The sequence below is a fragment of the Oratosquilla oratoria genome, chromosome 40 (genome assembly GCF_046742065.1).
Source record: "Oratosquilla oratoria isolate Oo_2021 chromosome 40, ASM4674206v1, whole genome shotgun sequence".
In the NCBI taxonomy this organism is placed as follows: domain Eukaryota; kingdom Metazoa; phylum Arthropoda; class Malacostraca; order Stomatopoda; family Squillidae; genus Oratosquilla; species Oratosquilla oratoria.
The window spans coordinates 43,044,320-43,116,408 of record NC_134816.1 but is presented as its reverse complement, the minus strand read 5'-3'; the positions used below and the strand labels follow the sequence as shown (position 1 = coordinate 43,116,408).

The window sequence follows — 72,089 nt, the reverse complement described above, 5'->3', positions numbered from 1 at the left end:
TAATAATAATAAGTTTATTTGGCATTGAATCAATATACATGAAGTGCAGATAACGAAAAGAACACATAGTTAGAAATAACAATTACAATTGCCGAGGATAACACGAAAAATAATTTATTGAAAGGATTAGCTTCACCATATCACAGCTAGAGTATGACATGCCGATTTTACTTCACAGCGGAGCACCTAGGGTCAGAAAAATATCAGATTAGGTTTGGTTTTTGCAGTCTTGGCCTTGGGTGCTGGGAGTTCCTTATTTTTAATTTTATTCCTATTTATTTTTTCCTACAAAAATACCAATTCATTATGGCTATTGAACTCATGTTGATGAAAATCATGAGGTATTGTTTATTTTTAGTAAATAATTTAGCAGAAATTATTGTAGAGATGGCATCATGTCCAATTGAAATTAAGCAGACTAGACAAGACTAGGATTGCATGACAGGCTCCGTCAATCAATCCATTGGTGTAAGTGTCTTCCACAGCCCCTTTAGTCATTCAAAGAAGAGAGATTGGGTTTTGTATCGTCGAAATGGGGAACAAAAGAGGATGAAGGGGATGCCATCAGAATTCATAGCCAGGACAAGTTTATTAATAATAATAATAATGACGAGTTAAACACCATATGAGGACGGAGCCTTTATTTGTACGACGTTTCGCTTATTACAGCTTTTTCAAGTATCTTGAAAAAGCTGTAATAAGCGAAACGTACAAATAAAGGCTACGTCCTCATATGGTGTTTAACTTGTCAGTCTTGTCGGCAACTGTTACTTTCATGAATATCAACGAGGCTGTAAATTTGCAACGTAAACTTGAACATAAACTTGACAATATCAACGAGGCTGTAAATAAGTTGTTGGAGGCATTGGGTGAGGAGCCTACTCAAGAGGGAAGATCGTTGGCACCCAAGAGGAAAAGAGAAGGTGATGAGACAGAAGATGAACCTATAAAGCGTGTGAAGATAGATGATAAGGCTGATTCAGATAAATAAAACAATCGGAATAAAAAAAAAAAGATGCGCGGAGAGCACTGCGAGCGAAGTCAGTGACCCGCATAGCGGGTCTTGCCGAAGGCCAAGCACCCCTGGCATAAGCCAGGTGCTCATAATAATAATAATAATAACAAGTTTATTTGGCAATGAATCAATATACATGAAGCACAGATAATGAAAAGAACACATAGTTCGAAATAACCATTACAATTGCCGAGGATAACACAAAAAACCATGTAAGTTTATTTCCTTTGTGGTCCTCAACAAGACCTATCGAGAGTTGTTTGGAGTGGGAAGGAAGGGCATCGTCATGGGAGATTGCCCCTCGGAGAGAACGTGGGAGTGAAGCAATGTGCTCCCTGACGTATGCCCTCAATTGATGATGGATAAGTTGAAAGTTGGGCAATGTAGATTTAGAAAGGAAATAGCCAAGAACTGGTTTACTAATAGAGTGGTTAACGAATGGAATAGACTTAGTAACCGTGTAGTGAGTGTTGAAACAAATGATTGTTTTAAAAGAAGATTGGATAACTTTATGGATAAGAACGTGGAACTGTCAAGTGTAGGCCTTATGGTCTATGCAGTCTCCTCTGTTCTTATCTTCTTAAGTGTAAGAAATGCAGCTGAAGTTGATAGAGAGAGATCTTGGGCCCATCAATTGCCAGCCCCTCAGGGATGTACCTTCTGATGGAAGTGAAGGGATAGATGGGTTTTGAAAATGGACTGCTTTGCACTACGTCTTGCAGGGCCACTACATGCAGATACCTGTTATTGGTTCCGCCTGGCAGTGAAAATCAAGGAAATAAACATGCCAAGATTGGTTGTAAAATAGGGTTTTAGTCACTGGAGGGAAAGTAACCACAGTCTACAAATTCCTTGAAAACTATACATAACCTCTTGAATACGAGTCATTCTCACGGTCGGCATCAGCTGCCTGACATTCAATGATGCACCACAATACTTGCTTGCATTATAAAATATAAAGTTACAGTTACAGTGCTCATTCTCTTTCACTGAATATTAAAATTCACAGAAAATATGATTAAGCCAGTTCACAGAATATGTGGGTCATTCAGCTATGACTACAAAATAAATATAATCAAGACGCCATTGCCGGCATCCTCATATACCCTCTCATGTCTCATGACACCTATGTATTTGTCACCGTATGGAAGGAGTAAAGAAAACGGAGATGCTATAAACCCCATAAAACTAACCATTGGGAATAATAACAAGATGCGCCAAAACCACCCTGGTTTAACATCTGCACACAAAAACCAATAGTATATAGTATGTCATATGAAAATAATAGGTACACAGTTCTGTGCATGAACCCTCAATTCTACCCACTTGTTACATTACCCAAGTAAAGTCATCAGTGGAAGGCAAAATAGACATACATATGTATATCAAGGGGTTTTCCCCTCTTACCAGGGAGTTAGCCAAAGTCAAAAGGCATAATTCTTCAAAATATACAAATGCTTATTTTAAGTTTTAAATATTTTTTTCAATTAGCATATGATTTTCTTTCCAATATTCACTAAACCATATTTCTTTTGTTACAGACGTGTGAAACAATGCATCCATCTCAGAAGAGCATCCACATCAACCCAGGATTCCTTAACGCACAGAATACCGCAAGAAAGGTTCACATTAATCCTGCATTTTTCAAAACTCAGGTTGCTCAGCGTGGCACAGCACCTTGTACAGTTGCCCAGGTGCAGCCGCAACAAGTGGGGTTCTCTAGTCAGGTTGTTCCTCAGGCTCCCTTTCGGAAGGTGAATCCATCGGTCGCCGCAAGCCGTGCACGAGCCACAGAAGTGTGTCTTGCCCCAAAGGGGACTCGGACTCTTCATACTCAGAAGCCTTCAGTCGTTCCCCATTCCGTGACGTCTTATGCCCCCCCAGGTTACGTGAACCCTCGTCATGTTAAATACGTTTCTGCTGCACAGAGGAGTGACGTAATTCATAACACAAAGAGTAACGCAAAGAGTGTGGTAACCACAACGCAAAATCAAGTAAGAGTACCCAACAGTGCCTTGCATTTGAATTTAAAGTACAAAATTGATAGGACAGAACCAAATTCAGTGGGATTACATAGAACACAGCATAGGATTAAGGAAACTGAGGTGCTCAGTACTAACAAATTGGTCAATAGATATAAGGTCTCAAATTCAGTCAGTTCTGGTCAAAACACTTCTAGTGTAGGGACTCTTGAAAAGAACTTTCACCTTATAGCAGGTGCTCTACAAAAGGAGAAAAGTCACAGACTTGCTGCTGCTGCTAGTGGCGAAAATAATAAAGTAAAGACAAGATATAAAATTGAATTAGATATTGGTAAAAAGAAAGAAGTGGACCGCACCAAAGGCTGTGAGAGTTTTGACAATCAGTTCAAAGTGTTCTCAAGGAGTAAGATTGTAAGGAAAAAGCATTTACTGAAAGGCATCTCAGGAAGCAGGAATATCCATAAGATTCAAGATGATGCTGGACAAGCCAACAAGACGACGGCTGGAAGTGTGTCGCATCGGTCATTTCACGTGCCAAAGAAACGCCTCTCTTTCCTGACCAAGACGAAATTAGTTCGCCGGCGTTCAGCCAGTAACTCTTGCAGTGGCAGTGATGGCAAGAAATACTGTATTAAAACAAAAACCAAAATTGTGAAGAAAGGTGAGGAGCGGTTGCAAGATGGCATCGCAAGTACAAAGAGTAATCCCACCAAATTATCAGATAAGAGTAGATACTCGGTGATTTCCAAAACAAAATTAGTGCGAAGGCGTTCGAGTAGCAGCACTAGTAAAGCTCTCTCAAAATATCACCTCAGATTGGTACATCATGCATCTTGTTTGAAACACTGGAAAAGCACCAAATATCCTCCTAATGCTCATAGTGCCTTCAAAGTATCTCCAGTAGTCAAAGCAGCCAAATCGATCAAATCCAAATACAGAATAGTCAATCATCACAGTAGGGATAAGAGTGGTGTGATATCAAAGTACAAATTGAATAGAATTGACCCGAGTAGAATAGCAAAATTGAAGCAACCTGTCTTGTCAAAGCGATTTAAGACTTGTAAGCATGATGGGAGGCACAAGAGGAGCAGATATACCTGGAACAAAAATGGAAGGTAAGATAAAACATAATTGGGTTTCTACTGGAATATATAATTGGTGACTATAATAATTCTAGTAATATTTTACAAATAGTTTTAAGAAACTTAGTTGACAATACCTCCACAGCATGGTTCCCAGCAATAAGAAAAATGTTAACACTCTGTGCAAACTATACAAAATAAAGCATTGATAATAATAATAGTAGGATGTGCCAAAACAACCCCATTAGAGCATTGCAACCAGGAACCAAAGTCCTCCCCTTAGAATATCACGTTGAAATGATAGGTACACATTGCAAGAACCCTCATCAACACTAATCACCCTCACAATTTCATTGAAGAAAAAGTGGAAGCCCTCTGCTCAGACATTCGTATCAACCTACGATCTGCACCACACAATGTGCCCATACATCCATTCACACAAGCATCACAAAATAAGACCTTGAGACCTACTGCCAAACTCCATACCCCATGAAAACCCTTCCTGACATTAACCCTCAGGAAATTCCCTCCCAAGAAAACTAGACCCACACAAGCATGATTACATTCAGGCCTGATGAGTTAAAACACCATATGAGGAGGGAGCCTTTATTTGTACGACGTTTCGCTTATTACAGCTTTTTCAAGTACAAGTTGAGATACATATGCTTGAGATTAGATAAGGGGAAAGAAGGGAACGGAGAGACAAATAAAAGCTCCATCCTCATATGGTGTTTAACTCGTCAGTCTTGTCGGCAACTGTTACTTTCATGAAAAATACATTCAGGTCACCATCAAATATCAAAACAGTACACAAAGCCTCCCAATCCATGCATCTCCATAATGCATTCACTTCCATTGGCATTTTTCTATCTGCTCCCTTTGTCTTCTCAGTCCGACTCGGTTCCCTCCATGCTTCTCACTTCCATCCAAATTGTCATTATTTGTTTCGAAATTGTCAGTCAAACACTTACCTCATTTTACGTCCACTGTCTTCTTAGCTTCCTTTGCTTAGTGTATTGCTTCTACCCTCTTTTGTATGTCTTATATACCTCCTCGTTTCTACTTGTGTCTTGCGACACTGCCTCTGACCCAGGGCAGATGACAAGATGCAGGGATGAGCTGTCATCCAGGAGGTGCCAAGATAAGAGGGAGGGTAGAGGGTGGACGGGAGTGGAGTGTATTAAGGATGGAATGGGTGGGAATGTTTTTTTTTTTTTTTTTTTTTTGCTACCTCCCTTGTAAGTGGGAAAAAGCCTTTGGTATAAGTATGTATTTCTACTTGGCAACCATTCTCCACATTCTCGCATTTTTTCAGTCACTGTTGCCCTTACCACTTCACTCCATCATTTGCTGCAACTCCTTCTATTCCACCCCATCCTCCTCGTTCCACATGCTGTCTTTGTGTACTTGAATGCTTCCTCAGTGAAACATACCCATTCAGCCTCCACTCCCTTTTCCCACTACATTCCCGACTTATCTTCGTCTGGAACAATGCCCCCGAAAAAAAATCAGTCCAGATAAACATGAATCAAAGAAATATCTAATACAAAACCAATGCAGAATAGGTTTTGCCACTGAGCCAAAGATGCCCAGATGCAACCATCACACAGAAGATGCCAAACACTTCAACACTTCCCCCACTCTAGCCATACCCAGACAGCAATACATATTTCTTTTTTGAGTGACTTATGGTCCAGTCTAATAGCTGTTGCCACTTACCTTGGAGCCATGATCTTCCACATGGGAGACTTCCACACCAAAAGACAAGACATTGCTGCATGCCAGACCCCCTGATATCTATCCCTCTGAATCCTCTCTCCCACGAAAGGACAGGGTCCACCTGGCCAGGCTGTGATGCGGCCACCACCCAGCCCTTCTAAGCTACCAGAAGACTGGATAACCGCATTGTGGACAAATGCCCAGGATGTAACACTTCACCCCATACTATTCAACACATCATGGAAGATTGGATTATACACAATCATGCATGCAAACAACACAACATACACTCCATAAAGAATTTGAGGGAAAACCCTGTTTTGGCATTCCTTGGAGAGACGGGACTGCTCGGAGACAGTCTAAGGAACAACAACAAGGGAAATCTGGGACAATAGGTTGACTGATTTGTAGATAATTGATCTTATGTTTAAATTTTGGATATTTTTTTCCCCAGGAAACCCTCTCGTGGCCATTGCCGAGTTTATTCTGTGAGTTCAAATCTCAAAACTGCAAAACGTATTGTCAGCATTGGAGGAATAATGTACAAATCGACAAAGACACGTTTGCAGAGGCATACCAGAAAAGCCGTTGGAGCAACACATCTTGAAAATCAAGGTAACAATTTCATTTTGAGTTTCAGGGAAATTTGTTCTAGTGTTGTGGGTATTTATTAGGGTTACAAAAAACTAATGTACTAAATATAAATAAATTTCATCATAAAATTCATGTTATAGTATTAGTATATATTTGGATTTACATGCACTGTATATGTTGTATATGGATGATGATGTGACTGCATGAGGAGGAATGGGCGGGGGGGTGGGGGGTGGGGTAGTATGTGTGAGTAAATTTTGACGCAGCCCGAAGGGATTTCTCCCCGTCCTCGCCTTATATGCAAAGGGGGACAGAGAGGGGGGGTCGCCGATTAAATGAAGCGGCCTTGCTGTGGATGTACTGTGTCTTGCGACACTGCTTCTGACCCAGGGCGGTGGGCAGGGTGCAGGGATGACCCGTCATCCAGGAGGTGCTCAGATGAGAGGGAGGGTGGGAGGGGTGTGGAGTGTATTTAGGGATGAAATGGGTGGGAGTGTTTTTATGCCTTTCCCTTTTTGGCTACCTCCCTTGGAAGGGGGAAAAAGCCTTGGTATATGTATATGTTGTATGTATTATACATATACATATATATATATATATATATATATACATACATACATACATACATACATATACCAAGGCTTTTTCCCCCTTACAAGGGAGATAGCCAAAAAGGAAAAGGCATAAAATCATTCCCACCCCACCCATTCCATCCCTGAATACACTCCATACCCCTCCACCCTCCCTCTCATCTTAGCACCTCATGGATGACGGGTCATCCCTGCACCTTGTCCACTGCCCTGGGTCAGAAGCAGTGTCACAAGACACAGCACATACACAGCAAGGCTGCTTCATTAAATCGGCGACCCCCCCTCTCTGTCCCCCCATGCATAAAGGAGAAGACGGGGAGAAATCCCTTCGGGCTGCGTCAAAATTTGCTCTCACATACTACCTCACCCCCCATCCCCCTGCCCATTCCACCTCATGTATTATTTATATATATATATATATATATATATATATATATATATATATATATATATATATATATATATATATATATATATATATATATATATATATATATAAATGCCTATCCCATCTCAATTGTTAGATATTTCTGAGACTACAAAGTGTTTAAGAAAAGAACCGATGGTCACCTTTTGCTCTTCATATATTTTTTTCTCATTTGTTCACAGACATTAAGTATTTTGTCAAGCTCCATGGCAACCAATTCATTATGAGTAGAAATGGAAGAACCCTGAAGCGTTTGCAGCCGAAGTCGTTGATGGAGAAGAGCCAAAGCAGATGTGGCACAGCCACACTGCCTCGGCTTCATATTGGGGGAAGAACGTATACGCAGACACAGAGCGGCCAGTACGAACTGACGCATGCACACCAGACAAGAGCTGCTCTTAAGTAAGTAATTTTTGTTTGTCTCCTGTTATGAAGAATGTGTGACCCTGGTCCATTGGGGTCTTGCTAAAGTTCTTAAAATATTGACTGCATAAAAACTTGGGCAGTCACTTAATGAATTTATTTATTTAATTTATTTATTTATGTATTTATTTTTATTTGTTTATTTTTTAATGGGTGTGGAGTATGTGGGGATGGAATGGGTGGGAGTGGTTTTTATGCCTTTGTTTTTTGGCTACCTCCCTTGTAAGGGGAAAAAGGCCTTTGGTATATGTATGTATTATTATTATTATTGTTGTTTGGTAAAAATCTAGAAAATAATGAGTGAAAAAAGATTAGCACAAAGAATGTGGAAAGCAGAGGTGGATGGAGCGAACTTGAGGTGAAAATGAGATAGATGAATCTGGTCAAAGGGGCCTAATTTAGCAAGAGGAGAATGTCCATTGAGTAGGGATAGGTACGAGTAGAGATTAATTTTATATGGATGATATTTTGATGCAACCCAAAGGGATTTCTCATCATCTCTATTTTCCACATGAGGGGAAGAGGGAGGGTTGGCACGTAAATGAAATGGCCCTGCTGTGGATGTGCTGTGTCTTGCTGCATTGCTTCCGACACAGGCCATGGGCAGGAGACTGGGATGACCTTTCATCCAAGAGGAGCTAAGATGATAGGGAAACCATGGATAGTGGAATGGGTGTGGGGTGCATGTCTTGGCTTGGCTACCCCCCATATAAAGGAGAAGAAACCCTTTGTATATAGATAGTGGGTAAAATCTGAGATATCTTTGCCATATCAAAAACAACAGGGCAGGAATCGCAGTAATGGTTATAAACTGGACAAATTTAAAAAGGAAATAGGCAAGAATTGGTTTACTAATAGGGTGGTCGGCGAATGGAATAAACTTAGTAACCATGTAGTAAGCACTGAAACTATCAGTCGTTTTAAGAAACAATTAGACAACTTTATGGATGGGGATGACTGATGGTGATGGATACAGAGCTGCCTAGTGCCTTATGGTCTCTTGCAGTCTCCTTCATTCTTGTGTTCATATGTTATCTTGACTTCTTTTTACAGTATTGCAAGGCAGAAGAGTCTTGCCGTTCTTCGTCGTAATACTATGAGCTTGAGGAAGAAGGAGTACTGCTTGTTCTACAACAGGTTTGGCCGATGCACAAAGAAGGACAAGGGCGAATGTGCCTTCATCCACGACCCTGATAAAGTAGCCGTCTGTACACGGTACGTACACCTTTGTTCAATTTCCAATTTGAACGTGAATATTTTCATTACGTTGCGAACTTGACATATTTTGATGCGAATTGTTTTTCCCCCAGATTTGTGAGAGGCAGATGTAAAGTAGAAGGGTGTTACTTCTCGCATAAGATCGACCCTGACAAGATGCCCGTGTGCTCCCATTTTATACGGTCGTCGTGCATACGGGAGAACTGTCCGTATTCTCATGTGCGAGTTAATCCCAACGCGCCTGTCTGCAAAGACTTTCTTAAAGGTCATTGCCCTACTGGTAAAGAGGTAAGAACTGTTGTTTAACCTATCTAGTTATCAGAGAAGAAATCTAGAAGTACAGGGAAGCCAGTTTTTGGATAATTACTAGAATTCTGGCAGAACCAACAGTTAGAAAGCTGATGGGCAAAATGTGGGACAGTCCCATCTGAATGTGGGACATGGGTTAAGTTAAGATACATTAAAAATTCTTAATTTTTTGGCTGGAAATGTGGAGTCTGTGTATACATAAGGACATATGCTACTACTGTCATTTATTGTATTTCAGTGTAAAAAACAACATATCTTGGATTGTGAAGAATATCGAATAAGTGGCAAGTGTTCAAGGGAGAAGTTCTGTCCTTTGAGGCACAGACGAATCAAACCAAGAACAACCTCCAGGTCAGAGAGAACGAGTAATAGAAGCAAGGAGTACAAACGGACTTACAAGAACATTCAAGAGTCGTCCGCTGAAGACACGTTAAGAAACAAAGGAGATAAAGCCTTTAAGAAGCAAAAAGTTACATTGAGTGAAAATGAAGCAAAACGTAGGTATTTTGAAGTTGGGAGTGAGTTGTACGAGTCTTTAGGAAACGACGAATTCCTTGGAGAGCCTGATTTGGATATGGTGCCAGTAATGAAAGTCTGTCCAGATAAGCAAAGTATTAGTGACGTCACAGTACATGAGTTAAAACACCAATCTCAGAAACCCAATGTTCCCATTGATGCTTCACAATGCAAAACTGAAGGTTTGGCAAATGAAAATAGAAACCAAAGGAAAGAGAATGGAATTTGTGTAAGTGATAAATTGTGTTTCATTAGGAAGCCTCCTTTGCCCAGACAAATGCCATCCTATATTCCTCTTAGTATGGATTAGGACTGGGTAATGGAGCATAAGCCTTCCAAAGCTACAAAACCGGTTTATGGTAGTTAATAAAACATTTTTAAATTTTTTAGGTTTGCCCTTGATTTTAGAATGAGGGGTGTGGAATGTGTCAATTGTGATAGTCATTATTGTTCTTGGTGATCTTTATGACTTGCTAAGAGAAGAGGGAGGGCGGAGGGGTGTGGAGTGTATTCAGGGATGGAATGGGTGGGAGTGATTTAATGCCTTTTCCTTTTTGGCTACCTCCCTTGTAAGGGGGAAAAAGCCTTGGTATATGCATGTATGTGTGTGTATGTATAAGTCATTCAGTACCTTGGATCTCTTACACACGAAATTTGCAACCCCTGAGAAGGGTTTCCACAGCCACCTCAGTTACTTGAATTTCTCTCTCTCTCTCTCTCTCGCTCTAGTTTGTGATGGTGTAAGGTAGTGTAATATAACATATTCTGTTTTCTGTGTAATAATTGCATGGTCAGCATATGGTGTATTACCAGGTCAGTTCTATGCTGGAATTGTTTTATTACTGGATAGTGATCTGATCATAGGTGGACAGATGTTGTTCTTGTGGGTCTTGAGAGGGATTTCTCATCTGGGTTGATGTTGGGGACTGAATTTGTTGGCCTTCAGGGTGTTTGTATTGTGATCTGTATGTGTTTTTATATGCAGGTGTTGAAGAGGCTGGTTCCAGGCTGTTGTAGATATCTGTACCCAGTTAACCTCTTCAATACAAGTCAAATATTCACGTGCACTTTAGGTTGCCTGATGTATGATGAGGCATCACAATTTTTAGAATATAAAGTTACGGCTGTTATATTCATTCTCTTTCACCCAGAATGTGGTGATGATGATATGGTTTAACGTCACAAACTCCTCCCTATTGGAAGGTTAGGACAGTGCCCGCTGGTTGAGTGGGTTAGGACGTCGTTACTTGCGGTGAAGGTCAAGGGGATGGCAGTTCGGGCTGCGTCAAATTTTGCTTACACGTACCTCATCCCCCATCCCCCTGCCCATTCCACCTCATGCATCACAACATCATCCATATACAACCATTCTCCATTCACCCCTGTCTTCTGTCCTCTCCCGTCCTTCCTCAACAGACATTCCCCTCTTCCCCAAAGCCCCCTTCACCCCATCCATCCACCTCGTCCTAGGACGTCCTCTCATGTTCACTCCCTCCACATCTGCCTTCCATACCTCTTTTAATAGTCTTTCTTCACTCATTCTTTCCATGTGTCCAAACCATCCTAATACTCTTTCATCAACCCTATCTCCCAACTCCCTTTCCACCTCTGTTCTCCTCCTCACTTCCTCATTTCTCACTCTATCTAGCCTAGTAACCCCATCATACTTCTCAGACACCTCATCTCAAAAACATTCAAACTCCTTCTCTCTTCCTCTCTTATGTTCCATGTTTCTGCCCCATACAGTGCTGTTGGCACAATCACTCCTTCATACAGTCTCCTCTTAGTATCCATTCCCAAATGTCTATTCCTCATTACACTCTTTAATCCACCAAGGCATTTACTCGCTTCTCTCAATCTACATTCTACCTCCACCTTCACTCCACCTTTTCCTGCCATATTTGCACCCAAGTATCTAAAACTATCCACTTTCTCCAGTCGCTCTCCCTTAATGCTCACTTCCAGTCTACTGCCACTTTCACCCCTTGTACATCTCATCACCTTACTTTTACCCACATTTATCTTTAGCTTTCTTCTATCACATACCCAAACTCTGTCACCAACTTCCTCAATCCCTCCTCCGATCCTGCCACAAGCGCAGTGTCGTCTGCAAACAACTTGTCTCCTTTTCCCTTGTAAAGTGGAACTATACAGGCACTCCTCCAGTCCTCCGGCACTCTACCCTCTCTCCAGCAAACATTGAATAACCTCACCAGCCAGTCCACCATCACTGTACCTCCTTTTTTTAGACATTCTGCATGGCATCCATCCAGACCAGGTGCCTTACCTGCTTTCATCATCTTAACAACTGCCTTCACTTCATCCTTCCCTATCTCTTCTCCAGTTTCTTCACTCATCACGGTCATTTTCTTAGCATTTCCCACTGCAACTACCTTTCCCTCACCAATCTGTGAAAGCTCGCTTCTTCTCTTCTACAACCATCTTTGTTTCCTCATCCCACCATTCACTACCCTTCCTTCTAATTCCTCCTGTCCGTCGTGTTCCACACACCATCCTTGCACACTTTGTGACTCCCTCCTTGAACCATCCCCATTCCTCCTCCACACCTAGCTCTACTCTATCCTTCACTCCCTCCCACTCCTCCTTCAGCTTCTTCTTGTACTCCTTCTGCTTTTCCTTTTCATTTAAAGAGTTCACTCTAAGCACCTCCCTACCTTTTGTCCCTTTCCTCTTTCTCCATCTATCCTCCACTCTCAACTTACCTTCCACAGAAAATGCTGTCAAACCTGTTCACAGAAAATTGGGATCACTCAACAACAACTACAAAATATATATACAGCAAGCCCTTGATATACCAGATATCGGATATAACGGACAAAAATCTGACAGGAGAAACCATCACTATAACTGATTTTCGTCAGTTATAGCGAGGGATCCTCGGTTATAATAGATCTTTGGTTATAACAACAGAACCCGTTTCCCCATATTGTTCATTATATTTAGGGTTTACTGTAATTTCTAATCCTACTTATTTTTGATACCGGACAAACTTCAGGATATAACAGATCTGTCCGGTATTTCCATCAGATATAACGGACATAAAAATCTGAATAGACAAACCCTCACTATAACTGATGTGCTGTGTCTTGCAACACTGCTTCTGACCCAGGGCAGTGGACAGGATGCAGGGATGACCCGTCAGCCAGGAGGTGCCAAGATAGGAAGGAGGGTGGAGGGGAGTGGAATATATGGGAAATGAAATGTGTGGGAGTGATTTCTATGCCTTTTTCTTTTTGGCTACCCCCTGTGTAAGGGGGAAAAAGCCTTTGGTATGTGTATGTATAGCAAGGGATCCTCAGTTATAATGGATCTTTGGATATAACGACAGAATACTGGCCCCATGTTGTCTGTTATATCAAGGGTTTACTGTATTCAGGACGTAATTGCATACTTGCGTCTCATGACACTTACGCAGGCGTCATCGTATTCTGGGGGTTAAGGGACTGATGAAACATGCCCACAAGTGGTGGGTATGCAAGACAAATGTCAAGAGAGATTCATATTACTAGTTATGTCAATTTATTATTATTTACTATTTACCTGTTTTGTTTATTATTTAACTATGCATATGCATTTATTTATGCCTTTTTCTCTTTTGGCTCCCCCCCCCCCGTGTAAGGGGGAAAAGTCTTTGGTATATGTATGTATATGTATTAATTATATTTTATTTTTTTTATTTTTTATTTTTTACGCATCCGACCTAGTTATGGACCAAAAGGTCTCCTGTCGGCATGCTCTGCCTTTGTAATCCTTTGTAATATCCTTGCTGCCTATCTTCAGATCCTGTCATATTCCTGGAGATAGTTATGGTTTTCGTTTTTGTCCTGTAGAATGGATATTAATTCACTAGAATTGGTACAGAGCAGAATGACCAAAATGATACAAGGGCTTTTAGAAATTTACCATAGGGAATATGTAGAGTGTAGGGTGATCTAATTGAGGTATTCAAATGGATCAAGGGCTTTAACAAAGGTGATGCAGGAAAGGTCATCATATTAAGACACCAGGGCAAGACTCATAATGGAGTTAAAATGGATAAATTTAGATTTAAGAAGGAAATAGGCAAGAACTGATTTACCAACACATTTGTTATTGAATGGAATAAACTTTGTAACCATGTAGTGAGTGCTGAAACAAGCGGTTGGTTTAGGAGAAGATTGGATAACTTTATGAATAGGGATGACAAGCAGTAAGGGACTGACTTGAACACTAAAATCATGTCACTTGTTACTATTCTATCTTCCAGTGATGGTAACTTCCAGTCTCTCCTTGTATGTCAATCTGCAAGGCAAAGAACCAAATTGGTTAGTGGTCTTTGTATTTCCTCAATCTTGTTTGTAGCCTTTACTTTGTACGGAGACTCCAATCACAATTGCATATACTAGTCTAGGGCAGCTTTTTTTTTTTTTTTTTTTCCAGAGTGGGCGGCACTGCCCCACTAGAGGCAGTGGGAAGGTATGAGAGGGCATTGGGGCAAAAGGGGGCAGTAGGGGGGTTACAGGTTGGCATTAGGAGCAGTTAATAATTATATATATATATATATATATAAATCATTGGCGAGAAATGTAGTAACACATTTGTAAATCACAACTAACACCACAGTCGGACGAAAGAAAAAGTTGAGTAAGAGAAACTATATATTTCGATTGCTAACTGCAATTCTCTTCAGAAGAGGATTGTAGTTCGCAATTGAAATATATAATTTCGCTTACTCAACTCTTTCTTTTGTCCGACGTTGGAGTTAGCTGTGATGTATAGATGTGTGTGTTTGTATATATATATAAATATATACAGTATGTGTGTATATATATATATATATATATATATATATATATATAAAAACAAAGTCTGAATGACAAAATATGTTATAAACATTAAGGTAAAGGAACAGGTATGCAGTTTATAGAGAATAAAACTGGAATAATAATTATAAACAAATAGTTTTGTTATGTAGTCTGAAGTTGGAGTTAAAAAATAAAAGATAAGTGTTTGCTTGTGTATAAGGAGGCAAGGGGAAGGGGGACACAAGGAATATGCCTGGGATCCAAGAGGGTGCCAGCCTGGAAGAGTTTGGGATCTACCGATTTAGTGTAAAGCCATTTTTACGTTTGAGAGTAGTCTGTGTGTTTTTTGTGTGTCGCCCAGTTTTGTTGATGTTTGTCAGGTGATAAGTTATCAGTAACCAACACTCCCAGATCTCTCTCTTCCTTGGATTTTGTAATATGTTAACGGTAAGAAATTCATCAATCTTTTTGACGCTTTTAACCCATTTTCAATACTTTGCATAGAAGTTCATTTTCCACCATTTGATCATGCATATGTATTGTTAGATCTTATAATATTTTAGTCTTCATTTTTTCCTTTCTTTTCTTGATTTTTGCACCATTTGCAAACATGTTAGTGCAGCTAATAACACCTAACATGTTTACATGCCTCAAGAACATTGTGTAGTCTTGTCTAACGACGATGGAATAATATCCTGTATTTTTTAGAGTTAGCTGGCTTGAGCCAAAGAGATTAGGTTAAATGTGCAATAAGCGAAGAGGAAAATGTATTTAGATTTTTCTCTTGTTCTTTGATGGATTTATGTATATTTTTGTATGTTGTTTGGTATATAGCATTAGAATAAATTTTCTTCCAGTGAGAATGAGAGACCAAAAACAGAAAATAAAACTTTAGAGAAAAAAAGTGAGAAGTGTATGATGACTAATTGGTGTACACTGTCTTGGGATTCATGAAACTGATATTGACAAATAGATATGGCAACCTATTAAGTTTGAAGTAAATCAGAACCTAGTTCAGATCCTATTAAATTACTTGGATATGTATAAAAGGGAGAGATACAGGAATACCTCACTATACAGTACTACCTCTCATTAACGGACTAAAAGGGGGGGTAACGGTGTCCATTGATGTGAATAATCCGTTGATTTGGAGTGGTTTTTGGGTGGCATAGTGATTGTATGTACTAAACAGCAGCACCAAAAAATGCCGAAAACACCGCAGACACAGCTAATTAATGTCCGATAATGAGAGGTCTCACTGTACAACCAAGCTGTGTTCCCAGCTGACTGGTCACAATGCAAAAATTTGTATATCGAGGTGGGTTTTACAAGTAAATAGGGAGGTTGTGTTCATGGACCCTGTCAACTTCCCCCACCCCCCCTCAAATTTTGCCTCTTCCTGGAGCTTTCACAAACACCCAACATTTGTTTTACCTACTTAATAGCACTCGATCGTATAGTGAGGTATTCTGTACTTCAATTCTCTGCTGTCATCTTGGGACTCTGGAGAAGTGAATAGGAACTGCTTAGTACTTTCCAAGCCTGGAATAGAATTCCAGGAAGGATATGTTGTGCTTGCAAGTTACCCAAGGCTGATATGCTGACAAATATCTCACATATAAAAGTCGTTTATAACTGTGATCCTTTTAGAAGTTGTAAACTGTGACGTGTTTATTTCTGTGATCTCTGTGGAGGGCCGTGCTATTGTAAATGTCCTTGCATGTTAGGATGAATGCTCATATCATTGAACAAACTCCATGTGGAAAAATGCAGTGGAGATTTACAAGGGAAAAAAGGCCTTTTGGTACTAATGTTATAGTTCATAATTCTCATGTTTCCTTAAACTGCTGTTCATCAGTTTTTCTTTAATGTATTTCATAAAGAAACTTCTGTCCTCTTGATTACTCTTTGCCAAGTTATAAGGAATAGACTATAGTTAACGATGTCAGGTAAAAGAATGAAACATTTGTAAGTACTCATTCATCATGAAAAGAACAAGTATTTAGTAAATGTTGATATACCATTACCACTGTACCAAAATTAGTGTTTATACATGACTCAAAGACTGATATAGTTCTATATTCTTTATAAATTCATCTCTTTATACAATGTATTTCTACAATAAAAGATAGCAGGCTGTGATGGTAAAAAGGAATCGGCTTCATAGACTGAATTTGTGTTTATTTGATTTTATTTTACATGTACTATGGGGACTAAGCTTTTCTGAGCTAAATGTTACCTCAGTACCTTCTTGAGTTGGGATTTAAAGTTTCCTTTTCATCTTGAATCTACAAGAAGGGTAACAAGATCTCAAAGTGGGATTCATAAGGATGCTGAAGGAAAATCAACTCGCACCCACCCCTGGGTTGGCTATGCCAAAAATGAGGAAGTGACGCTGAGACTCTGTGTAGTCAATCATCAATCTTCTATCCCATTAACAATGAATACATTCTTTCAACTAACAGCTGTAAGTACTCTAGTGATGGTGTATGATGGTGGTGGCAGGAGATAGTCGTTTCCAGGAGTCCATGGTCACAACTCGCACATCAGGTATCTTAGGCTCAGAGGTTAGGACTGAGGAGTACCTCTATCATCTTCCCACAACTTCCTGTAGAAAACATGACTATTGACCAAACCAGAGCTGTTGCCATTGGGGTGGGGGGTGCTGTGCTTACCCCCTCCCAAATTTATTTTTACATGAGTATTATAAATGCATTACACCAGAAAACTTGCAAAAAAAAAAAAGCTACATTTATGGTGAATTTGTGATACGTGATGTATATACATAAAATATAAAATTGTAGCTGTCATTACAGGCATATCAAATATAAACTATTATATATGTGTGTGGCCAGTACAGTGGCAGCCTCCCCCCCTTAAAAAAAAAAAGTCCTGGCAACAGCCCTGGACCAAAAAATTTTTTTTTTACTAATTATATCTTGCGGCCTTGCTGTGGATGTGCTGTGTCTTGCGACACTGCTTCTGACCCAGGGCAGTGGACAAGGTGCAGGGATGACCCGTCATCCAGGAGGTGCTAAGATAGAGGGAGGGTGAAGGGGTGTGGAGTGTATTCAGGGATGGAATGATTTTATGCCTTTTCCTTTTTGGCTACCTCCCTTGTAAGGGGGAAAAAGCCTTGGTATATGTATAATTATACCTACACATGAATTTAAAGATAATTTTCAACAGCTGTGCAAAATAGTTCACAAGGATAGAAGTGACGGTTAACTAGTCATGAATAACTGGAATGGATGATGTATTAACTACCTGCAGGAACCACATATTTTGTCATATACTCAAACAACAAATTACATCAAATCCTGGGTGGCAAAATGGTAATGCATCCATCATTTCTCCAAAACTTTTAACAATAAAATTGGACTCGTTAATTACATGTTTGACTAGACCAACACGTGAAATAGCGTACAAGATCGTGCACAATAGACATGAGATTGCATGGATACAAGCACTATAACAACAATGCCTTAGACCTGCTAGCCACCAACTTGTCCATAAGAAGACAGTGGTCCCTGACCTGGTCTATCCTAGATTCTTGTTCCAGAAAACTACCAACAGTGTGGTAATTGCTGTTGCGGGAATTGCATTGTTTACCTTAATATAAAAGGCCAGCCTTTATACGATTTTTTTTTTTATATCCCGGGGAAAGGGCCTTCAAAGTATCTGCGAGATCAGAATATTCCATCCTCCCCACGACAACGGAAGAGGTGTTGGTCTAGCAGGACCGCTAGACTGAGACACTACTAGAAAGTGTAGCCTACTGTTAGGGGACCATTCAGTCATCACAGTAGAGTTGTTTCGCTGGGCAATGTGTTCCGTCTCGTAGACAAGTCGGCAGTTTCTGAACGGCATACTACCGCCAGCACTTTGTGATACATTGGTTGAACAGTAGCTCATGATGAGTCATATGTGTCAAGAGTGTGTTTGTTTACGCAGTAGTAAAAGCGTGTGAATGGGTCGGAGCAAACACCATTGTTGAAAATAGTACTTGTTCTCTAGATTAAAGTCATAATGTATTATTTATTCCCTTTGATTTCATATGAACCTTGAAGAAAAGATATACATATGATTTTATTATTGTTTGTTTTGCTTTTGTGAATGTAGCGTTATTTTAGAAATACTTGTTTACTAAATGTGTATCACGTAGTAGTTCGTGAGTACTAGCGGTAATAATGGTAAGTTTATTTGGCAATAAACCAAATGTATCAAATGCAGATAAAGAAAAAGCACATAGTTCGAAATTACGCGTACAATTGCAATTGCCGATAATAATACAAAGAAAACATGTGAACTTGTTTCCATTGTGGTCCTCGGTGACGTCCTCGGCGCGTCACTTAGTTTGTATGAGAAAGTGATGAGGTCCCCCTTCGTTGGTCTCTGGAGTTCCAGCCATTGTAAGTCATTGTTGCCGTAAATTTTCATCCAAGGATAGCTGGTGGATACGTAAAGCAAGGTGAGTCGAACTAAATCACACAAGTTTGTGTTTTGAATGAAGATTCCATGAAGAATGTATATCATTAATGGTGCTACTCTGATATAGTACTCACTCATACTGTTTTGTTACAATTTAACATTATTTTGTTGTTCCTTTGCTTAATGCAATGTTCCTTTTTGTGATGGTGCTCAATTTTTGGTCTCTATATCCTATGTGTACGAACATCTTAGATATATTAGCAAAACTATAACCATGTTTATGTGTTATATGTGTACTGACTGGTATTACTCATGATTGTCTCAAGGTCTAAATATACAGGTCAGACCGTTGGTATTCTTCTGCGCAGCTTCTGACGTCATTTGGCTGAGTCCATTTTCTCTTTGTGATACACTGAAGAAAACTGTGAAACGCCAAGGAAGACAGGAACTATAATATTTTATATATTATATATATATATATATATTATATATATATCATATATATTCATATATATAGACAGGAACTATAATATTTTATATATATTTATATATATATTTTATATAATATTTGTCAGAATATAACTAATTGCGTGGAGCAGTGCGAGCGAAGGCAACGTCATTTTTGAACGACGGACCAGCTTCAACTGACAGCTATAGGACCCGCTAACCCCACTTTGAGCAGCCAGGTGACGTTCACGGGCCCGCTGCGCCAACTCCCTCGAAATTCGGTCGGAAGTGGTTAGACCTTATATTCTTAGATCTTGGGTTGTCTCTGGTCCCCTTAACCCCCTACGTATGTTGTCTGTGTGACTTAGTGTAGAATAACAATCTGATGAGGACCACAATGGAAATAAGCGTACATGTTTTTTGTGTTATCCTCGGCAATTTGCAATTGTTATTCCGAACTATGTGTTCTTGTCACTATTTGCACTTCATGTACATTGATTAATTGCCAAATAAAGTCTGTCTATCTATCTGTCCGCCACCCGACGTTTTGATGGGAAAAACAGGAGACCTTTAGATTGAGTGTTATAAAAATGTATTCACTCCTGATTTTTTTGCGAGAACTAGTTATGCCGAAGTCATTGGAAGACGCGATGAGGATGGCGACAGCCAAAGTTTGGTTAACTTATCTGTTAAAAAGTTGCAACAGATGACGATTCCACTAGTCACGAATTATTATTAGCGGCAACAGACGATTATGGCAAATGTAGATGAGCTTCAGGTATTGAAGACCCTGATGAATTAGAGGTAGACATAATTGAGACTGATAATTTTCGTAGGTTTAGAAAAATTAAAGCATAAGCTGCCAAACTATTAGTGATGTCTCTTCACTAGTAAAAAATTAGAAGTGAAACTACCGATATTAGAGCTCCCTATGTTCTTTGAACTGATAGAATGGCAGTCGTTGAGGTATTGGTGGACCAAAATTACCCTCCAGTTATTAGAAAACGGCAATCATTACTTTAAAGAAAAGCACTGTCATCCACGGTTTGTCAGTAAGTACTGCAAACTACAAAGTGACGTGATATTCTAATAGAAATATTTCATTCCGGTATGAGTGGTTTGTCTGTGTTAGTACAGACGTCTTTAATGCCGCGTCCACACGGTCGAGCAGTGCCTGGCAGAGTTTGCCCTTACCGGGCAAAGTCCGCAGACTCTGCCCGCGAAGGTGTCCACACGGCTGACGATGGTGGTTGGAGGTTAGTTGGCCTCAAGCAGAGGTTGGAAGCGAGTGGTTCAGTGCGGTACGATAACCATGGTTCCCGCCATGCTTGAAAAGGTAGCACTTTACATAATTGCTGCCTGCATTAAAAAGAATAAGAAATCACGGAGACATGCCTCGTGCCAGTATACACTAGTACTAGGTGCGGACATGGTGGTAAGGTAACGTCGGTCTGTTCTGGATTCTGGATTCCAAGGAAAGACCACCTCGCTTGCGCGGGATCGGGTTTTGTGGGAGGGGAAGAATGTCTGTAGGAAAATGAAAAGATAGTAGTGTATAAAAGAGGGCTATTGCCACCGGGCGAATTGCGAGCGATTAGGGGCTTATTTGTTGTCGTGGCTTAGGAGAACTGGGCTAGGAACTTGGACGGCGGCGTCAATGCCGGGAGGAAGAGCAGATTATATCACCAACGAAAGTTTGGAAAATGGTAGACGTAGTAGGAGAGAAAGGGGGAAAAACGGAAAAATCTTTAGTGGGAGGTAAACTGAAATGAGATGTAGTATAAGAGAAAGTGAGAAAGGAAACGAATTTTAGTCGAAGAAAAAGGAAGTGTATATGTTTGTGCGTGGGATGCGGCTATGTTCGTGAGAGGTGTGTGTGTGTAATTTACGGTTAGTGAGTAGATTTCACTTCCCGCGTAGAGGGCGTTCCTGATTAGCCCCAGGTAAGGCGTGAGAATTCCTGTTTTACCCCAGGTTGGGTTTGAGTAGCCTGTCAGTTAATGGGCTACATGCGATATTATTATTATTATTATTCACATTATTACCATTACTATTATTATTATTACATTATTGCGGCTATCATTAGTCAAGCTGGTGAAGGGGTGTGTTACTTGTAGGTACGGTTATACACGTCTTATCGTGTACACCGCACGTGGGACGGGCGCTGCTGACAGATAGTCTGTACGGTGTGGTCTAGGTGTAATATGTTGTATCAGATGTTTGTGTTTGGCGTGCAGTTTTTCTAGGTGTCTTGAGTGAAGTTTGTGTTTGTGTTGGTTGAGTGGACGGATGTTGGAAATTTGGTGTAGAGACTCAGTGGTTCTGAAGTCGCTCCATCGCGAGCCCGTGATGAACTGGACAGCGGCATTCTGAACCTTCTGATGCTCGTAGTTATTAGTGGCGGTCTGTACTGAGCGGGTTTGCTAACTTTGCTCGCACCTCACCTCGTGCGTTTGGCAGTAATATCAGCCCTCCATCCACTGCCCGCAAATGGCGCCGGGAACGGACAATTTGATGGTTTGCCCGCTGAAATTGCCCGTTGTCGAGCAAAGCCCTCGTGCCCGGCGGACAGTGCTCGACCGTGTGGACGTGGCATAACAGGCAAACCATCAAACTATTGCCGGCGCTGTTAGAGGGCAAAAGTTTGACGTCACTGCCAGACGTACAAGGTAAAAATATGCTGACAGATCCACTCTGTACCGAGTTCGTAGGACATGACCACAACGGAAATAAGCTTACATGCTTTTTTGTGTTATCCTCGGCAATTGTAATTATTTCGAACTATGTGTTCTTTTCTTTATCTGCACTTCATGTACATTGATTCAATGCCAAATATAATAATTATTATTATTATTATATGGTGATCGTACCGCACTAAACCACTCGTTCACAGCTCTATTACGGTTGGGCAACCATGTGAACATCTTCGTAGGCATAAGCTACATACATGTATATGTCTCACGAATTACATACATACATATACCAAGGCGTTTTCCCCCTTACAAGGGAGGTAGCCAAAAAGAAAAAGGCATAAAATCATTGCCACCCATTCCATCCCTGAATACACTCCACACCCCTCCACCCTCCCTCTTATCTGAGCACCTCCTGGATGACGGGTCATCCCTGCACCTTGTCCACTGCCCTGGGTCAGAAGCAGTGTCGCAAGACACAGCACATCCACAGCAAGGCCGCTTCATTAAATCAGCGACCCCCCCCCCCTCTCCGTCCCCCCATGCATAAAAGGAGAAGACGGGGAGAAATCCCTTCGGGCTGCGTCAAATTTTGCTCACACACACTACCTCACCCCCCATCCTCCCGCCCATTCCACCTCATCCATCACAATATCATCCATATACAACCATTCTCCATTCACCCCTGTCTTCTGTCCTCCCCCGTCCTTCCTCAACAAACATTCCCCTCTTCCCCAAAGCCCCCTTCACCCCATCCATCCACCTCATCCTAGGACGTCCCCTCATGTTCACTCCCTCCACATCTGCCTTCCATACCTCTTTTACTAGTCTTTCTTCACTCATTCTTTCCATGTGTTCAAACCATCCTAATATTCTTTCATCAACCCTATCTCCCAACTCCCTTTCCACCCCCGTTCTTCTCTTCACCTCCTCATTTCTCACTCTATCTAGCCTAGTAACCCCCATTATACTTCTCAGGCACCTCATCTCAAACACATTCAAACTCCTTCTATCTTCTCTTATGTTCCATGTTTCTGCCCCATACAGTGCTGCTGGCACAATCACTCCTTCATACAGTCTCCTCTTAGCATCCATCCCCAAAAGTCTATTCCTCATTACACTCTTCAATCCACCAAGGCATTTACTCGCTTCTCTCAATCTACATTCTACCTCCACCTTCACTCCACCTTTTCCTGCCACATTTGCACCCAAGTATCTAAAACTATCCACTTCCTCCAGTCGCTCTCCCATAATACTCACTTCCAGTCTACTGCCACTTTCACCCCTTGTACATCTCATCACCTTACTTTTACCCACATTTATCTTTAGCTTTCTTCTATCACATACTCTCCCAAACTCTGTCACCAACTTCCTCAGTCCCTCCTCCAATCCTGCCACAATAGCAGTGTTGTCAGCAAACAACAGCCGGCTCACCTCCCACTTTTCTCCATTTTCTTTAACCATCTCCAATCCCTGACCCACTACCCTTGCATTTACCTCTCGCACCACCCCATCCATGTATAAGTTGAACAGCCAGGACGACATAACGTATCCTTGACGAAGTCCCACCTTTACCTCGAATCACTCACTCTCTCCATTTCTAATCCTGACACAAGCTCTACTGCTCTCATAAAAACTCTTGACAGCTCCTAGAAGCTTTCCTCCTATCCCATAAATCTGCATAACCTCCCACAGTGCCTTTCTGTCTACCCTATCGTAAGCCTTTTCCAGATCCATAAAAACCAAAAAAACATCCTTCCCCTTTCCTATAGCTTTCTCACATATTTGTCTTACCACAAAGATCTGATCTACACAACCTCTGCCCGTCCTAAATCCACACTGTTCCTCACCAATTACTCCCTCTATTCCTCTCTAATCCTCTCAATCACGATCCTCCCATAAGCCTTCCCAACTACACTTAACAAGCTAATCCCTCTGAAACTACTACATTCACACTTGTCCCCTTTTCCCTTGTAAAGTGGAACTATACAGGCACTCCTCCAGTCTTCCGGCACTCTACCCTCTCTCCAGCAAACTTTGAATAACCTCACCAGCCAGTCCACCATCACTGTACCTCATTTTTTTTTTTTTTTTTTTTTTTTTTTAGACATTCTGTATGGCATCCATCCAGACCAGGTGCCTTACCTGCTTTCATCATCTTAACAACTGCCTTCACTTCATCATTCCTTATTTCTCCTCCATTCTCCTCACTCATCACTCATTTTCTTAGCATTTCCCACTGCAACTATCTTTCCCTCCCTATCCTCTTTCACATTTAGCAACTCCCTAAAATATTCTGCCCATCTTCCCCTTACTGCCTTCTCTTCCATTATCATCTCTCCATCTGCACCTTTTACCTTTTCTTCTTTACTTGATTCGCCTCCTCTTCCTCTCTTAATTTCTTTCCAGAACAGCTTTTAATTACATTCACATCTGCTCTCCTCTTTGCCCCCTTTACCTTTTGCTTTACTTCTATTTTCTTTTGTTTGTACCTCTCATAGGACTCCCTCGTCCTATTTGGAACCAATCTGTGAAAGCTCACTTCTTCTCTTCTACAACCTTCTTTGTTTCCTCATCCCACCATTCACTACCCTTCCTTCTATTTCCTCCTGTCCTTCTTGTTCTACACATCATCCTTCCACAATTTGTGACTCCCTCCTTGAACCATCCCCATTCCTCCTCCACACCTAACTCTACTCTATCCTTCACTCCCTCCCATTCCTCCTCCAGCTGCTTCTTGTACTCCTGCATTTCCTTTTCATTTAAAGAGTTCACTCTAAGTACCTCCCTACCTTTTATCCCTTTCCTCTTTCTCCATCTATTCCCCACTCTCAACTTACCTTCCACCAAAAAATGATTGATATTCCCCCACCCTCTCCCCTTAGCGCATGTACATCCTTAACTCTTCCTATCATAATCCTATTTACCACTACATAATCCATCAACGCTCTATCTACTACCCTTCCACCCACTACTCTCTCCCATGTGTACTTATGCTTGACTTTCTTCTGAAACACTGTATTTGCTATCATCAACTCTGTAGACACATTTCCACCATCAACTCTCCACTACCAACCACATTTCACAACCACTCCATCAATTGGACCATTTCCTACCCTAGAATTAAGGTCTCCCACTACTCACGAATTAAAAACGAATAATTAATTACCAGGTTGAGTAGCTGGGTGTGCGCCTGAGCCCAAGGGTGTGGTGATAGCACCCTACAAATTTGGCCCTTTTCACCCAGTATTCACTTTTGGGCCTCTGGAACCCATACCGTTGGCCTCAGTGGTGTCACATTGGACTCCATGGCAGCCTTGGCAGCCCACGACCTCTGGGTGAGATGGCAGGTAAATCGGAGTAGGTGACCAATATGACAAAAAAAAAAAAAAAGATCATTTGAGATTATTTGGATTGTGGGTCATTTTGGTCACATGCTCCGATTTACCCGCCATCTCACCCACCGGTGGAGGGCGGCCAGGGCAATTCTGGAGTCCAATTTAACACCACTCAGGCCAACGGTATGGGTTCCAGAGGCCCAAAAATGAATACTGTGTGAAAAGGCCCAAATTTGGAGGGGTGCCACCGCCAAACCCTTGGGCAATGTGTCCGACTCTCTCTTTGTAGGGCAAGTTTGGGCCAAATCGGTCACCTTCGGATATTCGGCAAAATTCATGGGGTTAATCCTTTGAGATTTTTTGGATTTTGGGACCTTTTGGTCACCTGCTCCGATTTACCCTCCATCTGACCCACAGGTGGAGGGCGGCTAGGGCTGCCGTGGAGTCTTATTTGACACACCTCAGGCCAACGGTATGGGTGGGAGAGGCCCAAAGGTGATTACTGGGTGAAAAGGCCCAAATTTGGAGGGGTGCCACTGCCACGCCCTTGGACTTAGGCTGCTGATGTTTACCTTGCTGTGCACTTTGACCGACTCTCTTCCTGTGGGGCCAGTTTGGACCAAATCGGTGACCTTCGAATTTTCGGGTAAATTCATGGGGTCCTTTGATATTTTTTGGATTTTGGGTCATTTTGGTCACTTGCTCCGATTTACCCTCCATCTGACCCACAGGTAGCTGAGGTGGTGACCCAATCGGGACAAGTGGCCAAAATGACCCTCAAAATTACCAAAGGGGTTAACCCACGGATTTGGCCCAAAACCGTCATGTCTCCGATTTGGCCCAAACTTACTCCAGAGGGAGAGAGTCGTCCACAGGGCACAGCGAGGTAGACGTGGGCAACCTGGACCCAAGGGCGAGGTTGTGGCGACCAGCCAAATTTGTTTGTGTTTGTGTAATTTTCCCCTCTCATTTCCGCCTGTTGGCGCCCGTACTTTTAGCCTGAGCAGTATCTAAGTGCGATCCGCAAGAGCCCTGGTGGCCCTCGACCTGTAGCTGAGGTGGTGACCCAATCGGGACAAGTGGCCAAAATGACCCTCAAAATTACCAAAGGGGTTAACCCACGGATTTGGCCCAAAACCGTCATGTCTCCGATTTGGCCCAAAGTTACTCCAGAGGGAGAGAGTCGTCCACAGGGCACAGCGAGGTAGACGTGGGCAACCTGGACCCAAGGGCGAGGTTGTGGCGACCAGCCAAATTTGTTTGTGTTTGTGTAATTTCCCCCTCCCATTTTCGCCTGTTGGTGCCCGTACTTTTAGCCTGAGCAGTATCTAAGTGCGATCCGCAAGAGCCCTGGTGGCCCTCGACCTGTAGCTGAGGTGGTGACCCAATCGGGACAAGTGGCCAAAATGACCCTCAAAATTACCAAAGATTTGGCCCAAAACCGTCATGTCTCATATTTGGCTCAAACTTACTCCAGAGGGAGAGAGTCGTCCACAGGACACAGCGAGGTAGACGTGGGCAACCTGGACCCAAGGGCGAGGTTGTGGCGACCAGCCAAATTTGTTTGTCTTTGTGTAATTTTCCCCTCTCATTTCCGCCTGTTGGCGCCCGTACTTTTAGCCTGAGCAGTATCTAAGTGCGATCCGCAAGAGCCCTGGTGGCCCTCGACCTGTAGCTGAGGTGGTGACCCAATCGGGACAAGTGGCCAAAATGACCCTCAAAATTACCAAAGGGGTTAACCCACGGATTTGGGCCAAAACCGTCATGTCTCCGATTTGGCCCAAACTTACTCCAGAGGGAGAGAGTCGTCCACAGGGCACAGCGAGGTAGACGTGGGCAACCTGGACCCAAGGGCGAGGTTGTGGCGACCAGCCAAATTTGTTTGTCTTTGTGTAATTTTCCCCTCTCATTTCCGCCTGTTGGACCCACGGATTTGGCCCAAAACCGTCATGTCTCCGATTTGGCCCAAACTTACTCCAGAGGGGTCATTTTGGTCACCTGCACCCATTTACCTGCCATCTGACCCACAAACCGACATCACTTAGCCCGTTCGCGGGGTTCTACACCACGGTCAGCGGCGGGCTGGGGCACATCGGCTGGAAGGTGCGGGCTAACCCCGCCCATCGTGGACCAGCAGTCGGCCGACATCATTTAGTCCGTCCGCGGTGTCCTCCGCCGGGTTGGGGGGCACCTGGCCTCCCGGCCGGGGATATCCACCCCCCATACCTTATACGCGAGATGCCAGAGTTGCGGATGTCGGGTCCCGGATTTCCCTTGCCGACTTCATGTGAACTAGAAATTCGCCTTTGCCTCGTCCTCCGCCACGCCGCGAAGTTGGGCTTAACTGTGCCTCCATGTCCCAAACTTTGTCAGTGGTCCCAAAATCTGGCCCAAATCAGGCTCTCGTCTGAACGAACATGTTGAATCAGCTTCGATTTTGACTTGTGGTATTGATAAGTCGCATTGTAGACATTCTTATTGCTTATCATTCTGTAATGTAAAGTTTGTCTCCAATTTGGCCCAAACTTACCCCACAGGGAGAGAGTCCTTCACAGAGCACATCAAGGTAGACGTGGGGAACCTGGGCCCAAGGGCGAGGTCGTGGGGACCAGCCGGGGCACGTCGGCTGGAAGGTGTGGGCTAACCCCGCCCACCGTGGACCAGCAGTCGGCCGACATCACTTAGTGCGTCCGTGGGGTCCTCCGCCACGGTCAGCGGCCGGAAGGTGCGGGCTAACCCCGGCCACCGTGGACCAGCACTCGCCCGACATTATTTAGTCCGTCCGCGGGGTCCTCCGCCACGGTCAGCGGCTGGCCCGGGGCACGTCGGCCGAAAGGTGCGGGCATGTTTTTGTGTGTCATTTTGGTTACCTGCTCCGATTTGCCCACCATCTCAGCTACAGGCCTAGAGGGGTCAGGGCTCCTGTGGGGTCCACTTGGACAGCGCTCAGGTCATTAGTAGGGGCGCCAGTGTACTAGTGTACGTGTACTTGTCTGTAGTAGTATACGTTTTCTAGTACTAGTGTATTAATCTTATACAAGTAGTTTGATATTTGTACTAGTAGAATAGAACACTAGTACATTTTTACGCTAGTTCAAGCACACTAGATTTTGTGTACTAATGCAGTAGTACTAGTAGACTAGTGTAGCAAGGTCATCCCGTGAATTGTTTTCTGCAGAATTCGCACACCATAAGTCAATTTCTGTATTAATATTGTCACTCCGCTGAAACTTGCATTAAGGAAGCATAACTTTATTTATACTATTAGTCCCACATATCTATATGTAAATGACTGTAACTATTAGTGCAATTATTCCATAATGTCTAAATTGCAATACCTAAACCAAATTATTCGCGGTGCTCCTGAATGTGTAATATGTCATTTTTGCGTAAAGAATTGTGTTTCGCCGACAAGACAGCGGCATTACTCGCCTATACCACGCTTTTTAATTTCAGTAAACAAGTCCCAAGAGAATGGGAACATAACACTACATTAAAACACCGGGACACGTACCCTAGTACACGCACACTGGTACACGTATACCAATACACTAGTACATTAATTCACTAGTGCTAGTTCACTGATACCAGTACACTTGTACTATTAATACGCTTGTAAACAAGTATTAGTACACTAGCACTGATGATGAAACGCTGGAGGACTTTGCTACGTACACAAACAACTTCTATCTGGAGTAATTCTTTATTATCCATTTTTTCTTAATCGAGAGAATAAATAACAATATCACAAATAAAGATGCCCTCATACCTTTGGCGTGGGTTGGCCAAGCCGACAGAGGGAGTGGCTGGGCGCAATTCTTTGCCTAAAAACTTCAGAGTAAACGTCTAGTTTGAGGAAGAGAAGGAGAAACAGGAGGAGGGCTGCTGGCTGTCTAGTTGGTAGAGGAACAAGTGGATGAGCAACAGCTGCCTGGTTAGTGGAAGAGGTGGAGCAGCAGCTGCCTGGGTAGTGGAGGTGGAGGAGCTGGTTAGTGGAGGAGCAGCTACCTGGTTAGTGGAGGTGGTGGAGCAGCTGTATGGTTAGTGGAGGAAGTGGAGCAGCTGGTGCCTGGTTAGTGGAGGGAGTGGAGCAGCAGCTGCCTGGTTAGAGGAAGAGGAGCAGCAGCTGCCTGGTTAGTGGAGCAGCTGGTGCCTGGTTAGTGGAGGAGGAAGTGGAGCAGCAGCTGCCTGGTTAGTGGAGAAGGAAGTGGAACAGCTGGTGCCTGGTTAGTGGAGGAGGAAGTGGAAGAGCAGTTGCGTGGTTAGTGGAGGAAGAGGAGCAGCAGCTGCCTGGTTAGTGGAAGAGGAACAGCTGCCTGGTTAGTGGAGAAGTGGAGCAGTTGGTGCCTGGTTAGAGGAACAAGAGGATGAGCAGCAGCTGCCTGGTTAGTGGAGGAGGTGGAACAGCAGCTGTATGGTTAGTGGAGGAAGTGGAGCACCTGGTGCCTGGGTAGTGGAGCAGCAGCTGCTTGGTTAGAGGAACAGAGGATAAGCAGCAGCTGCCTGATTAGTGGAGGAAGTGGAGCAGCAGCTGCCAGGGTAGTGGAGGTGGATCAACAGCTGTATGGTTAGTGGAGGAAATGAAGTAGGTGGTGCCTGTTTAGTGGAGCAGCAGCTGCCTGGTTAGAAGAAGAGCAGCAGCTGCCTGGTTAGTGGTGGAGCAGCAGCTGCCTGGTTAGTGGTGGAGCAGCTGGTGCCTGGTTAGTGGAGCAGCTGGTGCCTGGTTAGTGGTGAAGCAGCTGGTGCCTGGTTAGTGGAGAAGCTGCCTTATTAGCGGAGAAGGAAGTGGAGCAACTGGTGCTTGGGTAGTGGAGGGGAAGCAGATGGTGCCTAGTTAGTGGAGGAGCTGGTGCCTGGTTGGTGGAAGAGGTGGAGTAGCTGGTGCCTGGTTATTGGAGGATGTGGAGCCTGGTTAGTGGAGGAGGTGGAGCAGCCGGTGTCTGGTTAGTGGAGGTGGAGCAGCTGTTGCTTGGGTAGTGGAGGTGGAGGAGTAGCTGCCTGGTTAGTGGAGGCAGAGCAGCTGGTTTCTGGTTAGTGGAGGAAGAGGAGCAGAGGCTGCATGGTTAGTGGAGGTGGACCAGCTGGTACCTGGTTAGTGAAGCAGTAGCAGCAGCTGCCTCGTTAGTGGAGGAGGAAGTGGAGGTGGAGCAGCAGTTGCCTGAGCAGTGGAGGAAGTGGAGCAGCTGATGCCTGAGTAGTGGAGGAAGTGGAGCAGCTGGTGCCTGAGTAGTGGAGGTGGAGCTGCTGGTGCCTGGGTAGTGGAGGTGGAGCAGTAGTTGCCTGGGTCGTGGAGGAGGTGGAGCAGCTGGTACCTGGTTAATGGAGGAGTAGTAGCTGCCTGGTTAGTGGTGAAGGAGCTGGTGCCTGGGTAGTGGAGGTGGAGCAGCTGGTGCCTGGGTAGTGGAGGAGGAAGTGGAGCAGTTGGTGCATGGGTAGTGGAGGAGCAGCAGTAGCTGCCTGGTTAGTGGAGGTGAAGTTGGTGCAAGGGTAGTGGACCTGCAGCTGGTCCCTGATTAGTGGAGGTGGAGCAGCTGGTGCCTGTTTAGTGGAGGTGGAGCAGCTGGTGCCTGGTTAGTGGAGGTGGAACAACTGGTGAAAGCAAGGTGATGAGATATACAAAGGGGTGAGGATGGCAGTAAGCTCTCTTAAAGAAGAGAGGTTAGAGGTGGACAGTTTTAAATATTTTGTCACTTGTGGCAGGGAATGGAGGAAGGTGGAGGTAAACTGTAGAATGATGGATGAAAAGTGTCATAAAAAATGAGTACCTGGGGATGGATGCAAAGACAGAACTGTATAAAAGAGGAGCTTGTAAATATGACACTCTATGGGGGCTACTTGGAATTTAAAGGAAACAAAAAAAAATTGAGATGAAGCATTTTGGAAGTATGATAGGTGATATAAGTTGGATAGAGTGAGAAATGAGGTGAGGAGGATAGCTGAGGTGGAAAGGGAGCTGGCAGATAGTGCTGATAAAAGAATACTGTGATGGTTTGGGCACATGGGATGGATGAATGTGGGTACATGCCTTGTATGGCTATCCCTATTACAAAGGGGAAGAAGCCACTTGGTATATAGATAAAGACATACTGAGTTAATTACTGATGCAGTTGTGGTGTAGCGATTTTTCACTTTGTGTTCCCACATGTCCTGCAGGTGTTTAGAGAGGCAGATCCTACAAATGCCTTCATCACAGTACTAGGGTCTTCCTATGAACTAAGGCACATCAATTTTGTGTCTACATAGTCACATACACACACAAACATAAGAAATACATATCAATATGCATCCATACATATACATAAATGAATATGTGCATTGTGTGTGTTTTAGTAATTGTAATATTCAGGAAAGGAGCTACATCCGTACTCCAACCCCCCCCGCTTTTTCATCTAAAAATTATCCTACCTTGTTTTGAACCTGCTTTTGGTTTTAACTTGGGCTACTTTATCTAAGCTACTCCAGGAGTTGATGCATCTATCTGGGAAACTGTGTTTTTTGACATCCTTCAGACAAGTGTGCCAAAGAGGTCTTGTTTGTCACTTTTATCTGGTCCCTTTACTGGCCTGAACACCACTTCTTTCAATGATAGCAATTCCAGTGTTTGTAATGTCTCTTCATATGTCTTGCCTGCAAGACTGGGGACGAGTTTAGTTGCTGTTCTTTGGCTACCTCTCTTATAAAGGGGGAAAAGCTCTTGGTATATACGAGTAGATATAGATAGATCTTTCTCAAAGTTCTTCATCTCTACAGATTCTCCTATAATAATTTCTAGCCTCACCTCTTCCATTCTCTCCCTTTAATAACTTTTTCTTTTGGCACAACCATTTTGGAGACTAATCTTTTCTACTGAGTATATATACTTTCTTGCACCACTGCCTCTGACCCAGGGCAGTGGACAAGGTGCAGGGATGACCCATCATCCAGGAGGTGCCAAGATAAGAGGGAGGGTGGAGGGGAGTGGAGTGTATTAGGGATGGAGTGGGTGGGAATGGTTTTTATGCCTTTTTCTTTTTGGCTACCTCCTTTGTAAGGGGTAAAAGCCTTTGGCTGAGCGGGTTAGGGCATCGTTACTTGCGGCAAAGGTCGAGGTGAGGGCGGTTCGAATCCTGTCACTGGCGAAGTTGAACCAAGGGCATGGTTCACTAAACTCCACACTACAAAGCCCTCTGTGAGGGGCACTGTCCTAGCCTCCCAATAGGGGGGGAGTGTGTGACGTTAAACCATATCACATCATCACATATGTATACTTTCATGGGTTGATAATATCAAGTTCCTTGTTAGTGGTTGTCCAGTCTTCCTGGGGTGTCTGCTCTTACTCATGTCACGTCTTTAACCCAGTGGATCATGTGTTGTCCATTCTACATGTGTGTGTATTTACCTAATTGTATCATACGGGAAGGGGAGCTATGGTCATGTAGTCCCGTCTTCATATCTCCTTTTGTCTAGACTGCTGTTAAATTTGTGCATAGTTTTTACACACACCACTTTATCTAACTTGTTCCAAACATCTCTCACCCTGTGGGGAAAGCTGTTCTTTTTCAGGTCTCTTCTATAACTCTTTCTTGATTTTCTTTCTGTGTCCTCTTGTATTTCTACTGTCCCATTTTATTAGATCCTCTCTATCAATAGTTTCTATGCCTTTCATGATTCTATAAATAGTTATCAAGTCTCCTCTCTCTCTTCTTTGCTCTAATGTCTGTAGCTCAAGTTTTGCTAGTCTCTCTTCGTATGATAGTTCTGAGAGTGTTGGTGCCAATTTTGTGTGTGTGTGTGTGTGTATTTATCTAATTATAGTGTACAGGAAAGGAGCAACGCTCATTGGGTTCCGTCTCCTATTCTATAATTTTCTAACATACCTTGACTCAAATTCATGTACGGTTCTGACTTAATCTATATCTCTGATTTCCAATTATCATATTAAGATCTGAACTCATGTATTGTTTGAGCTTGGGCTATATCACCTAACCTATTCCACATATTTACACATCTATATGGAAAACTGTATTTCTTCACATCCTCTCGAGATGTGGTCTTTCTTAATTTACTTCCATGACCTCTAAGCCCTCCTGTGTGTGTATGTATATGTTTTCAAGTAGATAAATCTGCAAACATACCTACTTGCATGTACAATTAACATTGGCAGTTGATTTGCTTCTCTTTAACAAGGGTAACCTAAATTCAGTGCAGTATAATAAATAAATAGATAACAAGATTTCTACACATTTTGAGCATAACTCCAACCAATGATCAAAGAATCAAGTATAAGTTCCTTGATCAATGACACTTCCCAGGGGCAACACAGTATCCAGTGTGTGTGTGCACAACTCACACATTCCAAGAGTACTAGTACAGTTACCCCAAGCAATACAATACATGAAGACCTGCACTTTTTTATACATTGGATCACATGATTTTATTCACGTGCAGTTTTGCATTGCACGATATGGTATATCTGTGCACATAATCGGCAAAATGTCCTGCACCAATTAACTCATCCCACAACACATTGCATGTGATAAGGTCATTTGTCACATGTACACCATCAAATTCCAACATGCAAAAAATGTATCCAACCTGCACCAATTAACTCATCCCACAACACACTTTGCATGTCATAAGGTCATGTGTCACATATGCAGATGTGCACCATCAAATTCCAACATGCAAAAAATATATCCATCCCCACTCAAACCATGCATTTCTAGGTGAGCTCTGAAATGTCCTTAGGCCCTAAAATCACACTTTGCTTCACCTGGCTATTCACATCCGTCATGTAGTTTCTCATACATTTCTTCCTAAACACTTTTGTGCACAACGAGAGATACCTTGCTTGACTCACATGATATATCATACAACCTGGGGTGAGACACAAGGCATCACATGCATAATATATCAGATAAATCATGAGGAACATTATCTGTTCAATGTGAACCATGGCATGAGCTGGCTACACATGCAGTCCATGAAACCCATGGTGAACAAGAGCAACACAAAAATCTCATCATACATTAACACCTTCTGTACAAAAGTCATACATTCATACGCATTGTGTGCACTTAACATTTTCCAGCATATGGTCTCAGTATTGTAGCAACCTTTACACATTTTGTTGCTGTATGTGCCAAACTATATTCTTAAACAAGATTTCATTCAAACCGAAAGCATCCTTTCCTAAACTCAATAATATTGCTTCTTGTCTCAATATAATGATCAGAAACCTGTAGCACCACAGTAATGACCCCCAGGCCCTCCTGTAGGTCCCTCCACAAAGATATTCTGGACCGGTGTCTGTGCTTCTGCATCCATGGGTGGGTCTGTTTTTGTTGCTAGGTAATAAGAGAAAGAGGAGGAAATGAAGTGGAGGAGGAGGAGGAGGGTAGTAGTAATTGCCTATTATCAGCTCTCCCTGTGTGAAGTGGGGGGATGACACTAAAAGTTACTAGAGAGCTTAGGCTTTGTTCAGAGACTGAATGTCAGCCCGTGAGGTTTTCCCCCCTCCAGATGGAGGGAGATAAAGTAACGAGTTTTAAACACGGATGGCAGACACATAAATCGTACGAGTACGTGTTGTAAGCTACAGTAACGTGTAGTTAAACAAGGACATTTTAACTTCTGTGATATGTACATGTAATAATTATGTACAGTTTATGCAAACATGCTTACCCTCACACATACATATATATATTTACAGATATGTATACATATGCATACACATATGCACACAAGAGGCATACACACAGACACGCAAACATGTTACTGGTATTTACATGCATGCACAGACACACACATTTTCATAATGTATACACTGTATATGCATACTGTATGTGCAGCTAGGTTTCTGTATTTCTGCACTGTTACGTCAGTCCGGACACCTTCCTCTGTTGCACGGACATGCACGAGCACAAAAACTGTCTTTACAAATGGACACAGAAGTGGAACTTTCCACTGAAAAACACAACCATTAATGAGAGGTACAACCTCTAGAGCATTTTTCTTGTCTGTCTACTGTTCCATTGGGAAGTTTTTTCAAACCACACATAAGCACCTGTGTTGTCTTAGACCATGGTTTTAGAGACAGTGAACAATCATTGTCCAAACTGTCAAACTTTCTGATACTGTATATCAATCACACTAATCACTCGTTAAGTTATGGGTGTCCTTGATGTTGTGTGACGAGGCAGTTCCAATGTTTTCATAATGCCTAAAAAAAATGATCTCACTCAAGAGAAAACTGTAGATACTTTCATAATTCATCCACCTTATAAGTATATCTATTGTCTCTACCAGACCCGTAAGTGTCTTTTTATAACCCCAAGTCTATAATAGAGCCCGCCCACTTGCTGCAATACACTCTGCGTGCACCATATAAGGGCCGATTCACATTATATGATTCATCTTTGTTTGGCTTTCATACATTTTTTGCATTGAAGTCAATTAGGCTGTTTGCATTATATGTTCTGTCTATTGTTCATCTTTTGTACAGCCTTCATTTGTACATACTGGATATGTTTGGAAGAAATTCCAAAGGATGAAATGTATACATAATGGAAATGTTCTGCATCCTAGCCATAAGTGTGAGCATCGTTATGTATCAGTCACTTGGTGGTAACAGGGAGAAGGCTGTGACTTACCCTCAGTCTGAAAACTTTTGTATTTGCACATTGAAGAAATAGTCATGAGCAATGGAAAGTCAATATGGTAGAACTGGTCACTGGCTATGAGGAGCTTGTCAAGTCCAAAATTCACCCTCTGACTTTCTTTTCCTTTGGCAATTGTGCACCTCATCTTCATCTAAAAGGAGAGCAATTGCAGCAAGTTCCTTTGCACAACCTTTTCTTGGTGCCATACCAGAGCAACAGCAGCACACTGACTGACCGCATCACGTATGGTGTGAACACAGTGATATTTTGATGGAACACAAACGAAATGTAACCATATGAAAATGAACCATGTAGTGTGCATCGGCCCTAATGTGGTTGGGCTCACTGTTTGGGATCCCTATACGCCACGCTCTCGTCCACGTGTGGTCTTCACCTGCCACTCAGTCTTCAGTGGTCACAATTCCACTCGTCTGAGCCATCGGAACACTCAACGAACCCGTTGCAGATGTTGGCAGAGGACAGGCATTCCCCCAGGGGACACCGGTGGCCCTGACACGTTGCATTCACGGGACGACTCAGCTCACTCTGCGTCAGCTCCATAACCTGGAAAATGGAAGAATGTTTTCCTTAAGGTTAATCAAACCGTCATCAATCCCTTCAGCTGACAGAGGAATAAAACTATCTAGATTTAGCCAAAGAAAAATCTGACATGGTCATCTTCAGGTTGAAGAGTGTCTGACTAAGCGAGGAATGGTTATAGTGGATTGGCTAGTGAGGTTATTCCATGTGTGATCAAGGAAGGGTAATGTGCCAAGGGACTGGAGAAGTGCAAATACAGTTCTGCTTCATAAAGGAAAAGGAGACAATATTGGGGAGTGGAGGAGTTGGGGTGAAGGTAAGTAGTGAAGGAAGCAAGTAAATATCATGAGGAAATTAGAAATGTCATGAGAAATAGGTATCTGAGAATGGATACAATGAGGAGCTTTTATGGAGGAGTGATTATGTCTATGACACTGGGTTAGAGACTTGGAATAATGCAGGAAAACACAGCACTTCCACAGCAGAACATGACAACCACAGCTGGTTTACCCCTGCAGCTTCATTTACAGTTTCTTACTGTGGACAAAAAAAAAAATCATTATCAAGACTATGATTGATCTCACATCACTCATAATCATTACCTCCCTGCAAGTGAAGAGACTTTTAACACTTAGACTTTGGGTAGTCTGCCTATGTTGGAGCACTTGTGACATACCTGGTCAATCCAGGAGAGGTACTTGACGACTTTGGTGTAGACCCCTGGGCGGTGTGGACGTGCACACCCATAGCCGTTGCTCGTGACGCCTACCAGTTGCCAGCGACCATCAGGTTCCTGTGTGGAGATATTTACCTTGTTGTATTTACCTAGTTGTATTATACGGGAAAGGAGCTATGCTCATGGTGACCCATCTTTGTATCTTTCAGCATCAAGGAGAAAGAGCTGTGAATATAATGATAAAACATGCCTAAAGGAAACTACTTAACCCATAATGAGGCTAGATGATGAGAGAGAGATACAGAAATACAGAGAGAGAGAGAGGGTGGGGGGTGAGGCATGCAAGTTAAGAATCGAATAAATAAAGACCTCAGCAATGGTAGTCAGCCACAAGGAACATGTTCTGTGATTGCATACATACTAAGATTTTCTTCCCCTTACAAGGGAGGTAGTCAAAGTCAAAAGGCATAATTCCACTCCCACCCATTCCATCCCCACACACTCCACTCCCATCCACCCCCCTCCCTCCCTCCCTCTTTTCTTGGATCCTTCTGGATGATGGGTCATCCCTGCATCTCACCCATTGCCCTGGGATTGCATAAAACAAAAAATTCCTTTCCCTGTAACAAGGATGTCCATGAATTCCAAAGACAGTTAGTGAAGGATGCAGTGTTTGTACCAAGAAATTTGGATTTCACTGTAATATACCTTGATAAAGGTCTTCAAGAACCTACCTTGCACAAAGGTCAAAATAATAATAGGTCACTTCACTTGGGAAAGGGAACTAATGATATGACATTATACAGAAGGGCTACAGTTGACTAATGACTCGTGACTCAATTTTGTTCCTTTTCTTTCCAAAACAAATTGGTCTATTGTTAGATCATGTATTGTTCATGAGCTGCTGCAAGCAACTTCCGTGATGGATGGGGATGACAGGTAGTGATGGATACAGAGTTGCCTAGTGTAGGCCTTATGGTCTCTTCCAGTCTCCTTCATTCTTGTGTTATGTTCTTATGATGGCAAAACAGGAAACGTTGTCTGGCTTTAGCTTATGCTTGTGCCCTAACAGAATAACCAACAGGCAACCTACCTGGCACATGAGCGGCCCTCCGGAGTCGCCCAAACATGCATCACGGCCTCCACGGTCATACCCAGCACAGAACATGGCATCGGTGATCCGGTAGAGGGGAATGAAGACAGTCCGCTTGCGACACTCTACCGTTGAGATGAGAGGGATCTGCACCTCCTGCAGGGTGTCAGCTGCCAGAGGGAAAGGAAGATCTTAGTCACTCTCATGAGTGTAGTGGCATACATATGAATACCAAAGTTTTTTTTCCCCTTATAACGGAAGTAAAAAAAAAAAAAAGGGCATAAAAACCATTCACACCCATTCCATCCCCAACATACTCCATTCCCATCCACCCCCTTCCCTCTCTCTTATCTTGGCACCTCCTGGATGACGGGTCATCCCTGCATCTTGCCCACTACCCTGGGTCAGAATTGGTGCCACAAGACACAGCACATCCACAGCAAGGCTGCTTAATTAAATTGGCAACCCTCCCCCCCTCTCAGTCCCCTCATGCATAAAAGGAGAAGACAGGGAGAAATCCCTTAAGGTTGTCAATTTATCTTTCACACATACTTCGTCATACTGAATACTAAATATTTTCCTTCAGTAAACTACAAGACAATGGCAGCTAATAGTGGTGTGAAATGGGGTTACTGTGAGCATATATGTACTGTGACCTTATATATAGCCCAATTCATGGGAAATGCTGTGACATACAAACATTCCACTCCTTGCCTACCAAAGTTGGAGTGCCTGATCACAGTGCAGCAATGTTGATTTCTTTTTCTAAACCTAGAGGGGACTAGAAATTGGATCACTGAATTGGTGGTCAATAATGGTACTAATACATTATTGAACTGTGCGTGTGTGTGTGCACGCATAGCATAGATAATTATACTGGGAGTCCTCAGCTTCCAACAGTCTCAATTTCTGCCATTTCGGGGTTACGATGCTGGCAGTACATTCCCTTTTGCTATTTTTTTTTTTTGTTTACTTTTTTTTCTTTTATAATACAAAGAACTTGCTGGTAAATGCGGCAGGGGAATGCATCACCATGTGATGATATACTGAGAGTTGTGCTCCATTTTGATCACTAAATATTATTTGCTCTCTTGTTTTTGTGTTTTTATCATTATCATCATTTTTTTTTTTTTTTTTTTAACTTTTTACCATCCCTTATGGCTCCAAAGCATAAGGGAGACTTTTCTGATGGCCGTGCACTGAAGAAAAGGAAAGCAATCACCAAAGAAGGTCCTTACTTAGGCTGGTTCCGACCTATGCCAAAAATCACTTTACGAAGTAGTGTAGGAATGAAACTCTGTCCTAACTCGAGTGTACAGACACACAAATACAAATCAACCTCCATGAGGCTAGTGCTTTCTCTCTAACCCGAATATAATGTCACTCACGGAAGATCCTGCCGACCTCAAAGAGTTGCCCCCAGCCCACGAGGGTGCACATGCGGTGGTCCCTGATGGGGCTTTCAGGGGGTGGCAAGCATACCGGCCTGACGAAGTCCGTGAAAATGACGGGCTTCTCCATCCTCAACATCGAGATGTCATTCAGGAACCCTGTGTCCATGTACCTGGTGGGAGAAGAGAAGTGATTGAGTCAGAGGCAGGTGGTGGTGGTGGTGTTGGTGGTGGAATGTGATGATGTGTATTATTTACCTAGTTGTATTTTACGGGGTGGAGTGTATTCAGGGATGGAATGGGTGGGAATGATTTTATGCCTTTTCCTTTTTGGCCACCTCCCTTGTAAGGGGGAAAAAGCCGTGGTATATGTATGCATGTATGTATTTCACGGGAAGAGAGCTATGCTTGTAGTGACCCGTTTTTGTATCTTTCAGCATCCAGTTTGTTCTTAAAATCTTGTATAGTTTTAGCACTCACTATTTCCTCATTCATTTTGTTCCAGATATCTATCACTCTTTGTGGGGAGCTAATGGTGGTGATAGTGGCAGTGTGTGGAGTGTGGAGGGAGTATTCACAGGTAAATATTTTCACCTTAACTTCCTCAGTACTGTGCAGCACTTTATACCTCTGCAGTTAGAGAGGTGGGTAGCCTTGCCTTGAACAGACATCTATTGAACGAGATCCTGTTGAGAGCAAGGTCCTCCCTTATTTGTTTAACAAAAGACTCGTATTGCATTTTCCAGAATCAAATAGATGCAGTACACTGTAGTTACCATAGACTTTGTACATGCTATGACAAAAATAACATAAGAAACAAAATTCACAAGTTTTTGGAATGTGATGGCAAGGAAAACAGACAGGAGCATGACCTATTTGATTTCCAAACATTCCATCACAAAGATATTTTTTTTTTTACATTTTCTTTGCTATCACAGTCAAATTCAATGGAAAAATAAGGATAAATTGCAGGTAAATAGAAGAAAACCAGAGAAGCATGGCAGCAGAGCAGCAGCAGTTGGGATAAAAAAAAAAAGCTGAATAGAAAATACTGGACAAGTGCACACATGTACACATGCACTCACACACAGAACATACTGAAAGGCAGGCATATAGATAAATAGGCAGATAGACACACAGAATATACTGACAGGCTTTAGGTACTTGGGGTTGCATGTGGCAGGAAAGGGAGTGGAGGTAGATTGTAGACAGAGTTTGGTAGGTAGATGGAGAGAAAGAGAGAAAATACTGATAGATAGACATATATATATATATATATGTGAGATCCACATATAGATTAGATAAATAGATAGTGAGAGAGGCAGAGACATTTTAACAGAAACTATTGACATATATAACATGTGTGTTATGAAACTGTTGATAATTTCTGTCAAAACATGAATTCTAATGTCACTGTGGACTTCAATTTCCATTGGAAGCATTCTTCTTGCATCCGAATGGCGGTTCTACTGAAGATATGAGGCAAGTGCCCTTACTCGGGATGGATGAAGATGTGCGAAATATGTCGCAGTTGCTCGAAGGGCGACGGGAACTTGTTGCCTCTGCGGAGAGCCCCGAGGCGTGCCACCCAGTACTCGCACGTAGCACTGTACGGCAAAGAGGACAAGGGGGAAAATCAGTGACAAATAAATGACATTAAACTCTTTGATACCTGTGGGGAAACATAAATAAAACAGTCTGATAGCACTTGAAATAATGTAATAATTAATTCACAGGGTGGATGGGATTTGCTGAGATGGGTCAATCCCCTTCAATGCTGAAAAGGATTGTACGTAACTAAATTAAATCCTCTGGCAACATCCAGAATTTAGGGGCAAGAGATAAGTGCAATTTGCATGTAGGTCTATGTATATACGTACATGCATGAGAAATCACACAAACTCATTATTCTAAATATGCAAAAAAAAAAACACCATGGAAAATAACAAGAAAATGACCAAGCATTTTTGTCTATTTAGACATCTTCAGGGTACATGAAGGTGTCTAAATAGACGAAAGCACTCAGTCATAATTTTATCATTTTCCTTGGTGGTTTTTCTGCATGCATGTATACATATACTTGGATATGGATTTGCATATGTGATTTGAATGATTTGTGGGTAAATGCACGATGATTGTGTGCATGTACGTGCATATGTGTATGCTCTGCATGTTCATAAAGCAGCACAAAAGGAACCTTCACCCCCCCCCCCAAAAAAAATAAATAAATGAATAAATAAAGACAATAACTGTCTCCTTACCTGTAGAAGCAATGGCCAGCAGAGACGAGCCAACGTTCATTGATGAGCGTGGCCCCGCACTGGTACTCGCCCTCCTTGTAGAGTGCCGCATGCCATGGCCACGCCCCGGGGCTGCTGTTGCTACCCCCAACAATCCTGCGAAACCAAAGAAAACAGTGACGTAAGTGAGACATTCAATACACAACATAAACACACACACACACATATTAAACAGCTCAGTGCATGATCCTAAATAAAATTAACAAAGGATGTCATCACAGTGACAGTGTTAATGGTCACAATTTTTCAACCTTCAAAGGCATAATTTGAAGTTTAGTCATTAAAACTGTCACTGATGTATCTGACATACATTTCCTGAAATCTGAACAATTTGAGTAATGATCTACACTTCTTATTCCATACTGTTAAGACAGGAAAATAGTGGATAGCTCACACCAGGAGGAACTTTGCTACAAAACCTTTCACCTATGAGCATGGCCTTCCAGGACAAGCAGAAGTTACCCAGAAGTTGTTGGATTCGAATGTGGGTCTGCACAGTGCAAAGTGCGATTGGAACGGACTTGCTAATTGGTGAGCAAAAACACGTGAACACATTGTCAAGGGAGACCTTCCTAAAGAGATGGTAAAATTATGGTGAACAGTTTTAAGAAGATTAAGAAGAAAAAAAAAAAAAAAAAAAAGGCCCGACTCCATCTTCAGTTTGGAGCAAATTACATGTATTAGACAAAATGATGGTGGTGAACTGTGCATCCCAACATGCTGTAGGCTCACAAAATCAAAAGGCATGCTGATAACAATGTGGTAACCAGAGTGGTGGGAAGAGTACAGTATATAGTTCAAAGTCAAAGTCTTGTGGGTGAAGTTTCAAGGGTGACGTCTTACAGGCGAGATCATGTGGGTGAGACTTTTAGGGTAAGATGTAAACAAAGTCATGGGGCGCTGGGTACCTGGCACGATGACTGGCTGCCTTAGGCCTCCTGCCGCACTGCAGGTCATTACAGGTCACTCTGAGGACATCCTGTCGTTCACACGAGGTCGCCTCGAAGTCGAGCGACAGGCGAAGGTCAGCCTCGGAGCTGTACGACGACTCCGATCTCGCGCGGGGATTATACGAGGACGAGTTGAAGACCTTAATTTGGAAGTAGTTGTCTCGTGCACTGGAGGATGTGGAGGCCAGGGCAGTCTGGTTCAGTTGCCCCACCACGCTCTCCTGAAGGCGGCTTTTTGCAGATGGGACCTGGTCCCTCTGTCTATGGGCTTGGCTGAAGTCGCTGAAGGCAAAGAAACAAAATATCATGAGATGATATGGTCCTGGTAGTGGGAAAAGTGAACAGGAAGGAGGATTTCTGAGTTAGTTTAAAGGAATGTATGGAGATTTTTGGGAGGAATGTAAAGGAAGTGGTGTTGGGTCATCACAATGTTAGAATAGGAAATGAACCAATAGATGAAGTAGTAGGGAGTTTTAGGGTGTCACATAGGAATTATAGTAGAGAGATGATGTTGGAGATGTGTTTAGAAATAAAGTTAATGACAGTAAATACAATATTTAAGAAGAGAGCCAAATATAATTATATGTGGGAAAGGGTAGAGGGAAGGGTAATTGATAGGTCATTAATGGACTATGTGGTGGTACCCCAAGGGAAGATTAGGAGAAATCTACAATCTACCTCCACTCCTCCCTTTCCTGCCACATGCAACCCCAAGTACCTAAAGCTATCCACTTCCTCCAGCCTCTCTCCTTTAAGACTCACTTCTAAATTACTGCCATCCTCTCCCCCTGTACATCTCATCATCTTACTTTTACCCACATTTACCTTCAACTTCCTCCTATTGTATACCTTCCCAAACTTTGTCATTAACTCCCTTAATCCCCCTCTGATCCTACCACAAGCCCAGTGTCATCAGCAAACAACAACTGGCTTACCTCCAACTTTTTTCAATTTTCTTTAACTATCTCCAATCCCCTACCCATTACCCTTGCATTTACCTCCTGCACCACCCCATCCATGTACATATTGAACAACCATGGCGACATGACACATTCCTGGTACAGTCCCATCTTTATCTCAAACCACTTGCTCTTTCCATTTCTAATTCTAACACAGGATCTACTACTCGTGCAAAATCTTGACTGCCCTTAACATGCATGCCATTCTGGAAAGTTAAAAAAAAAAAAAATAATAATAATAATAATAACAATAAATAATAATAATGAAAATAAAATAAAATAAATAAAACAAATAATTAGTAAGTCCTACTTGAAGGTGAGGGTCTTGCAGACGGCCTGGCCAAGGTCGGAGATGGCCCACGGGCTGGGTGCCTTTGACACGACCTTTTCGAAGTTCTCCAGACATAGTTTGCCCCAGACACCTTTTTTGCGCACCATCAGGTATCCTAACAGAAGGAAGAAGTTATTATTCTTTATGACTCACAAAAGACATACATATACCATACATATATATATATATATATATATATATATATATACCAAAGGCTTTTCCCCCCCTCATAAGGATGATACAGTTTAACATCACAAACTCCCCACTATCAGAAGGCTAGGATGGTGCCCCTCACAGAGGGCTTTGTAGCATGGAATTTAATAAACCATGCCCTTGGTTCAACTTCGCCGGTGGCAGGATTCGAACCGCCATCCCCTCAACCTTTGCTGCAAGTAACGACGCCCTAACCCGCTCAGCTTATGAGCTTCCCTTACAAGGGAGGCAGCCAAAAAACAAAGGCATGAAACCACTCCCACCCATTCCATCCCCATCACACTCCACAAAAGACAACAATTAAAAAAAAACAGCTGCCAAAAATTCACAAATAATCCTAGATGCTAGAACTATGGCCAAGATTAAACAGAATGTTGGCTTCTTTACAGAAATCATTAATGATTTAACGGTTTTCATTGAATATGCCTAACCAATCATATCCAGTTCACTTAAAGTTGTTGTGGGCATTCCTCTTTCATTAGCTTTGATTGTTATTGAATAAGTTGGGGCATGAATAAATGAATGAATGAAAAAAAATGAATACATAAATGAATAGATAAACTGATAAATAAGATAATAAAGTCTTAGGAGAAATACCTTCTTCATAGTAGGGAATATTTTCCCCTTGGCGAGGCTCTTTCGGGGCGACGGCAACGCAAGTCTTCTCGTCGTCACCTTCGGGACAATGGGCCACGCCGTCACACACTTGCGCTTGGGAGACACATACCTTCGACCCCGTGCAGATGAACTGGTTAGGCTGGCACCAGTCTGAAGATAAAAATAAATTGTTAAATAAGCAAACAAAACTATTTGACTAACTAAACATACATACATATACCAAGGCTTTTTCCCCCCTTACTAGGGAAGTAGCCAAAAAGGACAATGCATAAAATCATTCCCACTCATTCCATCCCTGAAAACACTCCACCCTCCCTCCCATCTTAGCACCTCCTAGATGACGGGTCATCCCTGCACCCTGTCCAATGCCCTGGGTCAGAAGCAGTGTCGCAAGACACAGCACATCCACAGCAAGGCCGCTTCGTTAAATCGGCGACCCCCCCTCTCCCTCCCCCCATATAAAGGAGAGGACGGGGAGAAATCCCTTCGGGCTGCGTCAAAATTTTGCTCACACACACTACCTCACCCCCCCATCCCCCCGTCCATTCCACCTCATGCATCACAACATCATCCATATACAACCATTCTCCATTCACCCCTGTCTTCTGTCCTCTCCCGTCCTTCCTCAACAGACATTCCCCTCTTCCCCAAAGCCCCCTTCACCCCATCCATCCATCTCATCCTAGGACGTCCCCTCATGTTCACTCCCTCCACATCTGCCTTCCATACCTCCTTCACTAGTCTTTCTTCACTCATTCTTTCCATGTGTCCAAACCATCCTAATACTCTTTCATCAACCCTATCTCCCAACTCCCTCTCCACCCTAACTAAACACATACATATATAACCTAATGTAAACATTCCACAGACAAAATATAAATCTTTCAAATGCAAAAAAATAAGTATATAAAAAGAAATACATACATATACCAAAGGCTTTTTTCCCCTTACAAGGGAGGTAGCCAAAAAACAAAGGCATAGAAGTCGTTCCTACCCATTCCATCCCCTACATACTCCACTCCCCTCTACCCTCCCTTTTATCTTGGCACCTCCTGGATGACGGGTCACAAATAACTAAATAAAATAACGAAACGAAAAATGTGTTAGCGTGATACTGTAAACAGAGCCCAGAATCCTCACCGCAATTGGTCTCATCGGAGTGATCCCAGCAATCGACGATGCCATCGCAGATTTTGCTTGTTGGGGTTTTCTGGCTGGTGAGGAGGTAGTCGACGCAGCTGCAGCCCATCTCGTCCGAGTTGTCCACGCAGTCACGCATCCTGTTGCAGCGGGCCGAGATGGGAATGCAGACGCCCGTCCTGCATCGGAATTGGTCCTTTTCGGGGCATCCTGACCATCCCAAAGGGGAAACAAAAAGAAAGAGAAGCAGAGATTTAGTCTATCTGCGGTAAACCCTTAATATAACAGACAATATGGGGACAGGAGTCTGTCATTATATCCAAAGATCCATTATAACCGAGGATCCGTTATACCCGATGGAAATACCGGACAGATCCGTTATATCCCGAAGTTTGTCCGGTGTCAGAAATTAGTAGGATTAGAAATTACAGTAAACCCTTGATACAATGGACGATACAGGGAAAAGGGGTCTGTCGTTATCTCTGAAGATCCGTTATAACCGAGGATTCCTCGCTATAACGGACGAAAATCCGTTATAGCGAGGGTTTGTCCGGTCAGATTTTTTGTCCGTTATATCGAGGGTTTACTGTATATACTAATGGTTTCTTCCCCCTTATGAGGGAGGTAGCCAAATCAAAAGACACGTACCCGACAAAGGGAGACCCGCTGGAGACCATATGACCTGACAAAGGGAGTAAACATGCTGGAGACTATGTGACCTGACAAAGGGGGTGGGGGCATATGACCTGACAAAGGGAGTAAATATGCTGGAGACTATGTGACCTGACAAAGGGAGACCTGCTGGAGACCATATGACCTGACAAAGGGAGTAAACATGCTGCAGACTATGTGACCTGACGGGGGAGGCATATGACCTGACAAAGTGAGTAAATATGCTGGAGAGTGACCTGATAGGGGCGGTATGACCTGACAAAGGGAGTAAATATGTTGGAGAGCATGTGACCTGACAAGTGGGGGGGGGGGGAGACCATATGGCCAGACAAAGGGAGTAAATATGCTGGAGACTATGTGATCTGACAAAGGGAGAACTACTGGAGGCCGTATGACCTGACAAAGGGAGTAAATATGCTGGAGACTATGTGACCTGACAAAGGGGGGAAGGAGAACTGATGGAGACCATATGACCTGATAAAGGGAGTAAATGTGCTGGAGAGTATGTGACATGACAAAAGGGAGATCTGCTGGAGACTAGTGACCTGACAAAGGGAGGAAATATGTTGGTGCTGGAGAGTATGTGACCTGACAAAAGGGAGATCTGCTGAAGACTAGTGACCTGACAAAGGGAGGAAATATGTTGGTGCTGGAGAGTATGTGACCTGACAAAAGGGAGATCTGCTGGAGACTAGTGACCTGACAAAGGGAGGAAATATGCTGGAGAATATGTGACCTGACACAATGAGGAAATATGCTGGAGACTATGTAACCTGACAAAAATGAAGTCTGCTGGAGACTAGTGACCTGACAAAGGGAGGAGACCTGCTGGAGACTAAGTGACCTGACAATGGGATGAGACCAACTTCAGACGATGTGACCTACGGGAGACCTGCTGAAGACTATGTGACCTGACGCGACTGACGTGAGGCTTACCTGGGGCCGTGTCATTCGTCGCGCCGCCGCCCTCGGGAACTTCACCCTTGAGGACGTGGTCGTGCTCGGTGTGACCTGTGTGGACGCTGTAGGACACGTCCATCGAAGTCACGATCCTGACGGGGGCGGTCGGGGAGACGCTCGAACTCGGGTCCGAAGTAATGTCGTTCTCGGTGAAGAGGAGGAGGGGAGGCCTCGGCGACGTCGTCGGCGGGAGGGGCCTCGTCATGACGGGGAAGAGCTCGTGGTAGAAGGTTCCTGAAGAAGGAACCGGTCGGGTCGAGCTCGGGGACACCTCCGTCGTCGTCGAAGTCGTTGGTTCTTGGTAAGAATCTCCCGAGGTCGAGTCGAACTCCTTGTCTGTTGGGAAGCCGCCACCCACCTTGTCGCTCGTGAGGATCTCGTTAACAGTACTCGGGATCTCGTTCTCCGTCGTCGTGGTCCCGATCGTCGTCTCGAGGTCGACCTCGGGGCGGATAGGCGTGGTAGCTTCCTCCTCGTTCGTGATGGTGTTGAAGACCTCTTCGAGGAGGTCCTCCATGGTCTGGCCGTCCTTGAGGACGAACGTGTGTACGGAGGAATCCGAGTTGGGGTTGCCCTTGGTCGAGTGGGAGATGATGGGCGAGCGGCTGCTTACCCTAATGACCTGCGGTGGGGTGCTCTTCCCGTCCTCTCCTTCAGCGTCCCCTGACGTCATGAAGAGCGTCGTGAAGGACGGGGAGTTCGATGGGGAGGTGGGTGTAGTGGGCGACTGGGCGGGCCACTCCGACCCTGCGGCACCCACAGGAGGAACCAAGTCACCAGAAAGGTCGTGGTCGTAGACAGCACTCGCCTTCTCGTCGTCGTCGCCGTCGTCGTCGTCTCCTCCTCCTCTTCGGGGGACGTCGGTGCTGGAGAGTCCCCCTCGAGAGGAGCCGTCGAGTCCCACTCGAGAGGGGCCGTCTTTCTCCATCCCAAAGATCCCGGGAACCCACGAATAAGTCGTCGAGTACGAGCTGGTCGGATGCGGACGAAGGTCGTCCTCAAGCTCCCTCAAGGGTGACTTCGAAGCGTAAGACTCTGTGGACTTCGTGGACACCTGCTTCAGGTGCTGGGCGAAGGGCATGGCCGAAGAACGCGTCGTCGAAGAGGAGAACCTCTCGATCTCGCGAAGTTGTTTAGTCACCGACGGATTCGGGAGGTACATCTGACTGAGGTTCCTCAAGAGCGACCACAGGGTGATCGTCTTCAGGTGGTTCCTCTCGGGAGGGATCCCGCGGGGCTGCTCCTCCGGGTCGAAGGGCCGCCCCTGGCGGTGCGTGAAGGACTTGTGGTTCCTCGAAGTCTCCCTGGGGACGTCCTCGTCTCCTCCGGTCAAGAAGGCCACGAGGTCAGCCAGAGTGTCCGCCGAACGGAATCTCTTCCCCGTGACCTCTTCCTCCGAGTCCTCCGCTGTGGTGGCCCTCGGGGGCTTCTGCAAGTTGACGACGACCACCTTCGGGTAGTTCGACGTCGTCCGGTTGACGGTGAGGTACTGGACGTTGTTCCCCTGGAGGAGGGGAAGGGTCAGAAACCCGGGAGGACCAGCGGCAAAGTCCTCAATGGGTTTCGGGTCGAGGGGCGCCTCGTCGTACCGTGGGTGGTGGGGGTGGGGGTGGATAGGACTTCCGTCTCCTCCTCCTCCTCCTCCTCCGTACTCGTTCCCGTACCGCACTTTAATACTCGTAGCCGTGACGACTTCGGTGTTCAGGATCAACGGCTTGTTCGTCGTGAAGAAGTCCCACAAGTTGGAGCGGGAGGTGGCGGCGAAGGGCGGGACCGGCGGGGTGCTCTGCGAGGTGGAGGTGGACCTCGTGGCTGCGTGGAGCCGGTACCTGTCGAGAGGGAGCCCCTGGACCAGAGGTCGCGGCCGGACCCCGAACTGTACCCCCGAGTACGAGGTGACATAGGGCGCGGTCGGCGTGATGACGGAGGTCGAGGACAGGGTGTTTGCGACCGAGGTGGAGGACGAGGTGGAGAAGAGTGGAGGGCGAGTGTTGTACTGGACCCCGGAGGCCTGGAAGGTGACGAGACGGTCCGGGGACTCCTCCGGGAGGAGTTCCGGCCTCGAGATCGATTCCGATACAGTCGGGGCCGCAGACGCTTCAGGAGCTGGAGACGGCGCCGGGGGAGACGCCGGGATAGCGGACAGCGCCACCGGGAGCCGAAGAGGAGTCTCAGGTACTGGTGCAGAAGCCACCGACAGTGGAGAAGGAGGAGGAGGAGGAGAAGAAGGAAGAGAAGGAGGAGGAGGAGGAGAAGGTGGAGGAGGAGCCACCAGCACCGGAGAAATCACCGGCCTCGGTTTCGGTGGTATCGGAGATGGAGATGACGTTAGCCTCGAAGGCCGAGGTCGAGGCGTCGAGAAGAAGAGGAGGTCGTCGAGAACAGCTTTGAAGTCCTCCTTGGACGGGTTCCTCTTGGTCGTGGACTTGGTCTCCAGAAGGTAGGCCTCCTCGGTGGCGAAGAAGGGGAACCCGATGCGTTCGCTGAAGTGGGACTCGAGGGGGTCCGTCAAGGGCGAGGGCGTCGCCGCCGAAGTAGGAGGAGGAGCTTTGGTAGTAGTTGTAGTAGTAGTTGTTGTTGTTGTTGTTGAGGTAGTTGTAGGTTGTTCTGTCGTCGTGCTGGAACGCGGCGGAGTGACGACTCTGATGTTGTGCCCCGGGCCAGAAGGCCGGAAATGGTCCGTCGAAGGCTCCGCCGTCAGGTAAAACTTGCTGGAGACCGGCTCCCGCGACGAAGGCGCCGGCGCCGCCCCGGCCGGAGTTCCCGTGACTACGGCCGGAGCATCCCGAACCTCGAAGCCGAGCAAAGGTCGCCACGGGCCGAACTCGTAGATCAAGTTCGGTGCCGAACTCTGGTTGGATGCCTGAAAAGGAGGAACGAGATAAGACCATAAGAATGGGGGAGACGACCTAGGCAGTTCCATGTCACTTACTATACCTTTCATCCCTATCCATAAAGATATCGGGAGGAGATGTGACCATAAGAATGGAGGAGACGACCTTGGCAGTTCCATGTCACCATACTTTTCATCCCTATCTATAAAGTTACCTAAGGAAAATAATGCTCAAGAAACTTCTCAAATAGGATATTTGTCTATCTATATAATATACCAAGGGCGTTTCCCCCCCCCCTATAAGGGAGGTAGCCAAAGTCAAAGGCATGCATCCATTCCTACCCACAGAAGCACACAATAACAATAACAGACACTTATATCCTGTTTATGATAAATAGGCATGTCTATTTAGAATCTATAAGTATCTTTTGTGATCATACGATAGTCGTAAATCCTATTTACATACAGCCACACGCCTATTTATCATGTATAGGACATATATGCTGGTTATTGTTGTTCTGTATTTCTGTATGAGGGGACGGAGAGGGGCTGGGGTCGCCGATTTAATGAAGCGGCCTTGCTGTGGATGTGCTGTGTCTTGGTACACTACTTCTGACCCAGGGCAGTGGGAGAGATGCAGGGATGACCCGTCATCCAGGAGGAGCCAAGATAAGAGGGAGGGAGGGGGGGGTGAATGGGAGTGGATATGTTGGGGATGGAATGGGTGGGAGTGGATTTTATGCCTTTGTTTTTTGGCTACCTCCCTTGTAAGGGGGAAAAAAGTTCGCATGTGTGGCGCGGTGGTTAGAGTTCCCGGCCGCCACTACGGCGGCCCGGGGTCGAATACCGCCCAGGGGTGAAATAATTTTTGTATCGCTGCACTGCGAGTCGTTACTCCAACTCTCGTGGGCGGGGAGTTGGGGTGTGTGTGTGTATGCGTGTAAGGTCACATCATTACCCATAGATCGGTCATAACCGAGCTCTGAGCTCTCTTCCGGAAGGGAAATAGCTGTCGATCACGAGTTCAACACGTGGTCCAAGACCATGGTGAATCACGTGTATCCATGTACGTTTACCTGGACCGGTTCGAGCTGGCTCCTCGTCGTCTCTTCTTCGGGAATCGGAGGTTTCAGACGCATGATGATGCCCCCAGGAGCTCTTCGGCTCCCCTCGATGTTGATGACTTCGATGTCTTCTTCCCGAAGTGGCCCCGGGGGGTCGCGACCTTCACGGGCGAAATGTTCCTTCTCGCGGGATTCCCCTGAGGAGGAGGAGGAGGAGGAGGAAGGATTAAAAAATTGGGGGTCTCCGTGTGACGTTCAGGTGTGAGGTTCTCTCTACAGAAGAAATCTGTGAAATGACACTCGAAAACTAACGTGTAAAGATAACATCAGGTAAGACTTCTCGGCTGGTTTGTCCGATCTTCATTTCTGGTGGTGGTGCGTTGCAGAGGAACCTCCCTTAATAACGGTTGTCAGAGAGAGAGAGAGAGAGAGAGAATGTGAGAGAGAGAGAGAGAGAATGTGAGAGAGAGAGAGAGAGAATGTGAGAGAGAGAGAGAGAATGTGAGAGAGAGAGAGAGAGAGAGAGAGAGAGAGAGAGAATGTGAGAGAGAGAGAGAGAGAGAGAATGTGAGAGAGAGAGAGAGAGAGAATGTGAGAGAGAGAGAGAGCTTTCACATCACCATGATGTATGCAAAATGACCATAGGGAGAAAAGAGAGTTGAAGGCAGTAAGTACTACGGTATCGTATAGCCTCGTTGACACGGGACTGGTTTAGTAGCCGCTAGTACTTGCTGCAAGTTAACTAACCAGGCAAGTAAGTGTTCACACTAGGATAGTTTGGAGGCAAATTGACTAACTTTCCGTTGATATTGAGCAAGTAGAGGACTAGTTTGCAAGTCACTAGCACTAGCATATACTAAACTAGCCCCGTAAAACGAGGCTTACATTACACGTATACAGCAGGAAAGCGTCAACGAGGACAGAACCTTTGGTGAACTACGGCAGGAGCCACTCACTGCTGATTCGAAGGGCGTCGATGTCCACCACAACGGTGCGGAATGCGACAGGATCGAGACTCATCAACTCCTGAAGAAGGACGTCCGCCACGGCCTTCTCGCTGTTGTCAACGTGGCTGCAGAAGGAAGACCTCAGGTTCAGAAAGTCAACAAACAGGAGACTACATCTATATACATACCGTAGGATGGGGGTAATCGGGCCATTACTGGGGTGGTAAATGGGTCATATAGAAGTTTATTTTTTTTTTTTTTTTTTTTTTTTTTTTTTTTTTTTTTTTTTTTTTTTTTATCAAAACTGGTTTTGAAATATTTCACTTTTACCCTGATTAAATACCTACCTCCATTTTACCAGAATTTTATTTACCAGTTGTGACATAATTTTTGATGCTTGAATAACTTTTATATGGCCCATTTACCCCCCAGTGATGCCACCGATTACCCCATCCTACGATACATACATACATATACCAAAGGCTTATTTTTCCCCCTTTCACGGGAGGTAGCCAAAAGAAAAAGGCATAGAAACCACTCCCACCCATTCCATCCCCTACATACTCCACTCCCTTCCACCCTCTCCCCTCCCTCTTGGCACCTCTTGGATGACGGGTCATCCCTGCATCTTGTCCACTGTCAGAAGCAGTGTTACCAGACAGAGCACCTCTATATGCCAAGGGCTTTTTCCCATCCCTTATACAAGAGGTAGCTGAGTCAAAGGATCGTATCCACTCCTAGTCACTCTGTTCCCATCCTCCACTCCACACGAGGCTGCAGTAGGAAGATCTCATGATTAAAGTCATCAAACAGGAGACTACATCTATCTATATACAAAGCATCCCCCCCCTCCTTATACGGTTATGGTTTTATGATTTAACGTCACAAATCCCCCCCCCCCCCTTTATCGGAAGGCATAGACGGTGGCCTTCACAGAGGACTTCGTAGCGTGGGATTTAATGACCCATGCCCTTGGTCCAACTTCGCCGGTGGCAGGATTCGAACCGCCATCCCCCCTCGACCTTCGCCCCAAGTAACGACGCCCTAACCCGCTCAGCCAGCGAGTTTCCACCTTATACGGGGGGTAGCCAAATCAAAAGACTCACACCCACTCCTACTCACTCTTCTCGCATCCTCCATACTCATGTTAGCTCCTCCTGGATGATGGGTCATCCCAGCCTCCTGCCCACTGGCTCATGTCCATTCTATTCTATATTGCAATACAGTAAGACCTCTCATTAACGGACGTTAATTAGCTGTGTTTGCGGTGTTTTTGCTGTGTTTTCGGTGTTTTTGGTGCTGTTGTTTAGTGCTGTGCAATCACTATGCCACCCAAAAGCCACTCCAAATCAACGGATTATTCACATCAACGGACACCGTTACCCAGCGGCGGCGCCAGGAATTTTTAGTTGGGGAGGCTAAGGGGGGGCTGAGCAAATTTTTTGGGGGCTAATTGTACTATGATAATACACATATATTATCCTCATTTCAGAAGGGGAGGGGGTTAATGGTTGGGCTAGCACTGATGGCTGACAAATCTTTAGCCCTGGCAATTAAAAATTCCACTTAATAAAATTATTTCAATGAGTTTATTTAAATTTTCAATTTACTCATTTCAGTTGGGGGGGCTAATGGGGGGGGCTGGCCACTTTTTTGGGAGGGCTAAAGCCCGCCCTGGCGCCGCCACTGTCGTTACCGCCCTTTTAGTCCGTTAATGAGAGGTAGTACTTACTACACTAAATCAATCTCTTAAGCTAAAAGACTACATAAGAACATAAGAATGAAAGAGACTGCAAGAGACCATAAGGCCTACACTAGGCAGCTCCGTATCCGTCACCACCTGTCATCCCCATCCATAAAGTTGTCTAATCGTTTCTTAAAACAACTGATAGTTTCAGCGCTTACTACATGGTTACTAAGTCTATTCCATTCGTCGACCACCCTATTAGTAAACCAATTCTTGCCTATTTCCTTCTTAAATCTAAATTTGTCCAGTTTATAACCATTACTGCGCGTCCTGCCCTGTTGTTTTAATATGATGACCTTGTTTGCATCACCTTTGTCGAAGCCTACAGACAACATGAAATCACTACACGTGATAGGGTACTTCTTAGGGTTATGTCACAGATCAAGGGGACACCAGATGGAGCCACGGCCCTCCCGATCGCGACCCCCCACCACCCAATCTATCATAAAAAGGCAGAATGTATTAGCTCAAAAAAAAAAAAAAAAAAAACTAATTTTACGCAATTTTGGTATCTATGGACTCTGCAGAAAGAGACGAAAATTATTCTTAAGGTTGGTTAATCTTATCTTACCAATATATTGGGTCTCAACAGGCACACTGCATTAACTCCACATGTTTTCTACATTGTAGGAAGGTGGTGACTATTTGCTTAACATTTTGCATAAAGCAACAATTCTAATAATCCCTAGGTTTGCAAAACTACAAGATGCAGATATAAGTAGATCAAAAAACAAAAATAAAATAAAAATAAGATTAGATGAAAAATAAACAAATAAAATAAATAATAAGAAAAGGCGATGAGCACTCAAACCTTTTACCATCGATTTTCTAAAAAAAAAAAAAAAAAAGGGATTTCGGAGTTAATGCGTTTTGACTTTTAACGGCTGCTGGACTTACCTCGGGAGCTTCCTTCTGTCCATGGCTATTGTGAACTGGAGGCTGAGGCCTCCTCGACCTTCCCCAGGAGGCTCTTCCCTCCGAGCGAACTTTTCCACTCGCGCCTTCCGCAACGCCGCCTTCAGGAAACTCTTCTTGTAGACGGCCTCCAGCTGCAAGAGACCATAAGGCCTATACTAGGCAGTTCCATGTCCATGACCACCTGTCATCCCCGTCCATAAAGTTATCTAACCTTTCCTTAAGAACATAAGAATGAAGGAGACTGCAAGAGACCATAAGGCCTACACTAGGCAGTTCCATGTCCATGACCACCTGTCATCCCCGTCCATAAAGTTATCTAACCTTTTCTTAAGAACGTAAAAATGAAGGAGACCATATGGCCTACACTAGGCACTTCCATGTCCATTGCCATCTATCATCCTCATCCATAAAGTTATCTAACCTCTTATGAACATAAGAATGAAGGAGACTGCAAGAGACCCTAAAGCCTACACTAGGCAGTTCCATGTCCATTCCCACCTATCATTCCCATCCATAAAGTTACCTAACTTTAAGAACATATTAACATAAAAATGAAGAAAACTGCAAGGGGTTATCACACTGGGCTATCTTTCCCTCGACATTTTACCTCCAACCTCCATTTGAAGAACTACTATATGACTCCGCTTACAGATGTCTAGACTTCTCTAAGACCATTTGAACATTATATCTAACCTCTTAGTTCGTCATTCAGCTCTGCTATATATGACGGAAACATCATTTGAAATTTGGAGGTTTGAAAATTCAAATATTGTAACCGTTTTTATTCCAACGAATTCTCAACGGTCGGCGCTAGTGAAGCTCGATGGAAGAAGCCCAGTGTGATGACCCGTGGAAGCCCAGTGTGATAACCCATGGATGCCCAGTGTGATGACCCGTGGAAGCCCAGTGTGATGACCCGTGGAAGCCCAGTGTGATGACCCATGGAAGCCCAGTGTGATGACCCGTGGAAGCCCAGTGTGATGACCCGTGGAAGCCCAGTGTGATGACCCGTGGAAGCCCAGTGTGATGACCCGTGGAAGCCCAGTGTGATGACCCGTGGAAGCCCAGTGTGATGACCCGTGGAAGCCAAGTGTGATGACCCTTTCAGACGCGCACTTACCATAGTCTGATACTTGAAGGCCTTTGCTCTAAAGGCGGGCGAGTCCTTGTGGGCGAGGGGCGGAATCCAGCTGTCGCCATTGATGACGTGCATCTCGCCCACGTAACGTACTTCGTCTGCGTCACAAAGACATCACGATGACGTCACAAGATGATGGTGGACGAGGATGGATGGCGCCAGGATCAACAGCCAAGTAGTGACGTCACCAGAAGACGGATGAGTAGTGACGTCATATTAGTGACGTCACGAAGACGTCACACGATGATGGATGCATGGATGGCGCCAGGATCAACAGCCAAGTAGTGACGTCACCGGAAGACGGATGGTTAGTGACGTCATATCAGTGACGTCACAGTGGCGACGGGGAGGGAGTGACGTCACAGTGGGCGGGCAAGCGACCGGGAGTGACGTCAGGATGGGCGGCGGGCGAAGGCGCATCAGGTAAAGAAATCAAAGTTAGAAATGCAGAAGAAGGGTAAGGCGCCGTTATAGAACATGGACATGTCAATCTACTAGACCAGTGATTTTTAATCTTTTTCACTCCTTCCCCCAATTATTTTTTCTTTTTTCCTTTTATTATTTTTCAACATTAGTGTGTTTCATATTCCTTTTTCTCCCAAAAAACCCACCACACTTAAAAAAAAAAAAAAAAATAATAATAATAATAATAATAAAAATAATAATAAAATGTTGATGAAGAGGAACCCTTTGCCTTATTACAAAGTTGACAATCTTAACTATCTCATATTCCCTCCTCCCAGGACAATCTGATGGAATTTCTTCTTTAATTAGATTCCTCACTTTATAAAGTAATGTATCATTTGTAACAGCACGCCATAAGCCCTTGGCCTAAATTCTTGTCACGGCTCCCTTGGGGGGTTCACGGGACCCCCATGGCCCCCTTAGGGGGATCACGGGGCCCCCATGCCCCCCTTGGGGGGTTCACGAGGACCTCTCCCCCCTTGGGGGGATCACGGGCCCCCCATGCCCCCCTTGGGGGGGTAATGGCCCCCTGGTTGAGAACCGCTGTCCTAGACTACACAGACCCCGCCCCTCTCCCCCCTTTCGTGACCTAAAAGGGTTATCACACTGGGCTATTTTTCCTCCAACCTCCGATTTGTTGGCGATACCGCCAACCTCCAGCATTTTTTCCGCCGTCAAACCACTACGTCAAACTATTTTGTTTCCTCAACACAAATGCATAGAACGTTATTTGATATTATGCTGAAGGAAAATCATCTTCCTCCAGCATATAATCAGATTCCTTCACGAAATCTGCGACCTGCAAATTTGCCCCAACAGTCGGAGGAAAAATAGCCCAGTGTGATAACTCCTTAAGCCCAACACTCCTACCAGCTTCTCCTCACATGTTTACGGTGACGGCACACCGGGCATTTCTCGCTAGCATGCTACTTGCTTTTGCTACTAGGTTTGAGTAGCAACGACTTCGGTTACGATTTTTTTTTTTTTTTTTAATTAATCTCAAATGACTCTTGCTGACGTCATAGAATGAGAACCTGAATGACGAACTAAGAGAAGTTAATAAACCTAGAATACGAATGTTAGACACATTCTCGAGATCTTATTAAGGAAGTCTAGAATATTGTCACCGAAATCGTTGCTACTCAAACCAAGTAGCAAAAACAAATAGCATGCTAGCCTAGTGTGCCGCCACGTTTGCTGATACATGTCAATAGCAACTATTGGTAGCAGCTGTGTGAAAATGTTTCACTTTTACTAAAAGCTGTTACTGTCCCCTTGAGCAAAATGAAAGTAGCTGTGTGTGTGTGTGTGCAAAAAACAAGAACAACAAGACTAGTAAGAAGTTCAATAACAAACAAGAACAAACGCAAGAACAAAGCAAGACAAACAAAGAGCAACAAGCGGGATTCGAAACTTACATTGCAATCCTTCATCTTCTTCCGTCAAAACTGAAAAAAGACAAAAAAAAATATATTAATTTTTTAGCTTGTGAGCGAGGACAAGGAACCACAGTCACGAACGAGAGGACTAATGAGCCAACATGACCAAGACGGGTCGCCTCCCCGCCTTTAGGCAAAACACAAGTGTTGGCCACAGGAATTATGCCTACAATGATGGAGCAAAAATGTACAGCGTTTGTCTTTCGTGCTAAATATTATAATTATGGGGATTTAATTATATGTATATGTACATGTCACAGATGTTGACAGTACACTACATGCAAAAATCAATTTTGATGTATACTCGCTTTAAGTAACATATATATATATATATATATATATATATATATATATATATTGTAAATGTCACAAATGTTGATAGTACACTAGATGCAAACATTTATTCTTATATATACTTGCTTCAACTCCGTACATCCAGGAGGATCCGATCGTGGTCTCAGGAAACTTGTATGTAATCAACAGTTACCGAGAAGTCTATCGAAAGACACCAAATGTGAGGACGGACCCTTTACGAGTACGACGTTCCGCTTGTTATCAAGTACATAATCATGGTATACAGGGGAAATAGGGGAAGGTCGTTAGAGCATAGCAAAGGTTTAGGAGATCCGGAGGAAAAGGGGAAGGTCACTAGAGCCCAGGAAAGGTTAATGTTATCAAGTACATAGTCATGGTACACATGTCTGAGAATAAATAGGAAGATCACCCGAGGGAATAGGAGGTCATAGGAAATGTTAAGGAGATCTGGAGGAATAAGGGGAGGTCACTAGAGCCTAGGAAAGGTTAAGGGTCTAATGAGATGGAGGGACATAACAAGATGTGACATGAGGAAATTAGGAGTGCAAGAGGAGGATGCAATGGATAGGAACAAATGGGGGAATTATAACTCGAACGGCCGATCCTGCAATACAGCGGGATTAAGATCGTATGAAGAAGAAGAAGGTTGGGTCAGGTTAGGTTGGGTCACGTGAATTAGGAGTGCAAGAGGAGGATGCAATGGATAGGAACAAATGGGGGAATTATAACTCGAACGGCCGATCCTGCAATACAGCGGGATTAAGATCGTATGAAGAAGAAGAAGGTTGAGTCAGGTTAGGTTGGGTCACGTGTGACATGAGGAAACTAGGAGTGCAAGAGGAGGGTCCAATGGATAGGAACAAATGGGGAAAGGATAAATCGAGCGGCTGATCCTGCAATATAGCGGATTAAGGTCCTATGAAGAAGAAGAAGAAGCAGAAGTTCTCCCCCGTCCCAGGCTATGTACTTGGTAAGGCTCTAACAAGCGAAACATCGAACTGATGAAGGTTTCGTTCTCATTTGGTCCTTCTTCTGGAGACTTCCGAGTTTCGTTCTCAATTGGTCTTTCTTCTGGAGACTTCTGACCATCAGCCCCGGCCTCGAGGCCCACTCACCTCCGAGGTAAACGGCGATGCCCACGACTCCGAGAACAGCGAGGACGACCAGGAGAACGGCGCATCCGAAGACGACCCGGCACAGACTTCGACTGAAGTTCCTTCGGTAGGACTCGTCCGAACTCGTCGTGGAGCCTGAGGAGGATCCCCACAGACTGTAGCTGGAAGGACAACGAGGAGGACCGTTATTAAAGGCTGGTGATGGTGACGGTGAAGCAATCTGCACACCGACGCAACCAGTTGCATGAAACCGGTCGCATACCTAAACACACACATAAACACTTCTCCCCATCCCCCACAAACATGCACATACACATACATACGCGCATATACTTGTGCACACACACAGGCACACGCACACACACTGTTACGCTCCGCGATCAGTTTCATGCAACTGGTTGCGTCGATATGTGAGCTGCCTTACTATCGGTTAATGACAACTGACAGACTAAATCTATTGTGATTATCAATAATCATCATCATCAACGTCGTCGTCATAACTTTATTATTAAATGTTATTAAGACCCTGTTCACACTACCGGTTTCAACCACTGCGGCTTAATTACAATGTTATGTCAATGGAAGCGTTCACACCCAACCGCGCATTTTTTTCTTGACTATGCGGTTCCGCCGCGGTTTCCGCGCGGTTCAAACCGCTAATGTGAACAGGGCCTTAATGTTTTTAATACTATCGTTTCTTTTGTTGTTATCGTACTCTTCATGTGGGAAGGCTGGGGACAAGTACAGTCACGACCAAAAGTTTTGACAAAGCTACAGTTCTAACAATAACAATACGGCCCCTTTTTTGTCGACTACGTGATATGTTTTCCTGTAAGAACATAAGAATGGAGGAGACAGCAAGAGACCATATGGCCTACACTAAGGAGTTCTATGTCCCTTACCACCTATCATCCCCATCCATAAAGTTATCTAACCTTAAGAACATAAGAATGAAGGAGACTGCAAGAGACCATAAGGCCTACACTAGGCACTTCCATGTCCATTACCACCTGTCATCTCCTTCCATAAAGATATCCAATCTTCTCTTTTTAACCACTCTGAAGGTAAACCAGTTGTTGCCTATTTCCTCCTTAAACCTAAATTTGTCCAATTTAAATATGTTACTATGAGTCCTGGCCTGTTGTCTTAATATGATGACCTTGCCTGCATCACCCTTGTTAAGGTCCTTAACTCTGAGTGGGTCAAAACTTTTGTTCGTGACTCTACATGTCATACAGCGTGCAACCCCGCAACACACGCCACCCCCTGGACCCCAGAGGGGGGTAGATCTACACTGGGGGTACTTTACCTCAGGGGCGTCGATCCCGGGCGGGACACGTAGCCATACGGAGTAAAATCACTTCCTCCCGAAGGGGGTCCGCAGCCCAATGAGGCGTTGCTGGTGGTCAGCGTCGGGTGATCAAGGGGCGCCTGGAAAGGGAGAAGAAAAGTAGAACGAGGTGAGACGCCGCAGCAAGCGCAGTAGAGTCCACGTCAAGGGCAATGTACTCGTATATATCATAACTAACACCGCTGAAGAGGGGTGCAGTTCGCAGTCGAAATATATAGACTCACGTATTCTGTTCTTTCTTTTTGTTCAGACTGTGGTGTTAGTTATGATTTACAAATGTATTACTACATTTTTCACCAGTGGTCGTGTACACACACACACACACACACACACACACACACACACACACATATATATATATATATATATATATATATATATATATATATATATATATATATATATATGGTAGTAACCACCGGGAAAGATGAACTAACGAAGATCGCTTTCGTATATTTACATCTTCAATGCACTGTACTAGAACTGAAGATGTAAATATACGAAAGCGCTCTGCCTCGTTATTCTATCTTTCCTGGTGTATTTTTATTGTATATTCTATTCTTCCCGAAAAAAAACCCAGAACTGATCTTTCCCTCTATGTTCCTGACGAGTCTCGTGGTAGTTAAGGGAGATGGAAGGGGGGGGGGGGGGGTTACCTATCAGACCACGCCCCTTCCGAGCGGTTCTGGTGCCCACTGAATTGGTCACAAATGACTCAAAATATTCAAAGATCTCAACTTCTTGCACTGCATATAAGAACATGAGAATGGAGGAGACTGTAAAAGACCATATGGCCTACACCACGACCATAAGGCCTACACTAGACCATAAGGCTTACATTAGACCATAAGGCCTACACCTTGACCATAAGGCCTACACCTTGACCATAAGGCCTACACTAGACCATAAGGCTTACACTAGACCATAAGGCCTTCATCACGACCATAAGGTCTACACTAGACCATAAGGCCTACACTAGAGCACATAGACTATATTATGTCATACTTCAGGTTACATTTTTAAAGTTTCGGTAATGATTTAATTTGCTATCTCCATTTTGTCTCTCCTTTTCAGGAGCTTCAGGACCAGTTTACAGAGGAGAGAGAGAGAGAGAGAGAGAGACATGGAACACCTACTTTGTTCAAGGTTTCAATGGATGCATTTAGAGTTACGCGAAGGAAAATATATTCAGTTTCTTGGAGCAATTGAAGAAATATTTTGGTTTTGGTTTAACGGGGGACAAGGACGTTGCATCCTTATGAAAGATGCGCGCGCGCACACACACACACACACACACACACATTGTACACATAATCAACTCTATGTAAACTTGTACCGTGTATATACTCTTAAGTTTTATATTTCTAATCAGCTTTTGCATTGTATTACTGTCAGTGTACTACTGCTATTGAAATAAATATTTTATTATTATTATTATATTCACGGACAAACATACACCCACACACCCACACTTGGCGTAAAATAGGATTTGTGATATGTTGTATAACCTTGATGCAGGTTACAATGAACACAAGGTAAGACTGGAGTTTTCTGTCAGTCATTACAGCTGCCAGATTAACAAGTGTCTGAACTGACAGGATGAATTGAGAGGGTTATTACAGTCGATCGAGACCATAAACCCCCCGGGGGGTGGGGAGTTGTCGCAGGTTTGTAAACCCCCCCCCCCCCCGGGGGCTGAGTGGCGTCCCCTAGCCGAGGCCAAACCTGATATGTCCTGCGCGTGGCCGTATTGAAGAGTCCCGTGTACCCGGCCGGTCGGCCGGCCGGTCCGCACGTGGGTTCTGAGGAAAGAGTTTTTTCGCCGCCCTGCCTCTCCGGCAGGTGGTAGTGCGGGCCGGTGCCCTTAGCGAGTGGCAGCAGGTTAAGGAACAGGTGCTCCCGAGTGTCAGGTGCAGTGGGCTTGTCGTCCGGGTGTGCGCCCAGGCCCGCGCACACCTGCGCCCCACGTGCAAGCGGTGACCCCACCTCGCGCTCACACGCATGCGCGACCATGGACACAGGGTTCGGTCTACTGATCGCAGCGTGGGGGAGGGGGTGGTGCACGTGTCGACTCGAGTACGAGGCCCTTAGGTTGTGTCGAGTCTCGACCAGAGTATGGATCGGTCACTTATGGGGAATGGCAACGTTGAGCCTTTGGAAGGCCGTATTTTTCAGATTGTTACTTCTCTCTTTGTATCGTGGTGGTAGTACAGTGGTGGTACGATGTACATCCACGTTGTGCACACATACCCATACACCCACAAACATACAGACATGCGCGCGCATGCAGAGAGAGAGAGGAGAGAAACGCGACGCCGGACGATCCTTTTTTTTTTCTCCGATGGAAAATATCTGTTATTTGAGTACACGAGGGGGAAGCAACAACGGTATGGGGTCATTTCTAATTAGTGATTTCACCTTTGGGAAGAGGTCGGGGAGTGAAAAATATTGCTACATTTTCTGGCGCAGCTCTGCACACGCGCACACACACACACACACACACACACACACACACCAAATAAATAAATTACAACAGGAATAGTGTCGGTTTACGCGTGATTACAAATGGCTCTTAATCTACATAATCTCATTACGGAAATTGAGTGAGATGAAAATGAAGCTGATACATAAGGAAGGAATAGCCTATGAAGTTACAGGGACTAAACAATGGAGGTTGGTGAATCTGCAACAAAGTTGAAATTGAAATTGTTGAGGAACTTGCTCCCCTCCCACGAGTCAAAGTTTCATGAATGTAATAATAAAAAAAAAATAAATAAAAAAACTGACTCAAGAACTGATCTAATTAAAATACTTTGACGAAGGAGAGGATTAATCCTTTTTATAAGAACATAGCACTGGAGGAGCCTGCAGGAGACCATGAAGCCTACATTAGGTAGTAAAGCCAAGCAAAGCTGGGATAAAATCAAACGAGAATGAATGAACTGTTGGATGTTCAGAAGGGTTGGTTATCTACCCAATACAAGAATGCATGCAGCTTGAAAGAGATCATGGAATATCAGAGAATAGAAGATTATGTTGGGTTGGAAGAAGTAATGAAGGTTAGAGAGAGAATCTCTTGTCAGTGACGCATTCGATAAGACTACATGTATCAAGATTGTTGGCTGGTGGAGAGAGTTCGTAACTTCATGGACGGTACACCAGGAACATAAGATACAAAATGTCAGAGAAATTACCTCCAAGATTATGGGAAACGACTCGATTGCGAAGGATCAGACTGGCGATGTGCTTAGGTTAGGTCAGTGGTTCTCAACTTTTTTCACTCCGTTTCCTCCGTCATGAATTCTCAACATTCGTGTGGTTCTCCCTCATTTTTCTCCCAAACCCCACCCCTCAAAAAAAAAAAAAAAAAAAAAAAAACAGAATCTTCACATTATATAGAAATGCATTTTTTCTAACAGCACGCCATAAACCTCCCAGGTTAGAATAATAAAAACTAAACTTTAAGTTGCATGTCATAGCAAATGAAGTAATCGTCAACCCTTGAAAGTTAGAAGGGAAATTTAAGTTGAAAAAAAAGAAAAAAAAACAAAAAAAAAAAAAAAAAGATAAGGAAAGATGCGACTGAGAACGGAGACGCAAACACAGGGGAACTTGTGATGGAAGCCAAGGTCAAAAATCAAATAAGGACAGAAGAAATACAGAACTTTTTTTAGAGTTCTTAACCAGAGCGTGAAGAGATGGTTTCGAAAGAGATGAATTCAATATAGCACGTGAAGAACTTTAACAGAATTAAAAGTTAATACAGGTTATTTACTATTGTTTTGTGCTTAGATAAGACCAAACTCCCAAGAAATGTTGATATCCTGCAGGGGGATACTGGATACGCCATCTGGAGAAAGACAAAGGAGGTGAATTGGATAGTAGGATTGCGAGAAACGAAATAACGTTGGAAGAAGCAATTCTGAGTGAGGGCAAGGCTGAAATAATTCTTGAAAATTAGAACCAAAGGGGTGAGCAGAAGAGACCTCATAGTGGTACATGACCCGCCAAAGACAAGAGCTTAAAATGAAGCTGAATATCAAGAAATTTGATCAGAAAAATCTTCTTTTTAAAAGAAATATCAAAGAAAATGTCATATTCCTTGTGAGAGAATTCAATCACAATGAGGTCAACTGGGAGGGGTGGGAAGTGGCAAAGCATATTCCTGAGGGAAGTACTCTGTTGCATATACTCGTAGCAATAGAGAACACAATGACTCAATAGGTAAAGAAGGTGATTCGAGTAAGATATGACAACATTCCTATGGGGTAGTAGGACCTGATATCTACCACAGAATCAGACATATTGGAATCTGAGATAGTATATCAAGAGACAGAGCCAAGAAAAAAATTACACAGATAAGATAGACTCAATTTTGGGAAGGCAGACTTCTCAGACTTGAAGAATTTCTTTGAGGAAGCAGATTGAGAGGGATTCATGAATACCTCCAGAACCGTAAAGAAAGAGGATTTTTCTTTTTCTAAATGGACAACATGGAAGTGAAAAACTGTACTCCGGAAAAAAGACTGGTCCAATAAAAGGTACGAGACAGCTAAAAAATGGCGAGAGGCATATGGATAAAGGGAAGAACCAACAAAACAAAGAAAGATTACCAAAGACCTAGAAATCTCCACGCAAGAATCCGCAGGAGAGAAAGAAAGAAAGAAAAAATTACAAACTGGTAAACTAAAGCCCAGGTGCTACTTGGGGTGGGGGTAGGGGGCACGGAAATGAATAAAATAATCTGGTGGTAGCCTGGATGAAAGGTTAAGCGGCACACGGTCCGGGAATAAAAAGGTTAAAAACACACTGACGTTGGTCTATACTCCACCATATGGGACTCAGTAGGTCACCATGTTGCGGTAAAGAACAGAGGGAGCCATCCCGAAGCGTGACCACTTCGTTAATGAAATAAACAACTCATTACCGTAATGAGAGGAGGACAATGGATCGTTAGGGAAAGAGGGGGGGGGGGACGTGGGGGTCCCCTACTTGTGATTCTAGTCACCTGGAAGCGAAGAAGAAGAAGAAAAAAAAAAACATCTGAGCTGGATCCGCAACTCCATCTGAGGAAAACAGTGCGGCGACTGAGCCACGGCAACAGCTGAGCGCGCGCATGCGCAATAGAAAAAAACAACAACTGCGCAAGTCAGCCCGTAGGCGACACAGCTGACTGCGTACAGGTTCAGCACTGCGCAGGCCACGTGCGCAGGAAGCGAGCGCAATAGTTGGCTCCCCGCAAGGACCCTGTGTACAAGGCTGTTCCATCTTTCTTTACGCAAAGAAGGGACGGTGTGTGTGTGTGTGTGTGTGTGTGTGTGTGTGTGTGTGTGTGTGTGTGTGTGTGTGTGTGTGTGTGTGTGTGTGTGTGTGTGTGTGTGTGTGTGTGTGTGTGTTAGATTCAACATGGTCTTGGATCACGTGTTGGACTCGTGATCGACAGCTATTACCCTCCCGGTAGATAGCTCAGAACTCATATACGAGTATATGACCGATCTACGGGTAATGCTGTGACCTTACACGCACACACACCAACTCCCCGCCCACGAGAGTTGGAGTAACGACTCGCAGCGCAGCGATACTGAAATTATTTCATCCCTTAGCGGGATTCCAACCCGGACCGCCGTTGTGGCAGCCGGGAAATCTACCACTGCGCCACAAACACTTGCTCTACGTCACGGCACTGCTACTTGAGAGAATCGAGCCACTTGACCCCCGAATGGGTTGCTGTAGCTTAAGCCTCGTTTACACGGGGCAAGCTGAGAGGCAAGTCAAGCGTGCAAGTCGATACTGGATAGGAAAACGATCAAGCACATGTTCACACGGACCACTTATCTGTGACTTGGCAAGTGGACTGTGTGAACATATCCTTGATCGTTTTCCTCTCCAATTCGGGTGACTTGCACGCTTGACTTGCCTCTCAACTTGCCCCGTGTAAACAAGGCTTTAAGGTAAAAGGTAGGGAAAGGTTTGAGGGAGAGATAATCTTTAAAGGAAAGACAGGAAGAACATAAGAACATAATGAAGGAGACTGCAAGAGACCATAAGGCCTACACTAGGCAGTTCCATGTCTACCACCACCTGTCATCCCCATTCATAAAGTTGTCAAACCCTTTCTAATAACAACCGATAGTTTCAGCGCTCCTAACTACGTGGCAACTAAGACTATTCCATTCGTTGACCACCCTATTAGTAAACCAATTCTTGCCTATTTCCTTCTTAAATCTAAATTTGTCCAGTTTAAATCCATTACTGCGAGTCCTGCCCTGTTGTCTTAATATGATGACCTTGTCTGCGTCACCCTTGTTAAAAGAACAGACGGAGACGTAGTCTGATGTAAGGTTTCTTAAAAGGGCTCCTCTCGTTCTGTTTAAATAGGGGAAGGTCATCACTCATGATGAAGATACGAGGAATTATGTGGAGTTACTTGGACAAACGAACAGCAACAGACCTATTGGTCCTTAGAAGGCTGTTCTGATACTTAACCTATTATTATTACTATTTTTTTAAGCCTATATAGAAATAAAAATTTCTGGTCGGGGATTTTTAGCTATGTAAATTTCGAGAGGTTTTTTGAATACCTTTACGGTGGAACAATCAACGAAATTAGGAGTAGGAGGAGGAGGAGGAGGAAGAGGAGGAGGAGGAAGAGAAGGGGGAGGAGAAGGAAGAGGAGGAAGAGGAGGAGGAGAAGGAGGAGAAGGAGGAGGAGGAGGAAGAGAAGGAGGAAAAGGAGGAAGAAGAGAAGGAGGAGAAGGACGAGGAGGAAGAGGAGAAGGACGAGGAGGAAGAGGAGGAGGAGGAGGAAGAGAAGGAGAAGGACGAGGAGGAAGAGGAGGAGGAAGAGAAGAAGGAGGACGAGGAGGAAGAGACGGAGGAGGAGGAGGAAGAGAAGGACGAGGAGGAAGGGGGGAGGAGGAGGAAGAGGAGAAGGAGGACGAAGAGGAAGAGACGTAGAATGAGGAAAAGGGGGAGGAGGAGCAGCAGCAGAAGAAGAAGAAAAAAAAAAAAAAAAAAAAAAAAAAAAAAAAAGGGTCATCCGACACAGGAATCCACTAAAGTTAAGAGTTCAGTTCCTTCATTACTAAAGTAGCACTGTCACACTGGGCTATTTTTCCTCCAGCCTCCAATTCACTGGCGGTACCGGCCACCTCCAGCACTCAACAATTGACATAGAACGTCATTTGGTATACTGGAGGAAAAACACCCCAATGTGATACCGCCTTTAGTGAGACCACATTCCTTGATGGTCATTCCATTTCTGGGGTCAAGGTATCCTGGGGTTCGGCCCCCGCAAATGAACGAAGCTGTCTGGGGTAGCGGACTAATTTTCCAGGTGCTCACTCATCCAGTCTAGTGGTCGGGGCCCCCAAGATGAATAAAATCGTCGGGTGTGGTTGATATTGACTGAAGAAGGAATGATCCGTGTGAGTGTTTTTCACATTGGCAGCTCCGTCGACATGACGTCAGAACGCTCAGTCAAGTGATTCGTGCAGCCTTGTGATAGCAACACGTGGAGAAGCCAGGGCCGCGAGTAATAACGATGACAATGATGATGATGATGATTGTGATGATGATAATGATTGTGATGATGATGATGTTAACGATGATGACGACGACGATGATGATGATGATGGCGACTGTGATGACGCTGATGATGATGATGATGACGCTGATGATGATGGCGTTGATGATGGTGATGATTTGATGATGATGATGATGATGACGGTGATGATGATGATGATGACGGTGATGATGATGGTGACGATTTGATGCGATGATGATGACGACGACGATGATGATGACGCTGATGATGGTGATGATTTGATGATGACGATTATGATGATGATGATAATGACGATCAAGATGATGATGACGATGGTGATGATGTTGTTGATAGTGATGAGAGTGATGATGATGATCAAGATGATGACGATGATGGTGATGATAATAACGATGATGATGATGTTGATGATAGTGATGATGATGGTGGTGGTAGTGGTAGTGATGATAATGTACGGGCGACGGCCTGGAAGGTTCGATCGCGCTCCAGCGTCAAAGCCGAATAAAATCGTGTGTAAAAACAAAGATAAACAAACAAACAAACAAATACAATGAATATGCAAATAAATACACCAAAAAACAAGTAAAAAAAACAAAAAAAACTCTAACATAGATAAGTGATGTGTTACTCTGGTCTGTAGGGGTACCCCAAAACAGTCCCTAAGTATTAATACTTATTAATTAATTAATATCAGTTAATCAGTACATCGGTACACACATGCAGTCTGTCTATATACCAAGGGATTTTCCCCCTTATAAGGGAGGTAGCCAAATCAATGCAAGTACCCACTCCCATCCACCACCCCCTCCCCCTCTCATCTTAGCTCCTCTTGGATGAAGGGTCATCCTTGTCTCCTGCCCACTCCCCGGGTTGGAAGCAATGAAGCAAGGCATAGCACGTCCACAGCAGGGCCGCTTCACTTACATGGCGACCCCCCTTCCCTTCCTCTCATGCGGAAAATAGAGAAGACGGGGGGAAATCCCTTCGAGCTCCGTCGAAATATTATTCATACACAAGCATCCTCCACTCACCCCTGTCCCCTGCCTTCTCCCTTCCATGCTCAACAGACATTCCCCTCAAAGCCCTTTTCATCCCCCCACCATCTACCTCATCCTCACCATACACAAGCATCCTCCACTCATCTATCCCCTGCCTTCTCTCTTCCATGCTCAACAGACATTCCCCTCAAAGCCCTTTTCATCCCCCATCTATCTACCTCATCTTCGGTCGTTCCCTGAAGTTCCCTCCACCTCAATGAATGAACAAATGAATAAATTAATAAACAAACATATAAGTTGATGATATAGAATCTAAAGAACCACTCCTTAGGAATGAGCGGCAGCCTGGGGCAAAGTATGTCGTGGGACTGAAGGGGTTATCACACTGGGCAAATTTTCCCTCGACATTCTACCTCCAACCTCCATTTGAATAACTAGAATAGGACTTCGCTTACAGAAATCTAGACTTCTCTAAGAACATTTCAACAGTATTTCTAACATTTGTATAGGTTCACAATTTCTTAGTTCATGATTCAGCTTTGCTATATATGACGGAAAGATAATTTGATATTTGGAGATATGAATAATAAAAAAATGTAACCGAAGTCGTTTTAACTCCACAACGAACTCTTAACTGTCGACGATGGTAAAGCGCGTGGAAGACCAGTGTGATACTCCCTTGAGAGGGATTGGCCTGGCATCCCATGAGGGACAACAATCGAAGGAGGGAGGGGGAGAGGGAGCGAGAGAGGGAGCGAGGGAGGTCAACAGGCCGGGCCTCTATTCTGATTGGTGGAAAAGCAAGCAAACCAAATACCCTGCCAACCCTGTCAAGAGTACCAGCGGAGAGAGCCTCACTTTACCCCACCGCACTTCACCGTTGCACGTCCACATTCGATTCTTCCGAGGTTGACGATTTGTCGACGGCGTGAGGGAATGGCGAGCAGTGTGTACGAAAGAGAAAAAAACACTCGACGAGTCGTCTCAGATGAGGCAGAACGAAGATCCACTCAACGAAATACAAGGGAAAACAATTGAAAAACGCCAAAGATAATGTCTGCCCATGATCGGACCGACTGGAAAAAATAGATGAATATGTACCATTTCTTGAGCAAAAACGACAAACCACGGAGACGCTCAACCTAATCAAACTTCAGTAGCCAATGACCCCCAGGTTATTGGCAGCTCCATTGCACGATCAACAACCACGGAACACAAGATTAACGTTCTTGGGCTTTTTGTGGTAATTACTAATTAGGAAAAAAAAGTGAAAGTTATTATTTCTATTCTTTTATCGTTGCAACATTTCCAATTTCCAGAGACAGGCGTTAATGAAATAGGTTCTGGAAATCGATAATCAGTTGTTGTTGTTCACTAGAGTGTCTGGCCGAGCAGCCCCGTCTCTCCCTGAGGGTTCCAGCCACGTCTGGAACGGGCGTTTCACACAAATCCCTTATAAAGTGTATATTATGTTGTTGGCGTGTGTGATTGTGTACAATGCAATCTTCCATATGTTGTATAGTATGGCGTCAAGTGTTGCTGACTGGAAAGACCGCAACCCTACAGTAACTGGCAACGGTCCTTTGGCCCTTCCATGGATATCCCTAGGAAGAAAAGTTGAACTGTCTGTTGTATCAACAAAAGAAAGAAAGAAAAAAAAATCGACTGGGTGATGAAGCTTGAATCACAACTTTGGTCGAATTCGCTTCCTTGTCTACAGGTCGTATCACGTTCCTATCTTTGTATACATTTGGCTGGTACAGTGGTAACAGACGGGCGTCCCACTATAGGGGGTCCGGGATCGAGACACCGTGACGACTGGATTTGGTTATTAGAGAAACATCACTGTAACTAGTGATTTCTTCCATAACACACACACACACACACATATATATACATACACAGACTGATACATATACACAGTATACACACACAGACTGATACATATACACATATAATACTGATAACCCACTTTCGGCGAAGTATTATTTTACCAATATGCTACGACATAACTTTGTGATGTACACATATACACACACAGACTGATACATATACACACACATATACATATACACAGACAGAGAGACATATAGTGTATCATTGTGGCTACTGAAGGTCAATTTTGG

The 72,089-nt window shown here is 44.1% G+C and overlaps 3 protein-coding genes across 5 annotated transcripts in view; 1 reads left to right on the top strand and 2 right to left on the bottom strand.

Annotated features, from left to right (window-relative positions):
• Nucleotides 1-16,857, top strand: part of ZC3H3 (Zinc finger CCCH domain-containing protein 3) — an 18,203-nt gene extending 1,346 nt beyond the window's left edge. For all 3 annotated transcript variants that reach the window (XM_076177645.1, XM_076177644.1, XM_076177646.1), the window contains 6 exons: nucleotides 2,557-4,112; nucleotides 6,253-6,413; nucleotides 7,592-7,811; nucleotides 8,886-9,047; nucleotides 9,143-9,338; nucleotides 9,598-16,857. In XM_076177645.1, the coding sequence (XP_076033760.1) occupies nucleotides 2,569-4,112; nucleotides 6,253-6,413; nucleotides 7,592-7,811; nucleotides 8,886-9,047; nucleotides 9,143-9,338; nucleotides 9,598-10,185 (2,871 nt within the window). In that variant the 5' untranslated portion in view covers nucleotides 2,557-2,568 and the 3' untranslated portion in view covers nucleotides 10,186-16,857. The remainder of the gene's footprint in view (nucleotides 1-2,556; nucleotides 4,113-6,252; nucleotides 6,414-7,591; nucleotides 7,812-8,885; nucleotides 9,048-9,142; nucleotides 9,339-9,597) is intronic.
• Nucleotides 16,858-36,631: 19,774 nt separating this feature from the next.
• LOC143020828 (enteropeptidase-like) lies at nucleotides 36,632-42,378 on the bottom strand. Its single transcript, XM_076177642.1, has 6 exons — nucleotides 42,188-42,378; nucleotides 41,423-41,533; nucleotides 39,924-40,099; nucleotides 38,536-38,705; nucleotides 37,443-37,559; nucleotides 36,632-36,790 (listed from the first exon to the last, which is right to left on the bottom strand). The coding sequence occupies exons 1-6, from the start codon at nucleotides 42,358-42,360 to the stop codon at nucleotides 36,635-36,637; spliced, it is 903 nt and encodes a 300-aa protein (XP_076033757.1). The 5' UTR covers nucleotides 42,361-42,378; the 3' UTR covers nucleotides 36,632-36,634.
• A 497-nt stretch (nucleotides 42,379-42,875) lies between these two features.
• Nucleotides 42,876-63,414, bottom strand: LOC143020542 (uncharacterized). The gene is made up of 13 exons (XM_076176973.1): nucleotides 63,127-63,414; nucleotides 61,360-61,481; nucleotides 60,051-60,211; nucleotides 58,600-58,629; nucleotides 56,699-56,814; nucleotides 55,558-55,709; nucleotides 52,923-53,038; nucleotides 51,979-52,163; nucleotides 48,046-50,932; nucleotides 46,438-46,647; nucleotides 45,277-45,447; nucleotides 44,446-44,581; nucleotides 42,876-43,458 (listed from the first exon to the last, which is right to left on the bottom strand). The coding sequence occupies exons 1-13, from the start codon at nucleotides 63,412-63,414 to the stop codon at nucleotides 43,095-43,097; spliced, it is 4,938 nt and encodes a 1,645-aa protein (XP_076033088.1). The 3' UTR covers nucleotides 42,876-43,094.
• Between the last annotated feature and the right edge of the window lie 8,675 nt (nucleotides 63,415-72,089).

Excerpts from the sequence above, each read along its gene's own strand:
- LOC143020828 (XM_076177642.1), bottom strand. The coding sequence starts at position 42,360 with ATGTCTCACTTACGTCACTGTTTTCTTTGGTTTCGCAGGATTGTTGGG. Across the intron at positions 41,534-42,187 it reads GCTGGCCATTGCTTCTACAG|TGCTACGTGCGAGTACTGGG; the intron begins GTAAGGAGACAG and ends TTTGCCGTACAG. Across the intron at positions 36,791-37,442 it reads ACCTCTCCTGGATTGACCAG|GTTATGGAGCTGACGCAGAG; the intron begins GTATGTCACAAG and ends TCCATTTTCCAG.
- LOC143020542 (XM_076176973.1), bottom strand. The coding sequence starts at position 63,414 with ATGGTCGCGCATGCGTGTGAGCGCGAGGTGGGGTCACCGCTTGCACGT. Across the intron at positions 58,630-60,050 it reads CATCGCCGTTTACCTCGGAG|TTTTGACGGAAGAAGATGAA; the intron begins GTGAGTGGGCCT and ends GTCTTTTTTCAG. Across the intron at positions 52,164-52,922 it reads CGACGCCCTTCGAATCAGCA|GGGAATCCCGCGAGAAGGAA; the intron begins GTGAGTGGCTCC and ends CCTCCTCCTCAG.